This window comes from Corylus avellana, chromosome 5 (assembly GCF_965113065.1).
Source record: "Corylus avellana chromosome 5, dhCorAvel1.hap1.2, whole genome shotgun sequence".
In the NCBI taxonomy this organism is placed as follows: Eukaryota; Viridiplantae; Streptophyta; class Magnoliopsida; order Fagales; family Betulaceae; genus Corylus; species Corylus avellana.
In genome coordinates this window covers 10,913,705-10,982,237 of record NC_142494.1, presented here as the reverse complement: position 1 = coordinate 10,982,237, position 68,533 = coordinate 10,913,705, and the positions used below count along the sequence as shown (strand labels likewise).

Sequence of the window (68,533 nt, the reverse complement as noted above, 5' to 3'; positions counted from 1 at the left end):
GGAAAACAAAAACCTACTCTTTTTATTTTTCTGCACATTAATAGGAATTCTACTTTAGTGTCTACCATTCCCTATGGATCGACCTTGCATTTACCGATAATTTATTACTGGTGATAGCTTGCACTTGGGTTTGCACTCGTTTTAGCAACAAGTTTTTCTTTTTTGGGAGTGAAGTAGGAAGCTCTATCATCATCATGACCATAAAGAATGAAAAAGAGGGGAAAAAAATTGAATTCAAAAGGCTGAAAGCATCAATGGTGGTCAACTTATTCAAACTGATATGCCCTAGCAATTACTGGTTCAAAGAATTATTAATTGGCTGCAATATTTGCTCAGAGAACGGAAGAAAAAGGGATGGCATTTCTGCAGAACCTCATGACAGTAAGTCCATCGATCCTGACCAAATTTTATTATGAAAAAATGGATTAAATAAAGGAAAATTATAGCTTGAAAAGGACTCATTAGCTCGGATCCCTGACCCATTAACCAAATCCGGATCAATTGGCAAAATTGAAACTAGAGCCTGCTGATATAATATACATAAAAGGATAATAAACTTGGATAATAAGTAAAAGTTGTTCATGATTTTTTTACTCAGCAAAGAAGTACAAGAAAAGGAGTAGTTGGTATGCTTTTAAAGCATACAACTACTACTTAGAGTTAGTGAGTTAGAGTAAATTAAACAAATCAATAGGTCCTGAAAAAAGGTGCCCTCCACCCCAAATGCTGCATAGTTTTTAAATATTTTTTTTCCCTTTTATTCTACTTTTTTTTTTTTAATAGTACATCAGAAAGAAATTACAAACAACACCAACAAAAATCAGTGAACAACAAATACAAGCTTACAACGAAAACGCTCATATTCCCTACAGATTATAACAGTTGAACCAGGCCAAAGGGTGGTTTTCAATCTTTTTCAAGTGGTTTCTGATTAATTATTGTAAACATTTTTTAAGGGGTACTGATGTGGTTGAACATCTCCAATTGGGAAGAAACATGTCAAATGTTGGTGACTAGCTCCATGCCTACATGTGAATAATATAGCCCTTCTCAAAGCAATTACTGAGAACTTTGACTTAACTAAGTTGTTAGGGCATGCAGAAGAGCAATCTGTACAAGATGGTTTAGGTAAAGCTTCCCCCTTTAGATTCCCATAGTTGGTGGATGGTAGATATAACCAAACAACTTTTAAGTCCATGCATGGCTTCAGTTTTCATCTTCAAAGAAAATAGATTATCACCATTATAGCTGTTTTGAGCTTGTAAAAGAACTAGAACTAAAATACATATTTAGAAAAAGTATAAGGCACACTTGTACCCCAAAAGTGAAACTCTTGGACTGTGATCGATGGAGATCCCGCTTCCGTTGTCTTTTTATCCTTAATCTATTTGGTTTCTTTGGAAATTGATCTAGATCTAAATTTATAGGGGCTTTCATATTCCTGATAGTTTTATCCATCATAGTGAGCCGCGGTTTTCATTAACTGCATTTTCAAGTGACTTCCACCTTTCCAATTTCCTTCCGGTACAACATTAAAGTGTTAGTAGTCTGTTTAGATTAAGTTTCTCACTTGTTAAGCTTGTATTTGTTTTTTTATCTGAATTTTTGTCCTTGTTGTTTGTAATTTGTTTCTGATGTACTATTAAAAAAAACGTGGAATAAAAGGGGAAAAAATATTTAAAAACTATGCAGCATTTGGGGTGGCGTGTTTGTTTAAAGTTGACCTTTTTCCAGGACCTATGGATTTGTTTTATTTTCTCTAACTCACTAACTCTAAGTAGTAGTTGTATGCTTTATAAGCATACCAACTACTCCTTTTCTTGCACGTCTATACTGAGTAAAAAGTCATGAAGAGCTTGTAATTAATATCCAATTTTATTATCCTTTTATGTGTATTATATCAGCAGGCTGTAGTTTCAATTTTGCCAATTGATCCGGATTTGGTTGATGGGTCAGGGATCCGAGCTAATGAGTCCTTGTCAAGCTATAATTTTCCTCTATTTAATCCATTTTTTCATACTAAAATTTGGTCAGGATCGATGGACTTACTGTCATGAGGTTCTGCAGAAATGCCATCCCTTTTCTTCTGTTCTCTGAGCAAATATTGCAGCCAACTAATAATTCTTTCAACCAATAATTGCTAGGGCATATCAGTTTGAATAAGTTGACCACCATTGATGCTTTAAGTCTTTTGAATTCAATTTTTTTTTTCCCCTTTTTTTCATTCTTTATGGTCATGATGATAGAGCTACCTACTTCACTCAGTAAAGAAAAAGGGAAAAAATTTCCAAATTTAAATTGGTCCCCAGTCCAAAAATCTCCTGAAGGCACTATTCTTGGGGAAGATCTGACCATTTAATAGAAAAATCTTGCAAATTTTCTCAATTTTCTTTGCTTTTCTCTGATGGCAGCCTTAGAACAACAGTGATCTGACAAAACGTTATAAGAAAGGGAATAGCTAATTAATACATTTTATGGGCTTCTTCTCTCAAAAAGCTTTCAAATTGGGAAAAGCCAATAAAGGTTTTGATGCAGTTTAAACAACTCGGTGGCTATGTTGGTTTGTGTTGGGTATTAGGCCTAAGAGAGGAAAAGTTTGAGAGGCCCGTTTTAAATGAAGCTCATTGTAGGGCTCGAGATGCTAAACAAGCAACTCTGTGCAAAGCAAAGAATCGACTTTATTGTCAAATCAAATCCGAATCAAACTCTCAGGAGATTGAAGTGTATTTGCAACTAATGAAGATTCATGCCATATATGGGAGTCAATTGCGGGTGCTACCTAGGTTAAAGACAACTTTAATTGATGACCCCAAAGAGCTATACAAAGAGAGCTTATCTCTTCAACAAAAACTATATGCTTTAGGTTCCTTATGGCTTATGTCCTATTTTCTTTGAGAACGCACCACAAACTTAAGTACTAGAGCTATATGTTGGTTTGTGTTGGGTATTAGGCCTATGAGAGGAAAAGCCTGAGAGACCACTTTAAACAAAGCTCATTGTTGGGTTTGAGATGCCGAATAAGTAACTTTGTGCAAAGCAAGGAATCCACTTCATTGTCAAATCAAATCCGAATTAACCTCTCAAGAGATCGAAGTGTATCTGTAATTAATGAAGATCCACGCCATATACAGGAGTCGATTGCGGCTGTGATTCTTAGGTTAAAAGACAACTTTAAGTGATGAGCTCAAAGAGTTATATAAGGGGAGCTTATCTCTTCCACATTAACTATATACTTTTAAGTTCCTTATGTCCTCTTTTCTTTGAGAATATTATCATAGCTATTTCTGGGCAGCTCACACCGGCAAACTCTTTTGCTTACATCTATCTATCTTGTAAGTTATTGCATCACCAATCGAAAAATTGCATCAACCGTTTGCAAGTGAACTAGGCTATAAAATGTTGTAACTTGTGGGGAAATTTTATAAAACGTGTAATATATACACCTCTATATAATTTGAGCCTCTATTATATATATGTATACAAATTACACATTAATTCCATTAACCAAAACTTCAAGTTTTTAGCATTGATTTGTTTGTGTTTTTCAAACTTTTCCTAATGCAATTATATATATATATATATATATATATAGTTCCACTTGGCAATATCTGTCCAAGAGGTTCAAGAAGCTGCACGGCCCATTGGGCTCTGAACAAGATGATGTTTACAAATCGTACATACCAACCAACAATAAACAGAAACCTATGATAAAAAGCTTCTGTCTTCCTCTTGAGTGGTGCTTCATATAATTTTGTCTTGTGATGTTTATTGTAATTTTACTATCTAATAATGGGTAATGCTGAAGAGAACTCTGGTGTGCGTGGCACGCCAGCCAAATTATTATTTTTTTTTTATAATTAAAAATATTTTTTTTAAAAAAAAATTGGCTAGTCTGCCGTTCCGTGTACCATAACCCTCTAATAATATATCTTGGTTTTCTAACCTCAATGTTACTCACTTTTTCTTTTTCTTTTTTACTTATTTTTTTTCTTTAATAATATTACACTCACAACTCTTTTATGCTGACGCGTGTTAACAAATTGTAAAAGAGTTGTAAATTTAGCAATTTTTTGCTTTTTATTTTTTATTTTTTATTTTTTTATTTTGGATGGCAAAAAGAAGAAACTTTGCATGCACGGCTAACCAGAGGGTTATATACTGAGCTAATGTGCACGGATAAACCTTGAACACTTAAGTTATCCCTTATCCGAGCACTAAGCCATTCAAGATATTCGAACCTCGACGAACAATATGGAAAACAAATCCACTTACATGAAAAGTTTAAGTTCATCTTAGACTCATTTATTATTTTTTGTTTCTTACTACTTGATTATAAACACCCAAAAAAGTTTACACTAGCTAAAATTACAAGTTACTTGGACCAATTATTTACATTGGTTAAGGAAAGATGTAATTAATGTGTCTCACGTTCATCTTAGACTCAAATCTAACTATTAAAAGAAGAAAGTAAACAAATCTTAGAGTTGAAGTAAAATAATCACAAAAACATGTTCCCCAAAGATAACCTTTTTTTCACCCATAGCTTCTTGGCCTAGTGGAATTCTACTTTAATTATTAATATATAGTTTTTTATTTTTGAGTTTATCCATAGTTTTGACTCCTAAAATTTTTTATTTATTTATTTTTTATCAAAGTGGATAAGGTACACCCAAAAGGTGGTTGAGGTGGGAGAAGTGAAAGCAAACATAGCACATGATAAAACTCGTTAGAAATTAGAATTAGGGCTTCTGAGAAGTCTCTATCTCCACATGTTTGTATGAAGAAAAATACTCATTCATTTTGGGCCATTGTAGCGTGTAAGTTACTTGACCATCTATTCCACAATCAATGTCCTCCATTATAAAAACATTTAGTTAGGTAAATGCAGCCAATACAAAAGCTAAGAGCTGCTGCTATCATTGAGTTGTGAATGGAGGCATGCATTACATAGTTTAAATTATCTCTCTTTTCTTTTTCTTTTTCTTTTTTAACACACTAAAGACCTGTGAGCCATTTTTAAAAAACGTTAGGAACTCACAGGTGTGACACTTAGATACATCAAACTACCATCTTGTTGTAATTAAGCTACTTTTCTGTCTTTCTTTAAAAAATACCCATATTTTCTTTAAAAAAAATAAAATCAAAAATCAAAATTTCATGCAAATTATTTCTATACTCATCTAACCTTACTCTATGTATTTTAGTATTTAATCAAAATTTTAATTTTCTTAAGAAAATATGGGTATTTTTGGAAATATGACAGAAAAGTAGTTTAATTGCAACAAAATTGTAATTTAATGTATCTAAGTGTCACACATGTCAATTCATGATACTTTTTGAAAAATAGCTGATTGTTCAAAAGGCTTAAATATATTTAACCCAAAAAATCATGGGGAGCAGGATATTGCTCATTTCCTAAGCAACTTCAAATAAATACAATCAACTTGGCTTAGCTTTTGCTGTATTATGGCCTACATGGCCCCGGTTTTAATTGGCACACACTGGATCTTAAGTTTCCAAATTTCTCTTCTCCTTCTTTAAGCCACCAGATTTGGTAAAAGCAGCAGAAATTGCTTTAATCACTAATTGATTTGTCTTGCTATATATACCATCACAAAAACTGGCTTTTTTTAATTGATTCTGATTATTCCCACCAAAGACACAAGACAACCTGTCAATGTGAAGGCTCATATGGTGCTGCTGGTGGGTAGAGCCAGCATGCATGTTTAACACAACCATGCCAACCATTGCTATTTTATCAAAATTCAGATCCGCCCTTTAAAGCCACGTGGCAGTTCACGTTACAGTTTTACAAACAGACGTGAGAGTTTGCATGACATTTACCACGTCAACCACTTAAATGCATACTGTTGGGTGACAATTCAAATAGATTACACTTATTTTCTTTTGATTCTTAGTGTTCCCTGTGATTGGAACTTGGTTCAACAAAACTCAGCCAAACATGGCCCATTTGCAGCCACCACAAATGATCATCTATTAGGCCTGTCTCTATCCTTTAATTGTATTAAATGATCAATAAAACTTCATCCACACCCAACAATTGGGCCATCCCTTCTGGAATACATTGGGCCCACTCATCAAAGATGCTTTTAGAGAAAGAAAATCTCTTTTTTATTGTTAAAATATTAAATTAATTCTTAAATTTTTGAGAAAATCTTATCTAGCTCCTAAGCCCTAAGTTTTCATTTGATTTGAATTTAGTCCTTGAAGCTTTCAATTTGAAGTATATAGTCCCTAAGTTTTACCAAGTTTTAAATAAATTTCTCTGCCACTTTATTGTCAACGTTAACAGTTTGTCATCCGCCACAAGTCTCATTTGACATGTCATAAACATTCCAATGCAATGCCACGTCAACAAATGTTAAGTCATTCATTAAAAAAAAAAAAAAAAAACCCAAAAAATCATTGATCTGACAAATAGAATTTAGAGAAAGATAAAACCCGAAAACTTAAAGAGTAAACCCACAGTAACAAAGACTTCAATTCTATTAGCGTGACATTGCATTGAGGTATTGAGATGGACGTTGACGTGTCCAATGAGACATATGTGTCTGATGACAAACTGTTAATTTTGATAGTAAAATAGTAGATAGGCCTATTTTAAACTTAGATAAAACTTAAGGACTAAATACAAATAAGATAAAAACCTAATGACTAAATATAATTCTTTCTTAAATTTTTGAGGTAAATAGTAATTTGACTTTAATATCATAGTCAAACGGCTTGCGCTTGATCCTTGTTTTCTTCTTTTACATCTCACTTCAATTAAATATCTTAGATGTAGGCCTCATTTTTTCTAAGGTTATAGGAAAAGATATGTGTAATCTTTATAATTAATACTCCAATTCAATATGGGTCGAAAGAGAAGTCAAACTTTGCAATCAATAATGCCATTTTTTAATATATATAATAGACTTAATTCCCTAAGAATATAATTATTTTGACATAGGTGACACTAATTAAATATAAATCAAAATCTGGGGTCAGTTGTGAAGCATGGATGTGAAGGGGCATGTGATTATGGGCAACAGGGAAAACGATGTTGAGAGAAACACTTTTGTACACTTGGGGTTGGAAGCCACCTAGAAAGTGATTATCCTTCGTCGTTTTGTTTGAAGTAGGGTTTGGGCTGAGACTCCAAGAGAAGTCAATTGTGCATGATTTCCTCTATAATAGCCCCACGCAAACGTCAATATGTGCATAGTATTTTACATTAAATTCATCTCAAATTTTTCAAAAAAAAAAAAATTCATCTCAAATTGGATTTGCTTTTCTCCAAGGTTATTTGAAAATGACATATTCCTTGTTGGGTGGTTTTAATTTAAAATGTTTTTTTTTTTTTTTTTTTAATTTGAAAGACGGATTTAGCTAATGTTGGTCCCGTGATTCGGACTTTGATAGTGTATTTACTGTTCCAACCTCATTTCGGCAATCTATGTTGGGATTCAAATAAGTTTGTTTAAATCTATGTTCCTTTTGCTTCAGTGGGTCATTTGTTTTGTAACAATATAAAGAAAGCGCTAACCATATTTGTACTATGACCCTAAAATGACTCTTTATTTCTTTCTGATCAAGAATAGAAATGATTCATTATTGTAACTATTTTTCTTATTCAATTGAAAAAAGAAAGAAAGATAGGATTTGAGAAGCTCCCAAACTTCACTTTAGACCCCTGAATTACCATGCGATTTAAGAAGTTCCCAAACTTTAAAGCTTTTAAATTTTAACCTCTGAACTTTCAATTGTAGTTAATTTGAACCCATTCGTCAGATTTTAAATGTTAAAAGTGAGACAATGACGTTTATACCCCCGACTTTTTTATAAAATTTCAAATTTATCTTTAATTCTAAAAAAAAAATAAAGTTAAAAAAAAAATCAGGGATATTTTGGTCTTTTAAGGAATAAATCAGGGAAATTAACGACTAAATCTGACGAATGGGTTCAAATTGACTATAATTGAAAGTTCAGAGGTTAAAATTTAAAAGCTTTAAAGTTTGGGAGCTTCTTAAATCGCATGGTAATTCAAGGGTTTAAAGTGAAGTTATCCCTTCTAAATATTTGGTTTGAGGTCAAAATAGTTTTTTTTTTAATTTTTTTTTTTATATATATAAACTAGTGACATCCGCTTCATAAAACATAGTCTTCAGCCGATTAAGCTACCCCTTGAGAACAAGATATTTTATAATTAAGTTCAATTAGTTGCCGTTCAATGAAATCTCATGGGGACATTTTTTATTATTATTATTATTATTATTTTTTAAAATATACCTTTGCATATTTCCTCATATGTCAAAAGGAATCAGCTGGCTGGTCCGTTTGGTCCAATTTCAAAGGGCGGCTGAGCTTTACCCGGCCCCCCCGGCCGAAAAAAAAAAAAAAAAAAAAAAAAAAAAAAACAGAATGAAGCCACATAGGATGAAAATCCTCTCTAATTAATTGTTCGAATGCATTATCTTAAAACATGAATAAACTTTTAGGCACTCTCCATTTGTAAAATAGTTTTCAAGGGTGAATTTCATTTAAAATTTGTATCATTTGGTATTAGCGACATCCACTACATCTAGTATGGGATTTGATGCAATTCGTCGAGTGTAAAATTGAATAGGTCTTTGTAATCGAGTTATCGAGAAAACGGCGTATTTGCTCAATTGAAGTGTCTTAGTACTATACATGAGCATAAAAGTATTACGTTATTGAATACTATTAAATGAGTGACGATAGAGTTGCCTGCCCACGGTAGACATCGGCTGCGAAACGTGATGGTATGTTATGATCATAAATATTCCACATGATCGAGTTAAGTACAATCTTAACCATGTTTATAATAAGATCTTAAATGCCTTCTTCTTGCCGGTTTTCAAAGTAAATTTTACCCAAAATTTATATAATGAAATTGGAAGCAATCCCCATCTAATCATATATAAGATAAGCTGGTTGGGTCGGGTCATAGTCATTTGCCCTGACTCCACCACTTTACCAGCCATTTTAGAATGATAGTAAAGGGTGAAGAAGAGAGTATAATAGGGTGGAGTTGAAAGCACATGGAGGATGGGTGAGGTAGTAACATCACCCACGTGTTGTCGGCCATCTTATTTGATTCAATGCCACTTGGATCCCACCCCTCTAATTTCTTTCTCCTATTTATATCACCCACAATCTTAAAACTAGCTAGCTACTTTGATAGACTCATAAGTCAACCTCAAATATTACAAATTTTAATTTATGATATATACATATGATCTTTGTCCTAGGTTAAGCACAAGTAGCCTCCACCAGATTGCACCCATACAGCTAGCTAGCCCATGTATATATAAGATTATTGTCTAGGGAAAGTTTCTTTATGCATGTTAGTTGAAGGGAAATTGTTTTATTTTATTTTTAATATATTAACTTATCTAAGTGAGTTTGGTCCTAATAAAACAATGAGAGATTCAATTAAACAAATAATCTGGCATTTATGAGACAAGACCTGAAACTATTGGCTAAGTGTAACCCTCTAAGATAAGAATTATCATTTTCTAAATCTATAGACACTAGAGTCATCTTAAATGTAATATTTCAGTTAAAATTATCATTAAATTTTAATCTAATAGTAATTTTAAATACCATATTATATTTGAAAAGACTCTAAGAAGAGTTTAGTCCTACTTATATCTTTTACTCATCCACAAATGATATTAGAATTTCTAAGAGAATGTGCATCAAGGCTAGCCGATAGCTCCATGCATGGTAAGTTTTCCTTTGTGGTTGTCAAGAATCTATCACCCAGAAAAATATCTTCGTCCAACATAAAATATATTTCCGACGAGAAAAATAATTTCTTTAAAACTGTTTTTTCGATATTTGGCTTATATAGAAAATGAAAAATGGCGGCAAATGGCCAGCAACCTTTGACCGAGGTCCAGCGAACTCTGACAAGTTCAAAAAAAAAAAAAAAAAAAAAAAGCTTAAATTTGAAAAATAATTTTTAATTTATGTTGCATAAAATACCAAAAAATATAAAATAATAATTTTTTAGAAATAATTTATCGCAGAAACAAAATCTGTATTCGAAAAAATAAGAAAAAGGTCATACTCATCTTAGGGGAGTAACTTGTGGTTGACGTCTCATCCATGATTCCTGAAGAGAAGGTAATGATTCGATGGAGCCACGAAAGTCTGCGTTTCAAACGGGGACAAGCAAGAATCAAACAAGGCAAGTGGGTCTTGACTCTTGAGCAATTAAGGCTGTGGTCCCTAATTTCCTTACACCTTTTGTATACATTTTTCTTATTCAATCACAAATTAGTAAAAAATAAAATAAAAAGTAAAAAAGTAAATCCATTGGAGTTAATTAACCATAGAAATACAAGTAGTGCATCATCTTTCATACTGGATGACGCAGAATTTTTTATACCAAGTAATTCTTTACCACTTTTTGAACACCTTTTGTCTGGATTACTGACTGCTTTAATTACACTTTAAGATTGCTGAATTATTGCCTTACGATGATATAATATATGTATATATATGCAGTGGCGGATCCAGCTATTTAACATTGGGGGTGCCGCTAAAATTTTTTTGACGTCCTAAATTTTTTTTTCACCCTAAAAATTTGGTAATTCACACAATATTTGCATCACAAAAAATATCTATAAAAGTTTATAAATATGTGCTGAAATTGATATATTATAAATGTAACATGTCGACACTACATCAAAAAGATAGAAATACAAAAAAGTGTCTAGAACTGCACTTTACGGTCTTTTAGAAGTACAAAATCATCAAGTATCGAATCTAAATCGAAACTCTCAGCAATTTCCCTTTCAATATAGAGAACTAAACTATTTGCAAGAAAATCATCCTCCATTTTGTTACGAAGTCGTGTTTTAACAATTTTCATTGCTGAAAATGCTCGTTCGGTAGTTGCTGTAGACACTGGAAGAGTCAAAACAAGACGAATCAATCTATCAATAAGATCATATGTCTTTGATTTTTTCGCCTTTGCCAATCCTTGGCAATGACTGGGTCTTGCGGAGTTGCGGGAGAACTGGAGAACAGCCGAACTGGAGAAGGAATGGGGCCTGGGGTGCTGGGCAGTGGGTAGCTGGGGCGCGGGAGATGCCAAAGTAAAATTGTAAAAAAAAATTTTTTGTTTTTTTTAAGGGTGCCGTGGCCCGTGGGTTAAAAAAACAGAAAAAATTTTACAAATCCTTGGTGTGTCATGCGCGTGCGGGCGACTTCTGAAGCCTGAAGGGTTGGTAATTTTTTTTTTTTTTTTAAGGGTGCCGTGTGTAAAAAAAAAAAAAAAAAAAAAAAAAAAATTAGAAATCCGGTGCGGCCTGCGGGAGAGTGGAGATTGCTGAGTGCGCTGAAGGGGTTGATAACTTGATAATATTATTATTTTTTTTTTTTTAGGGTGCCGTGGGTTATAAAAAAAAAAAAAAAAAAAAAAAATTTTTTTTTTTTTAAATCCTTGGGGGTGCCGTGGCACCCCCAAGGAACCCAGTGGATCCGCCACTGTATATATGAGTTGTGTACTAGTTGGAAACTACCTAAAAAAATGTTAGTTGAAAAGTAGAGTAAATTAATGGGGATTTAAACTTTTTTGTTGTGAATTTTTTGTTTGATTAGTAATAAAAAAAAATGATTAATGTGATATAAAAGAATAAGATTGTTGAGAATAATACATTTATTCGGCTTATCAGAAGAATCATGGGCTTTAAGACCAATACCGGCCGGCAAAGATCTACCAATTCAGGGCTCAGATACAAAGGGGGTTCCTTTCAAGATGGGAGTATCCCGAGAAGACATGAAAAATGCTTACTAGGTCACTCCCATAATAGATACATTCCAAGAGAACATAACAAGTTGGCACATCGAGAGTGGGTCCTAGGATCAAAAATATCCCGGGACCAAAATTCATCCACTATATGCAAGTCCTGAGACATGCATATCACAAGATAGACAGACGAAGGTGCCTCTAACACGGAAGGTATACGGGATCTTTATCCCGTATAAGTCCTCAGGTCCTTTGTCACACTGGTGGGCTGCGACGCCAATGCAGTGCCTTGGCCCTTCAGCTGAGCCAGGTGCTTTGGCCTTTTGCACTCTTGCTACTTCCAGCTTGGTGGGTTAGTGGCAAATAATGAAATGGATACTTTGGCTTTTATGGGGCACTATAAATGTTTGGTTTATCATAAGCATGGTATCAATTTCATTGTCATTGGAAATGTCGATTCAGATTATATTGGTGATTCAGATAAAAGATATTTGACAGATTAGGTTTTCACTCTCTCAAGGTGTACCATTAGTTGGAAGGTGACATTAGAGTTAATAGTTGCTTTGTCCACCACATAGGCAAAGTAACTGGCATTGGTAGAGGTAGTGAAAGAAATAATTTGGCTAGGAGGTTTGTTGGCGATTTGCAACATATGAGATTGTAATATTTTGTGATAGTGAGAAGGCTGTACGTTTGATTAATAATCAAATTTATCATGAGAGAATTACCAAACACATTGATGTCGGATATCATTTTCTTTGGGGGGTTGTGACTCATGAACAGTGAAGAAAATTGATACAATAGAAAACCTCAATGGATATGTTGACTAAGCCATTTTTTGTTCTTAAGTTCAAGCATTGTTGAGGAGCCTAATAAGTGTTTGATAGAGCCCAATGAACAGTTCAAACCCCAAAACAAATACACAAGCAGTAAATTTGAGGAAAGTAAATTGCAATACTTGATAATAAAACAGCACAACCATAACACAAGTATTTTTGTTATGAAGTAGAAACCCCATTAAACACATTAAAGAGAAGAAAAAAAAATCACCACGCGGCAGCCAAACCTAAAAAATTACTATCACAAAGAAGATTCAGAATATAAACATAGAAACTTACAATCATTTTGAAAATATAAGACTTTATATGACAACAAGCTTGCCACTTGCCTCTGAACTAGCAAATCCTCCTTAAGTGCATTTTCTCACCAATCCTTTGGTAGACTCTTTTGTGGATGAGAGTTGTTTATGTGTTGTGGTTTAAAATACTCAAAAATCCCAATATGAGAGGAATGTTTAATATTTTTAAGAATTCTCACATGGGTTGACAATGGTGAAGGAAGACGTACATCTAGAAGGATTCTAAGATGAAGGTTTACATTTTTCCTCAACCAAAAAAAAAAAAATGAAGTTCAAAGCTTAGTTGAGAGCAATGGGAAGAGGTGTAAGCCAAAATGAAGCAAATATGTGATTTTATTATGGGGGAAACACATTGTGATTATGTCTCATGTCTAAGTCTTGACAAGCTTTGAAAGTGTAATGACCCCAAATTTGGTCTTGACCAATCTAGTAGGGTTACTGGCAATGACCCTAATATAACTAATTGGTAGCTAACTGGGTAACCGCCTCTCTAAACATAATTAGAGTTAATGCATAGTAAGGTGAAATAAATCTGAGGAATTTAACAACCATAAAAAAAGCATATATTATCCTTGAAACATAGACATGGAGCAACTAATAAAAATAATAACCTGATCAAACCTAGTATCAACATGAAGTTTCTGTCTTAGACAAATTCGTAGTGACAACCTCGCCACTCTTCTCTTTCTAAAATAGGTTTCTTACAAGATGTAATAACTGCGCAAGTTAAAAGAGTTAGTTAGTAAACCTCACAGTTAGGTACGACATGAGCCAATTATTATTGAGTAGAAATAAACATGCAGTTTGAAAAAGATTTGAAAGAGGTGTTGTTTCTGTTAATACATGATAAAAATAACGTTTTGTAGAAAGAAAGAGGTATACTTTTAGCGGTAATCACTTAAGTGTTTTAATGCAGAAAACTAATGCGTTAATACGCCATAACTATCATATATGGTCTACCTAAGATATTATCCATTCTCAGCAGGGTTGGCGCTATCCCGAGAGACCTGTAATACAATGCTGGTACCCCGATCATTGTACGCTACCATCTATAACACTAGTAGCCTGACTGAGTCCGACCTCGAGTGGCCCACGCTACTAATGATATACATCTTGTAGTGATTCGCCAATTAAGTTTGCGTCAGTCACGAAATAACCATTGGATCCAAGGCCCGTATATCACATCCACACATACACATTTGACCAGGGAATCAAGTTTATATAGTAAGCCCATGGCCATTATACCGCACGTACCGGTGTACCATGTCATACGATGCATCTTATCAACCAGTTACCAAATTATACAAAACGATAGGCATGCTCATTATACGTGTGCTCAATTAGCTGACATATCACACGTTTTTAAGGAAAACAGTCCTAAGTATTTACTTACCCCGTGCGCTCACTTGAGTCCTCCGACATCACAAATCCCTATTATAACGAAATACAATGTATCGTTATATGTAGTAATAGAGAACTCTCCAAGTGACACAATAAGTTCTATCTAACGAAAGGGGCCGTCGAAAGCCTAAGCTCGCATATTCGGGTTACTGGGTATACGTCATGCTCTCTAGGCGAACGCTCGGCCCTGTGGGCAAACGTTTGGCCAGAGAGTGAAAACTCTCGACCAGAAGCCCCAAACATGGTCTTATGCTTCTAGGGTGTGATACATTATGTCCTAGGCTCCTAATGGGCATATGGGCATATGTAATGTAACAAAACATGCTAACATGCAAACTTAAGAAATCAATGGCGAGTTTAAAGCTCTTTAAAAACATTCTTGGTCTTTGTAAGAAAATAAGTACAAAAACTTGTCAATGCATCTTTAAAACTAGTTTGGACACAAAATAAGACATATAACATAAAATGCTAAATGTTTGGGCAAGAAGTTACCTTAGAAGATAGCAAAACCCACCGAAGATACCAAAACCCACCAAGATCTCCTCCATCTCTGTCCAAGTCACTCCTCACTCTTGAATTAGGGTTTTATGGGGTTGGGAGAGGCTGAGGGTTAAAGAGAGGGGTTTTTATAGGGGCTTGGGGGCGTGCTCTTCTCTAAAAAGGTGGAGAATAGGTAAAAATTACTTTTCAAAGTGTGAGTGAACTTTTAGATATTATTTACACAATGGATCAAAAGGATCAAGCGTACATTTGGGTATTACCCAATGGCCCAAAGACTAGTCAACGAACGCTCGTGGTGGTCCCCCTAGCAAACGCCCGCACTAAGGTTAAGGGCGAACGTTCAGGTTCCTTAGCGAACGTTCGGGCAAAGAGTAAAAGTTTTGGTTTTGTTTGAAAAACCTCAAGGGATTGGGGTTACTCATAAGGGGTTTGAGTTATAAAACCATGTTTTATGAAAATGTGTTGTCACTTTTTAGTAAATTGTAAGTCTTTTAAAACCGGTGATTTGTTGGGGTATTACAGAAAATGGCAAGGCAAGTAGCCTTTTTAAGACCAATATGACCCCATGTCACATTTATGTCTTGACAAGTTTAGAACGGAAGAAGACAATAATAGCTTTATGTGACCCAATGTCAAATTCCCATCTTGGCGGGCTTTGTAATGGAAAAACCAAAAAACACTTTCAACTAACATTTTTCATCATAAACACTTCGAAGATGAAATAGGTAAATGTAAGATTTTGAATTCGTAGTCAATTTATAAAACATAATAGTGCTTGTAGCCTGTGATTACCCTTAAGGGCTTTGGAGGAGACATTTTGAAGATATTTGTTGCGTGAATGACTTGATATCTTCATGTCAACACACATGGGCCCAGCCAACATGTTTGGTTTTTAATTTTCCTTCTACTTGCGAAAGAGTGATTTCCTTCACATTTTGGATTTTGTCTCTTTAAGCAACAAAGACTTCTAATACGACACGGATTACAAATTCTTCCATGAACCGACTTCATCAACTATACAAGCACCCTGTTCGGCCTTTCAAAAACAAAGAGATGGTGTAATAGCTGCACAACACAATGAAATAATTTTTCTTTGGTTCTAGATGAAGCTGTCGCACAAAAGAATTAAAGATATATTTGGTGTTCCTAATTCTCTTTTGTCAGAGTGGGAGGTTTTGTGTGTGTTGAGATTTTGAGTTTTAAGTGTTTTTATTTTATTTTTAAATACCCCATCTCTTGATAGTTATTTTCTCCTAGTCATTTTTGCATGCAGATGTAGGCATTTTCATAAAAATGAAAGGTGAATAATGGAGACATAATTTGAACTTAGGATCTCTGCTTTAAATATAAGGTGTTTGTCCAGTGAAAGACACCTCCTGCAGGATGGGTCCTACTGAATTGGGATGCTGCTCTCGATAAGGGAAGGGGACGGATGGGCCATACTGAGAATACGCTAGCTTCAAAATGTCTCACAAGGATGGGGTTTCTCAGTCTTGAAAATGCGGAAGCTGTGGCAGCCATTGCTGCTAACCAGATTTGTCGAGATATGGGGGTAGATAGGGTACAATTTGTGGGTAATGCAAATGTGGTGGTTGATACGATAAACTTTGGGGAAAAGAATCTATGTACCCAATTATAGGCGTTCTCCCAGTGGAAAATTTCGTATATTAGTAGGGAGGCAAACCGAACAGCCTATGAGCTAGCAAAAATGGCAATGAGTCAGATTATGGATAAGGTGTGGGTTGTTGACCCACCGGTTTGTATTAAGAACCTTATGGTTCTTGAACAATCTGCATTTTCTATATGATTATCAATGAAAGTCCTACGTTTATCAAAAATGATCTCTACTTTAATACCATAATAAATTACTATTTATCTTAAAAGCTCTTTATTTCTTACTATTTCTAAAAAAAAAAAAAAAAAAAATTAATTAAGCACATAATTTTAGAGGTAGTTATCCAAAATAAATAGTAATTGAACCACAAAGAAACCATACCATTTGAGCTATGAATTGTGTGGGTTAAATTTTTGAATTTTTATGTATAAAAAGTGTAGAGATCGTACATCAGCCTGATGAGTAGCTATAATTGAAGTTTGGCCTCATTTAACGCAAATAAAGAAGCTAAAAGCGACTACTTTCTAAGTGTACAGTTACATATCCTCCATTATTCGCCCACAATACTCTTAATAGACGCAACCGTAGCTTTCAATTTCATTTTCAGACCACGTATTTTTTATGGCTCATCTATCTACTTATTAAGGCTTGTTTGTTAAACAACATCAAGTTTCTAGAGCAAAGTTGATAATAAAACAAAATTAAAAATAAAATAATAATTGGTATATAAAAGTAAAAAAGTGGTATTGAAAAGTGAAAACATTTTGTTTTGTAATGATTTTTTTATTTGAATAGTAGTAAAAAGTGAATTATGTGATTTAAAAAGTGAAAATGTTTTGATGTTGATTTTTTTGAAAAAAATAAGATGGATATTATTTGGTGGAATGATGATGTTTAACAAACTCCACCTAAGATTTTGGCCTTGTTGTTAAGCTGCAGCACATTCTCCCACTCCCACGGTACTGTTTTTCGATCCGTAAAATTTAACCACGTTGCAGTGAGATACAGTAAACCGTGCATGTGACAAGCTTTGATTTTATTAAAAGACATTTATGCCCTTATGAAAGATAGAAAAGCCTCACCATTTCTTCCTTTTGAATGGGCAAAATAGAAATTATTTAGACTTTTTATTTTCAAACCGGCAATTACATACTGCGTCAGCCTGTTCGGCCACAATCCGTACCTGATGGAGAGGCGCTCTTCCTGAGGTGTACAATGCCGTGTAAAATCAGGGGGTTTGCCAAACACCCTCTTTGAAATTGTGGTACCAAGTTTAAAATATATTTTTAATTGAGAAAAAATTGTACTAAACAAACCTAAAAAACATTTTTTAATTTTTTTTAAAATTGCTCTATAAAAAAGCTAAAAACTGTATTTCAAGAAAAGAAAAGCTTAAAAATAAAACTGTTTCTAAAAAAAAATTTGAAGCATTAATTATATATAGACAGAAACTCATCTTTCTCATTTCTTTTACGTATATAAAATGGCATCAAATTCATTCGCGTGCTTCAAGTTGCGCTGTTAAAAGTACAATGCAAGTGGCTTGTCATTGTCGTTAAGTCCCGTTTATAAAGCAATGATTGTCTCAATATATATATATATATAGTGGGAGGAGACCTATGTCCCACGACTCCCACGGCTTGAGCTTTATTTTATTTATTTTTTTAATTTCACTTTACCCTCATAAAATTTTAAGAATTTTTAATTTAAATTCTAATGTTTAAAAATTGACAATGTATTACATAATATTTCAAAAAATTTCAATTCAGATCCTCTATTACTAATTTTCGTCATCCCACGTGTGTTTTATATGGAATTTTGATGCTTTCTATTCTAATTTTTCTCTTATTAAAACCTATGAAATTATAAAATTACCCTCATTAAAACCTATGACATTGAAGGTAATTACGTAATTTCATAGATTTTAATGAGGGCAAAATTAAAATAAAAAGCATCAAAATCTCACCTAAAACGCACATAGAATGATTTCCGTCCAATTAGACAGAAATTAGTAACGGAGGGTTTGAATTGAAAATTTTTTAAACATTAAGTGGGTATATTACCAATTTTTAAACATTGGAATTTGATTTGAATTGAAAAACTCCTGAAACTTAGGAAGGTAAAATGAATTTAACTTTTTATTTTTTATTTATTTTTTAATCTACATGCATAAATGTATTTTTTACATATCTGATAAAGTATATAATGGATAATTTTCATGGTCAGATAATGTATTTTCCTTTCAAGTTAAAAGATAAAAATAATGGAAGATGAAAAGTGAAAGTGTGTAATGTTTTTAAAAATAGACAATTGTGATTTTTAAAATTTGGGAATTGATTGTAAATCAAGAGTATTTCGAATATGCTTTTATTTTTTTATTTTTCCTTGATATAACAAAAGCAAGAAAAATGCTAAACAGTTAAATAATTGAACTTAAAATTTTTTTAAATTGATGTGGTAAAGATTTTTAAATTTAAAAAAATATAATTCTTTTTTTTTTGTCTACAACTTACAATCTGTCACCTCGACTTGAATTTTTTTTTAAATTTATTAGTTTAACTCCCTACTAGTTCTCCGACAAAAGCAATTGACCCAACTTAATTGCCGGCTGTGATTAAAGAAGAAGCAGTTAAAATACGAGGGGAGGCGCTGCTGGAGTAGGTTTTTCAATGTGCCGCAAACCTGTAAATGTGATTATTTATATTTGGTTACAGCAAAAAGTGTTACTACGTGTTTTCTCGATCACTAATGCCAGCTGCCAGCTGGAGGAATTACCCCTTACACAATTTATCACGAAATTACGTGAAGGGGATTTTCAATCATGACCAAAGAAATTGCGATAAGATTTGGGTTTGAACGGCTCCCTTACGTAACTGAAAAGTTTTGATTTTTTTTTTAAAAAAGAAAAGTAAAAAAGTTATGTTTTATAATGAATTTGTCTTGCTTAAGCAGTAATAAAAAATAATTAATGTGATATAAAAAATAAAATATTTTGAAGTTAATTTGCCAAACGGACAGAGCCAACCGTGGGCCAATATCAAATAGAGCCCTAATGAAAGAATTTCATGGATTGAGATTTTTTATAATTTTTTTCTTAAAAAAGTTTAAGATGCTCAAATTTATAAATCTCAATCGTTCATCTTAACGTCTAAAATAAGTTATGTTTTAATATTTAATAAAAAAAATTAATGAGAAAACTATTTTCAAAAAAATTTAATAAGTAATATTTTCTCCTTAAAGTGAAAAAATAAATAAATAATAACAAATAAAAGACAGAAAATTAATAAGTTTTGATATTTTTGAGATCATCAATGATGTCTTAAAGAAGGCACAGCTGTCGAGCTGCGACAGCTCCGACATTACTCTTGAAACCTAAAATTTTTCAAGGAACATAATATAATGCGGGAAACAAACCAGAGGGCAAATATGAATTTTCCCACTTTTATCTCCTTTTCCTTTGAAAAAAAAGGTGTTGAATCGCCTACGAGAAAATATATATAACTTTTAAATCATTTTTCAATTCTCTATCTTTCTTTTCCGGGAAAAAAATATTTTCCCATGATTGCTCTTATTTTAGAATCAAAAAACCATCATGCTTCCAAAATTTTCAAACCATGGATTGGATCCAACCCCACATGCTGCCATAGTCCAAAGAATCCGTCAAAAAAAATTCACAATGTCTGTCAGAAAATTAAACAAAAATAATTTAAATAAATCTCTCTCTTTCTCTCTCTACAATTAGCATTATAAAAGGTACTTGGTTGAGACAGCTTTTTCTTCAAATCCTCGTCCTTTTGTTTGTAAATCCCGGATCGAAACCCAAGGAAATGGGTTTCCCACTGCTATTCTTCCAAGCCTTCTTGTTGTTTCTCTCCCTGTTTTTGTTTTCCCACCAAACAGAAGCAGAGGACTTCATTTCCCTCAGCAATGCAACCCATTTGAGTGACAGAAAACTTGCTGGTAAATGCAATCTGTTTAGCGGTAAATGGGTTTACGATGCTTCATACCCTCTCTACTCCTCTTCCTGTCCCTTCATAGATCCCCAGTTCGACTGCCAAAAGTACGGCCGCCCTGATAACTTGTACCTCAAATACAGATGGCAGCCTTTCTCCTGTTCCTTTCCCAGGTACTCTGTTTTTTTTTCACCTTCTCCCCTGGTTTTTTACAGAGTATATATATATATGTGTATAGTGAATTTACTGGTGATTGAGTACTGAAGTGGTTCAGGTTTAACGGGCTAAATTTCTTGGAGAAGTGGAGGGGGAAGAAGATAATGTTCGTGGGGGACTCCTTGAGCTTGAATCAGTTCCAGTCTTTAACTTGCATGATTTACGCTTGGGTGCCAAAGTCTAAGACCACATTCATCAGGAAAGATGGGCTCGCTTCTGTAACTTTCGAGGTGATGTTTCTGAGTTTTGCTTTTTCCTGTCTTTTCATGTTGAATTCAGTAGCAATCCTATCACAGTCCATGCATTTTCTTTTCCCTTTCTCAAGAGAAAAAAAAGTAAAAGTTTTTGTTTTTGAAATTTGAATTACACAAGTGCTCTGTTCCAAAATGAAATTCGGTAGGCTACCCTCCTTCACTTTTGCCTTTAAACTGTTTCAATGGGATTTGAGAGAGCATGCATTTATTATCTGTTCGAATTGCTAGTCATTCGAGCAGATAATCTGAAATATGGTAATGCTATCCTCTTTCAGTTTTGCTTTTAAACTGTATTAATCAAATTTGAAAAAGTACATGCAGTTATTATTTGATCGAACTGCTAGTAATTCGAGCAGATAATGTAAAATATGATATGGCAACCTTTCTTCAGTTTTGCCTTTAAATTGATTTAATCGGATTTGAAAGAACGCATACGACTATAATCTATTCAAATTGTTAGAAATTCAAAGTTTATATGAAACTTGTCCATCCAAATAAGCTTTGGATGGCCCAATGACTTATTCGGATTTAAATTGTTTGTAATTCAAATAAATAATTGTTTTAAATTTTTTTCTTACTTGGGTTGCCAAAATTTTCAAATGGGGAATGATGGGTGAAAGTGCAGCCCTGTGGGGGTATAGAGGTGAAGTTCATGTGTGGACTATAAGCATTGAAAAAGGGGAGCGTGATTAGTGGTTGGCAGGGGGAGGCAGGGCTTTTTCACTTTGTCAGAACGTGTCAGGTTGTTATAAAAGGATTTGGCTTTGTTTTATATAAGGTAATAAATGATTGAATGTTTAACCAGACAAACTTCACTTTCACTGCTACTTTGGAATTTTGAACCAAAAAGGTAGGAAATATATAACATTTTACTGTGGCGACAAGTGAAAAAAAAAAACAAAAGAAAGACACATACGTCAACAAGTTTACAGTAAAAACATAAGATTTTCACTAATTTTACATTAAATTTCTGTTGCAGTAAAATTCCTCTTCCTTACCCAAGTTTTGGCTGAATTTCTATTAGACTGCTTTCTTTTTCTTCTAATTATATCAAATATATACTTAGAGTTTATTTGGGATTATGTTTGATAAATAGAGCTTTTAAGTAAAAAAAAAAAGTTTTTGGACAAAAGCTTTATTTTTAAGTTTTTGTTAAAAGTGTGTTTTGGTTATTTTTAAGTTTTTTGGACCCTTAAAAGCGCTTTTAATTTTTTTACCAAACGAGTACTTTTTTCTTCAAACAGACTTTTTAAGTGTTAAAAGTACTTTTAAGATTCTCAAATGCAATTTCAAACAGGGACTTAATAAATAGTGTAAGATTTTGCTTTTTTATAAGAAAGTCTCTTTGTTTGCTTCTATTTTTTTTCTTCTTCTTTATTTCTTTCTATTTAAAAAGTTTTTTTTAAAAAATTAACAATTAACTGTTATCTTTATGTCACAAAGAAACCCAAATTTACTTTTACTTTTACTTTTACGTCACATTGAAACGCTTTTTGGGCCAAAACACAAAAAACACTTCATAAAGAATGTAATCAAACACCTCCTATAAAAGTGTTTGCTTTTTATCCCTAAAAGTCAACATTAACAAACAATGTAAGCGCCAAAACACAAAAAACACTTCATAAAGAATGTAATCAAACACCTCCTATAAAAGTGTTTGCTTTTTATCCCTAAAAGTCAACATTAACAAACAATGTTTACGTTGCTCTCAAAACACTTACAAAAAATTTAAAACGTATCTTATCTTTATATCACATCAAAACAGCAAAAATACAAAAATTACCTCAAACGACATATTTATTTTTGATTTTCTCCCCAAAATATGGAAAATTAGCACACCACAATTAGCAATAGTCATTATCATCTTCAATGTTCTCCACGATTGAGGATGGAGGCTGTAGTACCCAGACCCAAAAAATAGGTTTGGTATATGGTACCCTCCAATACGGCTCATGTCTAGTCATGCATCATGGGTGGGTCAAAACATTGACATGCCAATTTTATAAGGAAAATGTTAGCTTGTCTTCTAGCCGTCTACAACCAACAAATATTTATTGTCATTAACTCATTATGGACCACGTTGCTATGGGTCTGTTTGGCAAATTATTTTGCTATTTTCTTTTTTACTTTCTTTTTAAAAGAAAATTAATATTACAATTTTTTTAAAGAAATATTTTTTATATCACATCATTCGTATTTTATTATTATTTAAATAAAATAAATAAATTTTTTTCACTTCTCAATACAAAAAAATTAAAAATTTTATACCACATTAATTACCATTTTTGAAAGGCAAAATGATTTGTCAAACGGACCCCACATGTCTTCAAATCTCATCATGTCATAATTAATAAAACAGATTTTTTTTTTTTTTTTTTTTTTTTGAAAATGTTAAGACTATTTATGATATATTGAAAATTTGTCAGAAAAATAATTTATTTTAAAAGCATTTGAGTGGTTAGTGATCGGAGTAATACAGCGGAAGGATCCTAAAATGATTAGTCATTAAGTTCATGGGCTGGCGATGTGGTTCTACGGCGAGGACCACACTGATGAGTTCTTTGCTTATACGGCTCTTCTTCCAAAGGTCGCAGTCGATGGGACTTTTGATGAGAGTTTTGATAATCTAAATTGAAATGAAATAAAACTGACGTGTCATTTTGTTATTTTCTTCAACCTTTAGGAATTCTACGCCCTTAATTAATAACAATCTTTTTATCGATGAAAATAAATTTCTATTACTTATATAAAAAATAAAAAATAAAAAAAAGAAAATTAATTTGTACACTTTCTATGTGCAGGACTATGGAGTTAAAATACTCCTCTACCGTACACCATACCTTGTGGATCTTGTTAATGAGGACAAAGGGCGAGTGTTGAAGCTTGATTCCATAAAGAGCGGCAATGCATGGAGGGGAATGGACGCTCTGGTCTTTAACACGTGGCATTGGTGGACCCACACCGGAAGAACCCAACCGTAAGATCTCATATCTATATATAAACAAAGACCGAGTTAGGGGATCGGAAGGATTTGACCCCATTTTCGAAATTTGTAAATAATTTGAGACGGAATTAAGAGAGCCCTACAAGGGTCTGGGAGCTACGACCCCAAGCTCTTGGTTCTGTCTCTTTATGTGGGTCTACAAGAAGATCGAAAGAACTTTTACCCCGATTTCGAAATTTGTAAATAGTTTGAGATGGAAGTAGGAGATCCTTTCAAACCACAAGACAAGGGTCTTGGAACCACGACCCCCGGCTCCTGGTTCTGTCTCTGTGGGAATATATAATAAGCTTATTGACCATGAGTGCTAACTAAGTTGTTTAATTTATTGTTGCAGATGGGATTATATGCAAGAGGGGAATAAATTGTACAAAGATATGAACCGTATGGTTGCATATTATAAAGGGTTAACAACTTGGGCTAGATGGGTCAACCTAAATGTTGATGCTTCCAAGACCAAGGTCTTCTTCCTTGGGATTTCTCCCACCCATTACGAGTATGAAACTCACACTTGAATTTCTTTCAAATTAACTCATTTTATATTTCTCTACTATATATTATCATTATTACATTTTATTCATGTCTATTAATTCTTTCAATGATCATCATAAGGTATAATGAAAAATAGTGCAATTACTTAGATATGCTTCATTGGTGGTTGTTCAAATATACTTAAAATGATTGATGTGATCAGGGGCAAGGATTGGAATCAGCCATCAAAATCATGCTCCGGTGAGAAGCAACCGTTCTTCGGGCTAAAGTACCCGGCCGGCACACCGATGTCTTGGGTGGTTGTGAACAAAGTGTTAAACAGAATAAAGAAGCCGGTGTATTTCCTCGACGTTACAAAGCTTTCGCAGTATCGGAAAGATGCACACCCGTCGGCTTATAGTGGGGAGCATAGCGGCACGGACTGCAGCCATTGGTGTCTTCCGGGGCTGCCGGATACTTGGAATGAGCTCCTATATGCAGCCCTCTTCGGTTGAAGGCAGAGGGTGTGGGCAAAGTACTTAGTGGAATTAGAAAGAAAACCCATTGTTTTCAATTCTAAGAGTTTAATTTTTATTATTGTTGTGTAAGTGGGCAATAAGAGGGTTGATGCTCCTGTTGTAAATTTTTAAGATTATTTTGGCAGAAAGTTGCCTTGAATTGGAAGCAATATATACCCTTGTGAGTTTTTAACATCATTTGGATACCACATAGCTTCTAATTACCATGCAATGATATAAATCTAGCAAGCATTTATTATTTGCAAATCTTTCACTTAATGCTTAAACTAAGCTAACAATTTTGGAAGAGCTAGCCAAGCATGAATGATCATGATCCCCCACACCTCTTTTTCCCCATTTTAAGAAGTAATATAGAGACTCATTAAACTAAGCATGAATGATCATGGCCTACGCAGCCGGCGATTTCCAATGAAATGGAAGAGAAATTTCTTACCGAGTTCAGCGAAGATTCCTATGGATCGCGGTTGCAAACTGCTGAACCAAAGTTTGGTGGCTCCCTTGAGGATAAGGGGAATGCTCAGCAAAGAATCGCGTCGGATGAGGCTTGCAACGCCATGTGAGCTCTGTATGTTTCAAGATAGTCTGCTGGGTCTCTGCTTCCATCATAGAGATCCATGTGTGGCAGTTTGAACTTGTCGAGTAGACCAGCCTCTGTCACCTTCTTGGTGAATGGCAGGTCCGTCTCCAAAAAATCGTCATTGCCTGCAGTGTGGGAGCCATTCAATTGCTGGGCTAGTTTACCCAGCTTGGCTTGGAACTATGCCTGGAAAGCGTCCATACAAGCATCAGTGGACTCATCCTCCTTTGTTGCAGGCGGCTTCTTAGGTCCTTTGGATGTTTCAAGTAGTAGTTTTGTATCTGTTGAGTCCCTCTCTTGGTGCCGATTCTCAAAACTCCTCTGCAGCAGTAGCTCTAGGGTTTCCAATATATGTTCATTCTATAACTCTAACGTCCCTAGTCACCTGCTGGTTGGCAAGTGCGGCCCAAAGACGAGAGACGCAGTTGGAGTTTCCTCATTTTAGAGATTGTCGGTGTCGTGCTGATTGGTGTTCTCCAGCTAGAGAGGGGGAACATTGGTCATATTGATAGTATCTTCGGTTTGGCCTTGAGATCTCGTAGCTACCATTCGCGACTCCTTTCCTATTTGAACTTTGGATCGTTTAAATGATCCTTGTTCCCACAGACGACGCCAACTGTTGAGACAATTATTAACCTTGGTAGCAACTTGACTTCAAAGCCTGCTAAGAACGAAAATGGATCAGTAGTGGAAGGCCACGAAGTGGGGGGTGTAGTGGCTGTTTCACCTCCGATGCCTGAGTAAGAACTTGAGTAAAATAAGAGCAAATGAAATAGAGAAATAATAATAATTAAGAGTAGTCAAAAATAGAATTCACCGTCCTTGGTGTTGTGGTAGGCTGCTCTTTTTATAGCTGCAGCTATTAGTAAGAGTCCTTGAGGGGACTCTTGTTTGATTCCTTTGATCCTTGGGGAGGTGGTTCAGTGATCTTCTCCCACGATCCCTTTTGAAGTGATTCGTCTTGTGATTTCACATGCATCTAGACTTCTTTTGGTAGCATTTGGTTTGTTACGCCTGGATTGGGCTTGTTGAATGATAGTTAGGCTTCCTTGATTTGCTGGATGTGCACAATACTGTAGGCAACCATCTTATGTGGAGTGGATCGTGCTATAGTATTGAGGTTTAGATGCTTGCGCTTAGCGGCATAGCAACATGGATCTTCTATGTGTAGTGGGCTCTTCATTTACGCTTTGAGAGATATTTTGTATCAACACATATAATATCGAGTATTGAAATTGTCGCTCTTGGTATTGTTGAAACTAAAGTCAAAGCCATAAACAAAGATTATAGGGTTAAATTTACTTTACTTCTTGAAGTTTCAGGAGTTTTTCAATTTGAGCCACAATGTTTAAAAATTTGCAATCCCTAATGTTTCAAAAATTTGCAATTTAGACCCTCTGTTATGATGAAGTATTTCGCCCCATTTAATTCATCCAAGAGTTCATCAATAACGGGTATAGGAAACTTATCCTTCACCGTAATTTTATTCAATTCTCAGTAGTCGACACACATTCTCCATGTGCCCTCTTTCTTCTTGACCAGGAGCACCGGTGAGGAATATGGGCTGTTGGAGTGGTGAATTATTCCCCTTCCTAACATATCCTTCACTTGTTCTTCGATCTCGGTTTTCTGATGGAACGGGTACCGATAGGGTTTTACACTCACCGGTCCTGACCCGCTTTGCAAAATGATATGATGATCGTGGCTACGAGGCGGTGGTAGTTCCCTAGGCTCCACAAAGACCACCTCATGCTCACTGAGTAACTTTTCCATGTGCTCTTGCTCTTCCTTCTCACTATTGTCCACGGCCTCCATGTTATTCCTCGTGTCAGTTGGGCAAATGGGAAGTAACTCTTTGGATTGTCCCTCACGATATTTAATTCCCTGTAGTACAACAGGCTTCCCATTCCAAGCAAATTGCATCTCCAAGGTTTCAAAATCCCATTGTATGGGCCCCAACGTCCGTAACCACTGAGTGCCTAACACAACCCCATAGCCTCCTAATTGGAGAATATAAAAATCTACTGAAAATTTCCAACCTTGTAATTCTAATGGGATTTGGACACATTTACCTGAGCTTCGTAATTTTTCCCCTGAGGCAACCATCACGTCCATTCCTCCCTCCTTCTTCGGTTGTAGCCTCAATAGTAGAGTGAGAGCCAAACTCATGAAATTATGAGTGCTTCCTGAATCAATGAGCACTAGGAAACTGGACTGTCCTATTCTCCCATAAATTTTCATGGTTTCAGGTGTGTCCTTACCAGAGATGGCATGTAAGGATATCTCCGGGGGTTCTCCATTTTCCTCTTCTTCTTGCATTACCACGTCACCATCTTCATCCTCTCCCAAATAAGCTTCGATCATAAAAAGATTTTTTGCAGTGATGGCCTGGCCCATATTTGTCATTGCATTTAAAACATAAGCCCTTCTCTTGCCTCTCCTTAAGCTCTGCTGGGGTTAATCTTTTGAGTGGAAGTGGTGGCTGGTTTGGCGTGCTCCGGTGGGTCAGTGGCTGTTTTCGTATCTCTGAGGGGGAACTTTTTCTAAGGGCCATGTTGCGAGCCTCATAAACTCGTGCCAACCCAATGGCTAATGTGAGATTAAGGGGTCGTCCAGCCAAGATGTCTGCCTTAATTACTTCTTTCAGGCCGCTCACAAAGCAACTGACTTGTTGGCTTGGCGATAGTGTCCCTATCTTTGAGAGTAGGGATTCAAACTTGGACTGATATTCCCTGATGCTTCCATCTTGTTGCAGCTTAGTCAGTTCTCCAAAGGGGTCATAGAATTGACTGGGCCCAAAGCGAGTAAACAACCCGTCCTTGAGCTCCTCCCATCCTATCTCTCTTCTTTCCCGCAGCAAGATTTGATACCACAGTTGGGCTTTTCCTTCAAGGTGGAAGGAGGCCATGGCAACCTTGTCTTCTTCATTGGTCCCTTGGAAGTGGAAAAATTGTTTTGCCCGACAGACCCAACTAGTGGGGTCTTCTTCTCCGCTAAACTTGGGGAAATCCAGTTTAACGTGTCGATGAATGACATGGGGTGGCCGTTCTCCAACATGGAAATTCTCCCCTTCACCCTCACGATTCTTCCCATGCGAGGACTCTCCCACTTCACGTTGATCTTTGCTGTGGGTGGACAACATTTCAAAAACTTCTGTCATTCTAGCCAAGAGCTGCTGTTGACCCTCATTAAGGGAATGCACAGATTGCTCCAAACTACCAATTCTTCCTTCCATAATGTGATGTTGATGTTGACTCTTTTGCGTCAATGATCGTGTTACGGGCCGAGATTCTAATGAAAAATCTTGGTAGGCCAAACTTTTATTCCGAGACCGATGTTGACTCTCTCACCTTTCGCTCAATTTTCTGGTTTCGTTTAGAGGGAAACCGGGCCTCTATTGGTTAACACTTCCTTGCTAACACAAAGAACCCTAACTTTGATACCACTTGATGAGAATCAAATAGCAAAAGCTTAGGGAAAACGATATATGGCTACTTCGAGGGAGCCGTGACCTCCAAACAACATATGATTCAAAATAATATTTTTCTGCATACTTTTATTCATCACCTAGACATTTAAATAGAGAAATACAGCTACACCTTTGGAAGAGACCAATTAGGTCTAGCCGCCTACAGCAAGCCAAAATTCTAATAAGGAAAGATTCCTAGCAGACCTAGCCTTTAATTGGAGAAATACTACTCCTTATTAAACCATAAAAATAAAGAAAGACATTAAATGGAGATTTCACTCCTTATTCATCACTCCTTGGTCCTCAAGGCAATGCCACATAATTGCCTGCTTGGCCCCCACGAAAATACCTTAACACATTACTAATTTCCGTCTAAGTAGACGGAAATCATCCAACGTGCGTCTCACGTGGGATTTTGATGTCTTCTCTTCCAATTTTGCCCTGAGGCCCTATTTCCAACGGCTTCTATAAAACAGAGACTAAAAAGAAAGCCAACAAGTTGTATGGTCTCGTGCAATGTAGAGGCGACATGTTAGCTGGTAATTGTGCCAACTGCACAAAGGACGCCATTGCAGAAGCCTTGAGCAAGTGTCTAAAGAGCAAGAGGTTTTGTTCTGGTTTGCCTGATGCTTTCTATGGTATTCGAACGAAAGCATTTTTGGGATTATCTAACAGGGTTGAGTGGCCATCACCAATGACACTGATTTCGATGATCCTTATGCGATTTCGAAAGGGCTTTCCTTCATGGGCGGTCTTGCATTCACGGCTCCTAATCAGCCTTGTATGTTCCAGAAAGTGGCGCTGGATGTCGGAAAAAGTGGGAAGAGGTATGGCGTGGCTCAGTGCAGCCTAGACATCAGTAGGGGTGACTGAGGCGTGTGCTTGGATCCTCAGTTGGCGTCGTTTCGAACAACAATTGGAAACAAAAGATGGTGGGAAACATTCGGTCCCAGTTGTTTTATGTGGTGCCATGACTACCGGTTTTACTTCAACATCTCCATCTCTGCAAGTGAAGGTGACTTCCGCTGCGTATACCTTAGCTGTTCTTTTTTGCTATATATGTGGATGATATGTATAATTAATGTCTTTCCATTGGAAACTAGATTAGGAACCCCATCTCTTCTTAGAGAATTGCCTCAGGATTTTTTTTGAAATCCTGGCCATTGATTTCCATCCAACGGCCACCAACTTGCCACGTGTCCCACCCAATATAAAATAACAAAATATTATTTAAAATTTTAAAATAAAATAATAAAATAATTTATTAAAAAAATAAAATTGGGTGGTTCAGCCACCCCATTCTCCTCCTAGGGGTGGCCGGCCACCCCAGCTCAGCCTAGTTGGCCTTTGTGGGGTGGCCGAACCACCCCCTGGGGCCATGGGAGTGGCATCGACCACCCCTAACTAGCCTTTGGGGACGCCAGCCTCTAGGCCCCATGGGGTGGTTCCTCCACCCCCAACTGGCCTTTGGGGGTGGTCGATGCCACCCCCTAGGCTCCAGGGGGTGGTTCGGCCACCCCGTAGGGCCAAACCCATAAATTTTGATTTTTGGGTTTGGTCCTAGTGGGTAGCCGAACCACCCACTGGGGCCATGAGGTGGCGTCGGCCACCCCCAATCGGCCTTTGGGGGTGGCCGACGCCACCCCCTAGGTTGAGCTGGGGTGGCCGAACCACCCAATTTTATTTTTTTAATTATTTTATTTTTTAATAAATTATTTTATTATTTTATATTGGATGGACACGTGACAGGTTGGTAACTGTTGGATGGAAATCAATGGCCAAAATTTCAAAATAAATCCATGGGCAATTCTCCAAGAAGAGCTGAGGATCTTGATCCTTGGAAACTAACCCAGGTTCTAGAAAAGCCTCTTCGTATGGAAGAGTTTCAATTGGAGTAACTATTGCAATATGCTAGCACTTCTGGTAGTGGTCTAGCTAGATTGTTATCTCCGTCGGCTGTAGCCACGGGTAGGAGATCAAGGTGATGGATTTGCAAACAGCGATTTTGGTTTTAATAAGGGCAAAATTAGAAAATAAAGTATAAAAATCTCACGTGAGACACATGTGTGATAATTTATGTCCATTTAGTTAGTAACGGATGATCTAAATTATAAATTTTTGAAACCTTAGGAAGTTATATTGCAAATTTTTAAACATTAAAGTTTAAATTGAAAAACTCCTGAAATTTAAGGGGTAAAATGAATTTAACCAAAGATTCTATTTAAGATCTATTACTCAAGAATAGGGGGTTTTGTGTAATTACTCACATTCTCAATCAGGCCGAATATGGGTGTGCTGAACCCCTCACTTGTATTTGTCACTTCTCTTTGCCATTTATTCAATATTACTCATTTGTAAATTAACACCGCTCTCAATACACTTTTGAGAGGCTATATATTGAAAGCAAATGAGGCCGCCATTTTTGTTGCGTCTCTAGATATCTCTCTCTAGCTACCATCTCTTTAGCAAATGGATGGGCATAATCTTATCCACCAATTTCTCCACGTAGCAGCTCACTCATTTCCACGTGTCTTTGATCTCCCTTCCCAATCGTAATCCTCAATTCACATGCAATCGCTGAGTCACCTCCTTGGTTTGCACAAACCCAAACACGTTGCAGCAGACCACTCACCACATGTCCACTCCATGCAAGCACGTCCATCATCACCACCTCCTCAAAACCGCCATACCCGTTTCTTTTTTAACACCATTAATCTCTCTCATTCCCAGACTCAAACCAGAAAACAACAAAAACAAACATAGCTGGAGATCGAGAACAATCATGGCTTCTGAGCAAGCGCGTAGAGAGACCACCACCAGCGAGAGAGAAATTCCGGTAGAGAAAGACGGGGTCCCGAAGATGACGAGCCACTTCGAGTCTTTGGCGGAGCAAGCCAGTACCAGAGAAAGTGCTCCTCAAGAGGGTGGTGAAGATAGAGAGGAAAGCCAGTTTGAGTCTCTCGCTTATAAAGTAAAGAATGAGAAAGAGGGAGAGGAGGAGGAAGAGGAGAAGTGTGGTGAAGACAAAGAGGGTGAAGCTAGGGAAGGAAGGGAAAAGAGGTCTTATGCTGTGGGAAAGTTTGAAGTTAATGGTGCAGGTGATCAGGCCAAATGCAGGGAAGCGGGAGGAGAAGCCATGGAGGTGGGAAGGAAAGAAGAGATTCCTCAGAAAGGAGGAGAACGCAAAGAGGTGAGAAGCAAAGAAGAGGTTTTGTTAAATCTATGATTTATCTCAGAACTTTAAGGTGATGAGGAAGGGTAAATTTATTAATTTGGTTAAGTAATTATATATATATATATATACCCCATTTTTCTATTCTCTTTATCATCTCTTGTACTCTTTGGAGAATTTTACATTTAAAGTTGATGGCTTAATGGGTAAAATATAAAATATTTTAATTAAATCAGAGGTGGAGTGACGGATATAGAATTTGAAGTCAGGTTCGTACCATGTTAAATTACTACCCATCTTTTACTCTCTTTATAATACTGATGTTAACATTTTAACATTTAAATTTGATGTGGTGTAATTCTATAATAAGTTACAATTTATTGATCATGTTAAGTTACAATTTCTAGCAATTTATTGATCAATTTAAGTTGCAATTTATTGACCAATTTAAGTTGCAATTTATTGATCAATTTAAGTTATATATTGTAATGGAGTCAGGATGAGGAAAAGGAACAACCACCATCTCTAGAAGAGATATCCAAGCTGAGAGCAATGGCGCAGCAAAATTCTCAAGAGGCGCTAAGGGCTGCGGAGGAGCGCTACGAGAAGGCAAAAGAATCTGTAAGCCAGAGAGTGAGCGCAGCAGCCGAGTATGCCGCAGAGACGGGAGCCCAAGCAAAGGACACCGTCCTAGACAAAAGCCTTGCCGTGAAAGACACTGCAGCAGAGAAGGGCGCGCAGGCAAAGGAAACCGTTGCCAGCACAGCAAAGACGGCGGCGGATTGCACGGCATCAACAACAGAGAAAGCTAAAAACTTAGCGCTGCAAAAGGCGGCGCAAGCGAAAGACGTGGTTGTGCATACAGGGGAGACCACCGTGCATTATGTTGAGGATAAGGCGGTTGGCGCAAAAGATGCGACTTTGGAAACTGCCGTTGGCTTGAAGGACAAGGCATCGGTGGCGGGGTGGACGGCGGCGCATTACTCGTGTGAGAAGGCCGTGGAGGGAACCAAAGTGGCGGCGAGTGCCGTTAAAGGAGCAGCGGAGTATGCAGGTCATAACGCTGCTGAGATTGCATCAAAGCCGTTGTCTGCTGTCAAGGATGTTGCCGCGTCGACGGGAGAGAGTGCAAAGGAGTACACAGCTAGGAAGAAAGAAGAGGCAGAGAGAGAATTGGAGGCTAAGAGATCAGCCGAATGTCGGGTATGTTTAATATCATGTTAAATTACCCGTCCTCGTAACTTTAACATTATATCTATTTATAAATAATAAATATATAATTAAATATTATTTATGTGAATTTAATTATTTAATTAATATTTTAAGACTGTTATTGTACGTATGTGTATATATATGCGAGAGAGACAATAAGTAAAATGTGATGACTTTTGTTTTGATTGCATGTTACTCCACCATTTAAGCTTAATTAATTAAGTTCAAAAGAAATGCATGGTTAATATAAATTATTGAATTAATATTTAAAAGCTATGAACCCAAATCCTTAATTAATTTCTTAGCTACTTCTTGTTGTTTAGCAGGGAGAAGATAAGGAAGGTGAATCCCAGGTTCAAGAAACAGAGACACAAAAGATGATGGAGAAAGGGACATCCGAGAATGTAATTCGAGAAAGCCTTGAGGGAGGCCAAGAGCATGGAAAAGGAGGAGGAGATGATCAAGACATTGGGGTGCTCGGGGCCATCGGCGAAACCATAGTTGAGATTGCTCAGGAAACGAAAGAGCTTGTTATTGGCGAAGATGAGAGTTATGAGAAGCAAGGGCAACACAAGCATGAAGAGGGAAGTGAAAGTTTGAAATAAATAAAATGAATAAGTAATGGGTTTGATAGATGTTTGAAAGTTGATGCGGAGTGGTGGGAGGGGCATGTGGTTAATTATATAAATATATAACATGTTTGTTGTGTATTTTTGAGTGTGTTAATAAATTTGAGTCTCTTCGGTGATTCAGAAACATGATATATAGTTTCTTTCAAATAAAAATAAATATGGATTAATGCATGATTGATGTATAATTGTCTCTCTCTATGAACAGGGGAGTGATCATCAAAGTGGAAATAAATAATTGGATAATGCTTTTGATGCTTGTTTCAAATCAATTTATATCTAGAGATGGACGAAGGTGATCCATTTTTTTTTTGTTAAGAGTGCATTAAAGATAAAATATTGGTGTCTTACTAATTGTTTACTTTTCAATCATAGTCTCTCAAATACAATTGAAACTTATGCTTAAATAGACTAAAATATCCCTTGTAACCTTTTCCCGTATTTGATTAGAAAAAAAAAAAAAGAAAAAAAAAAGACGACTAAAATATTAAACCCTAATCCGACCAACTTTTGGGTTAAGCACATTATTAAATATGGACTTTAAAATATAAATTAAATATTAAAAATAATTACAAAATAATATTAACTCTATTAGTTTAAACTAATATTCATTTTTCGTCAAAGGTGTAATTGAGTGGATTTTTAAAAATATATGATTTGAAATTGGGGTAAGAAGGCTAGAAATAATGATTTTATCAAACACTTTGTGTGCGTGCCTTGTGAATTTTTCACCCAGACCAAGAATGTTGAGTTTATGCACGTTCAAATTCAAGGCTACATGCATGCCCCCTTACTTGCCAGTTGCCAAGGCTGTTGAAACTCAAATCTAAAGCTTTTTATCAACTTTAAGCCGCGGAGGATTTTCAAATACTCAGTTATCAGATTTTAAATTAGGGTTAAATACCAAATACTCCCATGGAGTTTGGTAACTTTATTTTTACCTCTCTGGAGTTTTATTTTTATCACAGGACCCCCTGGGATTTTGATAAAGGACCAAGTTAGTCCATCCGTTAGTTGACCGCTATGACTGACACGTGGACCAATCAGATATTGACACGTGTCGCATATTTAATTTTTTTTTAAAATTAAAAAAAAAAAAATTTAAATATGTGCCACGTGTCAACATCTAATTGGTCCACGTTTCAGTCATAACGGTCAACTAACGGATGAACTAACTTGGTCCTTTATCAAAACCCCAGGGGAGTCCTGTGATAAAAATTAAACCCCAGAGGGGGTAAAAATAAAGTTACCAAACTTCAAGGGGAGTATTTGGTATTTAACCCTTTAAATTAATGGCATTTAAATTTGACAGAAAAAATCAGCGTAAGCATATGACAAGAAGTAATAGAAAGAGGTATAATTGGGACAATATCACACAATAACCAACAAATTGGGAATAACTTTAACGACAAGTATTATAATCGAGCATAAGATTGCAATTCGAAAAGACCTGTCAGAGCTACGCTCAGGTGAACACCGTTTTTCGGTTTTCAAGCCTAAAATCTACAGTTTTCATCCAAATCCCCATTTTAAGTTTTTTTAATCATTTTATAAAATATTTAGCTTCTCATTTTAGTAGCGATTTTATTATTGCATTTCTTCATATATTTAAGAAAATTTTTATTTTATTCCGCAATTTGATTTTATGTAATATATATTAGAGCAATTTTTTGTCTAACTATTTTCGGTATAGCGTGAGCTACACATTCTTCGAGGTGTGTGCATGATAGATTCAAAATGCGCTTGTGATGCTCCCTAATGGATGCAAAATAGTAAGAGTGTCAAATGATCTGTCAGCGTCTACGCCGGGAAAATTCTGATGCCTAAGTCAGTTCCTCGGAGAAAAGCAATTTGATGAACAAAGCTTAATAATTTAAGCTAATCACGTATTATCAATATCAAAGAAATATTCAGATCCCTTTGTACCTTGTGTAAAGGCCTATTTATAGGCTTAAGAGTTGAAGTAGGCTTGAACTGGTTCACATGAAGAGTTATTTCCTGAAGAGTTGAGATAGACTTGAACTAGCTCTCCTAAAGAGTTATCTCCTGAAGAGTTGAGATAGACCTGAACTATTTCTCCCCAATCCAAACTTTGAGTACGTCTCTGTGAAATAGAGACCCACTTTAATTGTACCTTCTACTATTTAATTAATAGCTCTATGGGCATGTCATTGCCCATAAGGCCCAAAACCTGATGGGCTTGTAATGTGATTTTATTCCCAATAGTTACCCCCAATTCCCTTAGTTGAGGTACTCGGGTAACAGGAATTTCAGTTAGAGTCCCTTGATGACTCATTGCTTGGCTTTGCCCGAGACTCATGTCTCGTTGTGAGTGTACCTGGAGCTACTCTGTTCTATTCATGGCATTGTTTGAGTTCCCGAGGGTACCCCCAACTCTCGTTTTTGCCTGAGGGTGAAACCTGTCATATCTTTTAGGACTTGGTTGAAGAACCAAGTATTCATCTTCATCCATAAACCTGCAACCCTGTAAACCTTTCTCCTAAAATAACAATTCCTGCAAACATCATTAATACATATACCCCCCATGATCGGGTGTGTAAACCGGGAGTCAAACCTGACCTTGTCTATTGGGCTTGGCAAAAACAGCCAAGCTCAAGCCTTTACTTGTGAATCGGGAGTCAAACCTGACCTTATCTATCAAGTATGGCTAAAACAGCATAAGCTCAAGCCTTTACCTATGAACCGAGAGTTAAACCCGACAATGCCTACCGGGCTTGGTTAAAACAGCCAAGCTTAAACCTTTACCTGTGAACCGGGAGTTAAACCTAACTTTACCAACCAGGCTTAGCTAAACAGCCAAGCTCAAACCTTTACATGTGAACCGGGAGTTAAACCCGACCTTACCTACTGGGCTTGGCTAAAACAGCTGAGCTCCAACCTTTACCTGTGAACTGGGAGTTAAACCCGATTCTACTACCGGGCTTAGCTAATATAGCCAAGCTCAAACCTTTACTTGTGAACTGGGAGTTAAACCCGATTCTGCCTACCAGGCTTGGCTAAAATAGCCATGCTCAAACCTTTACCTGTGTGCTAGGAGTTAAACCTGACCTTACCTACCAGGCTTAGCTAAACAGCCAAGCTCAAACCTTTACCTGTGGTTCCTTCCTTCTTGGGATGGCATGGCCCGGGGTTTCCTCCTGTCTCTAGGGGTGGCTGGGCTCTTCTTGTTTTTCCTTAGGGTTTTCTCCCTATAGCCTTGTTTTTTCTCAAGGCTTTCTCCCTGGTTTTTCCTCAGGGTTTTCTCCCCATAGCCTTGTTTTTCCTCAGGGTTTTCTCCTTGGTTTTTTCTTAGGGTTTTCTCCCTATAGCCTTGTTTTTCCTTATGGTTTTATTCTTATAGCCTTGTTTTTTCTCAAGGTTTTCTCCCTGGTTTTTCCTTAGGGTTTTTGTTGTGCCAAATACTTCCTAAATTAGTAGATAATATTTAGTATGTTTTACTCGCAAGTGCACAAGATTAAACGATAGTATAGTGCAACAAATACGAGATCGATCCCACGAGGATTATTGATTTTGTTTTAGAATTGATAAAAATATCAAATTGTCACTAAATTGATATTGTGAAAAAGAAATAAAAAGAAATAAAGATAAATGAAAAGGTAAAGGCAAGGCTTTGATATCCACCTCTAATCATACTTAGATAATATAATAATATGCCAATAATCCAATCATAGTATAAATACTTAATGTTTGTCAACCTAAGGGTATGAGTGTCTACTCCTTAAGCTATTCATTTTTCTAAGCAACGAATTAGGCATAGGTTTCTACTCCTGGTTCCCCATGTTGATTAACCCAAGAACCCGGTGTGGATGACTTTTGTTACTCTTATTAAACCCATCACTCGAACATCCAAATTGATTTAATTAACTAGTCCATACCACATCCATATAATGGACAATCACATACATAGGAGGAATTCAAGAAAGCATGAATTAATTAAGTTAAGCAATACAATATGATTTATCACAAAGGTGCCAATATTAAAATATTAAATAAATACAATTAGGGCTTCAATCTAGCCCTCCTTAAAAGTTAGTTACACATAATTAAAATAAAACTAAAAAGAAAAGGGAAAGAAATAACCAAAAACGACTCCTTAAAGTAGCCTCCAATTCCTCTCCCCAAAGTTGTCTCATTCAAATTGTCTATTGAATTGTGAGGCTTAACGGTCTATTTATAGGTCTTAGGAGAGTCCTAGAAGGACTAGTAATCCTAGGAAATTCGGAGATTTAAGTATTAGCCCAATTAGGATAAAGAAAACCTAAGTCCAAATCGGAATAGGATTCAGCCAGAATTGCGGTCCTATCTTGCGGGGTGATTTTGACATAGCGGCAGTCCAAATTAGGAAAATGCTATTTCACAATGATTTGTATAATTTTGAGTTATCTTTCCAGTGCTGCTTGAATCACCTCAATGGGATATTTGTCAAAGTTATGGTCAAAATACCGAGACGTGTGCAGAATCCAAGTTTGAATCCAATCCGATATTGCCTCCAATTTAAGAAATTCCGATTTAATCATTTCCTCTATTTGATTAAACTTAACCACATCATATAGGTCCTCTATTACGATTAGTTAAGCTTAAACTTTTCTGGAAAAGCTTTTTTTTTTGCTTCCAAAAACCTATAAAAAAAAAAATTACAAAAATGAAATAAAATAGCATAAACTAACAGAACTAAGGAATTAACAAATATAAGTTTAAGGGCTAAATTATGAGTATTTTGGTACTTATCAATTTTCTCCTATAGCCTTGTTTGTCCTCGGGGTTTTCTCTCTATAGCCTTGTTTTTCCTCGGGGTTTTCTCTCTGTAGCCTTGTTTTTCCTTAGAGTTTTCTCCCCATAGCCTTGTTTTCCTTTGGGTTTTCTCCCTATATCCTACTTCCTGTAAAAGAAGAGGCATCAATGGTCCGGCGGTCTTTAGACCGGGGACACTCCAATGCTTAAGTTAGCTTCATTCTTTTATTAAAAATATCAATTCCCCCAAAATCCAGGGGATACCATGTTTATTTGAAAAAGTCCGAAAGCAATAACATAGTTGATAAACATAAACCTAAGAGAAAATAAGGAAGTACATAAAGATACCAGTAGCCAGAGTTTTGTATTCCATCTGTTGCCGGGTGTGATAAGTGCCTTGCCCTCTTCTTCAGGGTGCTTGGTAGCTACAATCACCGTATTTATACTATCACATCCTAGTTCCTTGGTTCTCTGGGCTGTTGACTCCTATCCCTTTCTTTTCTTCGATCATCTCCTCTTCCCATGCTTTCTTGGGGGCCATTCTCCCGACCACTATCGCCCTTTCTTCCTGTGGCACCCACCCTTCTTATTCTTCCTTCATGCAAGCCATAACAATTTGATTCTAATATAGCATAACATGAATACGTGCAATCTATATGGATAAGCATAAGTCTAGATTGGATATAGACGATCAAAAATATGGAGAATGACGTTCATCAGCTGGTCATTGTGTGATCACTACCATGACGGATTTTTTATTTTTATTTTTTATTTTTTTATGAGAAATGAATAGTTGTTCCCACAGATAGTGTCAAACTGTTAGAACAATTTTCTGTCTAACTGTTTTTGGTATGGCTTGAGCTACACATTCTTCGAGGTGTGCACGTGATAGATTCAGAATGCGCTTGTGATGCTCCCTGATGGCTGCAAAATAGTAAGAACGTCAAAGGATCCATTGGCGTCTATGCTAGGAAAACTTGATGCCTAATTCAGTTCCTTAGAGAAGAGCAATTTGATGAACAAAGCTCAATAGTTCAACCTAATCAAGTATTATCAATATCAGAGAAATATTCAGATCCCTTTGTACCTTGTGTAGGAGCCTATTTATAGGCTTAAGAGTTGAGGTAAGCTTGAACTGGTTCTCCTGAAGAGTTATCTCCTGAAGAGTTGAGATATACTTGAAATAGCTCTCCTAAAGAGTTATCTCATGAAGAGTTGAGAAAGACTTGAACTAGCTCTCTTAAAGAGTTGAGATAGACCTGAACTGTCTCTCCCCAATCCAGACTTTGAGTAGGTCTCTGAGAAATAGAGTCCCACTTTAATTGTATATTTTGCTATTTAATTAATAGCGCTGTGGGCCTGTCATTAGCCCTAAGGCCCAAAATCTAATGGGCTTATAGTGTAATTTTATTCCCAACATGTAATAATTAGACTTTTGTTGTTTTTGTTGAAAAGTCAGTTTACTTCATCTATATGACTTGTAAGCTTAGCTCTACACTTCGATTTAAAATCATATTTCAATATTTTTTTCAAAGTTATTATTTTTATTTTTTTTGGTTTTTTCAAGCGATTAAAGTTTTCTATTCGTTATAATTATTTTTGTCTCTTTCTAAATTATCTTGCACTTTCGATCTTCAATTTTTGCTTATTAGCACGCGTTATCAGAACAGTTCTAATTTCGCTTTGGATCAACTTTGTAGAATGTCAAACAAGAAAAGTCACAAAGGATCCTCAACAATAATTGTATGAGAATTTTGTTAAAGAATAAATAAGGCAATCATTTCTGTATTGAAAGATACATGTGAAAGAGAGCTAAAAAAAAAAGGTTATGTCAACTACACCTTACCATTTGTCAATTACGTAATATTGGGACAAATACTTTTGTTAATTGTTAGTGGCAGAAAGGTTCCAAAGGCTTCTTAGTGGAGTGAATTTGTGATGTGATATAGACAAATAATAATATATAGGTAATGGCTAGCCTATTATGATAATCTTTAAGAGCATCCAAATCCCTCTACCCTAATTGAATTAAAAGTTTATTATCTTATATGTTGCTACTAGATACAAGAGATTTCTTAAACGTTTTAAAGTCGCAATATGATTTGCTGACTAAATTTAAGGTTACATTGTGAGTTTACTCGGAGATGAGAGTTGCGTCTAGAGTCGCACACTTTGTAGTAATTGTTAGGATTAGTGCCCTAATTATAATATTTTGCTTATTAATAAAGTTGCTTATTTTCTAAGATGAACTAGAACATTGAGCACGTATAATCATTTGATGATTGCAGTCCATAAGTTATATTGTATTGGTTTAAGTGTCTTAATGATATTAATACGCAGAAGATTTAAATCACAATTTATTGTAAACTTATAAACCTTAGTTCGTAGTCGATGATGAAATTGAGCATTTCATCTGACCAGATTATAACTATCAATCATAATGATTTATCTTAATTATGAAAGTTGAGAGTACGGATTGGTTGGTACATTTGAAATACAATGAACTAGATCACTTAAGTTTTTATTCTATATAATGTCAGTTGAATAATTTGAACGAAGACTAATTATAGCATTGACTCATAATCCTTGGGTACTTTGATTTTCAATAGTAAGGTTGCTAAGAGCAAACCCTAGCCCTTTTCCAGTGCGATCCAAGAGGGAGGGAGGATCTTCCATCCTTCCTCGCTTCCCTTTTTTTCTTATTTTTGTTTTAGATTTTGTTTAGACTCCAACAGCAACAGCAATGCCTTGCCTTCTCCACAGTTTTCGCCCTCTACTCCACCTCGTCGTTCGTTTTCCTCCCCGATCTTTTGGCTTTGTCAGTTTCTGCAAGGGTTCTTAGATCAGCTTTTTTCAAAGGAGATCTACGTTTTCGCCGCCGGTCCAAGTCTTATACATGTACGTACTCATAATTCTTGCAAAAGAAATACTCCATAGCACCAGAAGTGGAACTACATTGAGGCGAAACAAAATGAAAACAAAGGTTTACAGAATAAACCTACAAAGAACTATGTAGATAAATGTTACAAGTGTGATATGAAAGGACATTGGTCATGTACCTGTCCTACGCCTAAACATCTGGTAGACCTATATTTGGCCTCCATAAAAGAAAAGGGATTAAAATGAATTTTGCTAATCACAGTAATCCTGAAGATTCTCCAATTTTTTTTGATGCTCTAAATGGAGAGAGTAACATTCATCTTGATGTTTCTGATTTCTTTGTAGACTCTAACATAAAAACTGATCTTTTGATTGGTGATGAATATGTCTACAATAATTAATATGTTTTCATTATGTTTTAATCACAATATGTTTACATTGTCAAATTTAATTGTATTTTGTTATTTTCTTTTTGATTAATCAAAATTAAAATATATTTTGTTTAGATATGGAGGCATGGGTCATTGATGGAATGATTAATTCTAAGATGATTGGTGAAGATTTGTGTCTAGCAGACAGTTATACAACGCACATAATTCTTAGAGATAAGAAATATTTTTAATACTAGATATTAAACAAAGCTAGTGTCAATACAATTTCAGGTTCATCAAACTTAATCGAAGGCTCTGGAAGAGCAAATATCATATTGCCAAAAGGAACAAAATTTTGTATTGATGATACTTTGTATTCTTCTAAATCTAGAAGAAATTTAATCAGTTTTAAGGATACTCATCTAAATGGTTATCATGTTGAAACCACTAGCAAAACGTGAAGTATTTGGACAGTAGTCCAAACACCTAAAGGTCTATCGCCTGTTGGATACAAGTGGGTATTTGTACGAAAACGTAACGAGAAAAATGAAATTGTGACATACAAAGCAAGACTTATTGCGCAAGGTTTCCTGCAGAAACCTGGTATTGATTATGAAGAAACTTATTCCCCTATAGTGGATGCAATTATATTTAGATTTTTGATTAACTTGGTAGTTACAGAAAGTTTGGATATGCGTTTAATGGATATGGTTACAGCATATTTATATGCATCACTTGATAATAATATATACATGAAAATCTTTGAAGGATACAAAATGCCTGAAGCATATAATTCGAAATCCCAAAATATTTATTCTATTAAGCTACAAAGATCTTTATACGGGTTAAAACAATCCGAACACATGTGGTACAATCGTCTTAGTGAATATCAATTGAAAGAATGATTTGAAATAATCCAATTTGTCCATGCGTTTTCATTAATAAATTAGAATCTAGATTTGCTATCATTGTAGTTTATGTAGATGATTTAAATCTTGTTGGGACTCCAGAAGAGCTCATAAAAACTGCCACGTATTTAAAAAATAAGTTTGAGATGAATGATCTTGGAAAAACAAAATTTTGCCTTACAAAGAAGACACAGTTGAAAAGAAGACAACAAAATTTCAGATGAACGAGGAACGACAATAATAGGAAGTATTTATAGACCTTGTCCTCGAAAAATGAAAAGGAGCGCAGACAAATTTCAAAGAACGAATCGGCATCCGCATGAAACGCCCTACTAAAGATGGTACACGTGTCCTTCAATCCTCAAACCTGCACAGAGTGATAATGACCCTTGGAAACTCAACCGTTAAATTGCGACGCGGAGGACTCATATAAGTTATTATGACCTAGCCTAAATTAATTTTAGTCTCTGTCATGGGGGTACAGTCAATAATCAATATTACAAACATAGACAAAGTAAACAGTGCATTCTCACAACAATGAAATTTGAGGATCAAGAGTTCAAAAAAAAAAAAAAAAAAAACTTCTACATAGAATCACCAGGAACAAAAGTCATGGATTCGGCTCGGGGGTAGATTTGCATTCACGAGATAAATCTCATGGACACTAACTTCAGGAGCACCTGCGAGCAAATCTCTACCAATCTCCGCCAACTCATCAATGGCCCCAGATGGGAGTCTCAAAAAATCAGAATCAACTGTAGCTGGGTCAATGTTGTATCAATCCCTATTGACAGTTAGATACCGACAATTCTGGAACCCCCAATGGAAACCTCGGGCCCATACTGAATCTCGAAGCCACAAAACAAATGATAACTCTGCAAAATATCATATAGCCTTGGCTCTCGAAAAGCAATGTCCCTCGTGAAATCTACCACATCTATCCTGAGACTCTTTCAAAGACTCCTCCATCTTTTTGCAGCCCTCCTCGGATTGAGATACCTGGGCCTCAAGTGTCTCGAGAAGGTTGCGATAGGATTCCACCAAGGTTCGAACCTCATGAAGCTCCTCCAAGGTCGAAGAAAGCTCTTGGATAGCACGATGGGTAGCAGCAGCTGACTCCTCGGTTCACAAGTTCGGCATTCTTCTGATCGCTGACTTTCAAAAGATCTTCTAACTGAGCAACTGCAGCTTCCAGATCAGCATTTGTTTGTTTTATCTCTAAAACCTTATGATCTTTTGCAGCTAGCATAGACTAAAGATTCGCCATCTCGGAACTAGAGGCCTCCGATTGATCAATCCCTCAAGAACTCGAAGCATCCTGGCGATTGCTCAACTTTCGAACCAAGTCTCGGAGCTCAACAATCTTTGAAGTATACTATTGTAGACCTTTTAGAAAATCATCAAACCATCCAGCTATAACGAGCAGGGACTACAAACAAGATTATTGGATGTTAGACAAATAAAAAGAGCTACTTTCCTTAGAAAGGGAGGGTCACATAATTTACCAAGAAGTGATGATGAATTAGTTTGTCAACAAACATTTCGAGAGTAAGTCTACCATCTCCCCGAGTATAATCTTCAGGCAGCAGCTTGGTAACAGCGGCCAGGGGATTTCCCTTTAGACCCTTCGCAAGAGACCTAATTAAAGGTGACCTTCTCCCAGAATGGCCCCTAACCGGTTGTCCTTCATACACGGGCACCTGATTCTCGGGCTCGGTAGGGGAAGGTGGAGAACTTGCCTTCAAAATAGGAACGTCGGGCATATCAGCAGTAGGGACTTCCTCCTGAGTTGGCCAAGACTTAGAATCCATCGCATCCGTCACTAGAGTACGTATGCGCAAAGGAGTAACCTCTAAAGGAGCTACACCGTCATTTTGAGGAGGTTAGGGCGAAATCACAAAAGAACGAGGTTCCTCGAAAGTAGCTGGAGCAAAGCAAGTACTAGTAGATTTCGCCAAGCTCAAAAGTTGCTAAGACCTCTCCATCCTCGCCTTCTTCAAAGATTCATCCACTACAGCCTTACCCCTGTCCGCTTTTCTTTTCAAGGATAAGGGGTTGGCCTCTGCAGCAGAAGCGGATGAAACACCACCCTAAGCTTGAGGGCGCTTTGAAGATTGAGATATGGGGACAGCCAAAGCAAAAGCCTTAGTAGAAGGCTTATCCGATTGAACATAAACTTTGTGCGCCCGGGTTTTCTTACTCTGAACCCGAGTAAGAGATTTTTGAACCACCTTATCAAATGGTAGGACCCGTTTCTTTGGTTTTCCCCGACAATCCCAAAAAACCTTGTTGGCCGGGATCTGATAGCTCAATTGCTCACGAAGAGCGAAGTCGGTAACGATAGCACCGAAAGTCATCCGAGCCTCATTCTTGGGAAGCAAAGAAAAAGCGAGAATCTGATCAACCCGGCGCTACAAGTTTGGGTTAAGCGTGGGACACTCTTCCCCTACTAAAAGGAGAAATTCTTTTAGGGAGTATTTAAAAAAGAATTAAGTCTAAAAAGCCGAGAAAGGAGAAGAAAACACTCACAAGTCAACTGAGGATCACCCCAATTCCGGGGAATGGTATGTTTCAATGGCAAAGTCTCGGAAGGAGAAGCTTCCCATTCACCAGAAACATAGAAAAAATGCTTTGACTAGTGTTTATTGTTGGAATAGGTGGAACCGAGCTCAATAAATTGGTTATTTCCATGAACCATGAAAGTCACTGTCTCAGTAGCAGGATAAAAGTGGGGACCATATATATTGAAAAATTCCGGAATTGACATCGTCTTCCCCAGAAAAATAGTGGGCCACAGCAAGAAAGTTGCTAGAAAATACTGCCATCCATTCGGCATCAGCTGCCTTGGAGCAACTCCCAAGTAAGACAGTAGCTCTATGATGATGGGAGAAAAGAGTAAGTGAATCCCACTCGAAACATGCGTTCATATACGCACACGTCTCTAGGACCATCGACCATACCAGTAGAGTTATCGGGAAAATGAAGCTGTATGGAAGAAGGAATCTCATAATTATGCCAGAGTACCTTCTCATTGACTGGCATGAAACATGACCTCTGCTGACAGGGAAAATCCAGGCATAGAGGAGTCCTGGTTGTCGAAGGCGGCGCCTCCACAGAAGGACGACCCCTTGAAGAAGAACCGCCACTCCGATGAATCAAAGGAACTTCAGAGGAGTAACCAGCAGAGTATTCCTCATCCACGGGATGTGATTGCTTGGAAGAAGACATCGTTGCAGGAGATAGAAAAGAAAATTTCAGGGGTATGAAAAAGTAAGGATGCGAGAAATCAATGGAAGGAGAAGGAAGGAAGAAGACGAAGATTGCTTATAAAGAGGAAACCTCGGTTGAAACAAAGGAGCATTAAATGCAAATAATGATGAACTCGCCGCCTTGTCAAAACTAAAATGACCTACGGAGTATTTCTCTCATCAAAAGGCGCAAAAAAGTAACCACTCAATAATCGACACCTGTCCCCTAAACCGATGCGCTCGAGCACGGATCACGTAGAAGGAAACACGTGTAAAGGAGAAGACTCATTTATGAATAGTGAACAAAATATTCAAACGATCAAAGATCTGGTAGAATCACCGGATATTGTGGATGAACAGTTGTCGGAACAAAAAACTGTCGTCGGATTCAAAAGACAACTATGATATCGAGGATAATAGCTGTCAGGTAATGGTCATTAAACTGAGCGAAGATCTCGCAAATACAGTTTCTTTAAAATTTGGGAATTCTCAAATCCTCTTAAGAAGGAATTCGGGGGGTAACTGTTCATACATTTATAAGACCTGAGCCCATGGGCCCGGATCATCAAGAAATGTCAGTATGGGCTTAAAGCTTCCACTAGCATAGGGCCAGTCCAAGAAGGTCCAGACCATCAATTGCTCAGACTACCAGAAGTATCTCCTAGATACTATATCATAATCCTCAGGGGGTAGGTACCCGAGGATACAAGTATAAATCGAAAGAAAGCTATTCAATAATCATTAAGAGGTGGTGTCAGTTACAAAGTTAGTAAATGCCTATAAGCGTTACATGCACCCATAAAGCCATTCGAACGTTACGCCTGGTTATCACAAACGGAAGATCTTGTCATCAACTCTCCATCACTTATGCGTGGATCCCGGATTCTCCTCCCGGTCATCACTAACTCTCCATCGGTTACACCTAATCCCAGATCCTCCTCCCGGTAATCATTATCACATTTAGTGGCTATGCTATAAATAAAGAAGATAACCAACAGGAAAAGGTACATGTTCAACTCATTCTCAAATATTCTATCATCTCATCAAGAAGGTCACTGACTTAATCATCGGAGGAGGATTTGCCGGAAACACCCCGGCGTGCTCTCTTAACCATCTTTTATCTTACGGATCAGGAAGAAGCAGCAATAACAAGGCAACTCAACATTAAAGAGGCAACCTGCTTCCCCTTGAATTCACCGAACCGAAAACTGTTTTAACAATGTTGCTCGTCATGCATTTTATAATCGTTGTGGCATGACTACGAACATATGAAGAGCAGACACAAATTCATCATGCATTTGGTGTAATGGTGAAAAGAATTTTGACAGGTTTAGGTTGACTCACGAGCAATTGCATCTGGCACTTAAGTAGTGAACAGAGACGAGACATTGTGCCCCTGTATACTTATGTAACGCATAAAGTTCGTTGACACAACATATGTTGCTTTAGCTAGGGCCAAGACGAAGTTTTTGGTTTTGGTAATACCGTGCATAGATAACCCATATTCCATGTAATATGTGACTAATGAGATACAAGACCTTAATTTGACGTTTGAGGTAGTGAGCAAATAAAGAACTCGAGTTAGGCACTTGAGAAGCAACTAGACTAAAATATGCACAGTGTATTGAGTTTAGTAGACACTCTTTTAAAAAGAGAACTCCATTGTATCATGCATTTCATACGTGTGCTTATTCAACCAACCGTGGAGATGAATGAATCAATCCCTGCTTTCTCACCGTACAAATCCCATAAGTCATTGTAATTACCTTATTTATGTCTCATGTGACCTTAAACTATGTCACAAAATTGAGATTTTAGTGTCTAGTACCTTAGCATGTTCCTCCGTATGATGAGGTCTAAAGAAAAGTCAAAAAAGATCTACAATAATAATTGTAGGAGTATTATTGTTAAAGAACACCCAGGCCATCATTTCTATATTGAAAATATAGGTGTAAAAAAGAGCGCAAGACTTTAACTAAAGATACCAAGGGCCTCTTGTATTTTTCTGGTCAGGATCCTAAAAACTGAAGCCCATCTTTGTAAAGAATTGCCTTTACAGCAAAAGTTCTTCGGCAAACAATAGGTCTCCTACTTCATTCAAAGTTTCTTTTCATTTCTCAAAAGATTAAATAACAAATTTGAGCCATGAAATACCACAGTTCATCCATTCATCCACAATTCATACACCTTGTCAAGATTTCAAACAAAACCACAATCAAAGGCCATAATATCACACAATCACCTTGCTTTCAACAGCACTACAAGCCAATAAATATGAAACCCAGCAGCTATAGAGAGATTAAAAGCTAACAAGGAATCTGAGAAGTAAACCACTCCATGACATGAATTGGGGCCTTGACTAACTCCAACGCCAGTTCCACTATCACAGTAACGCACAAACAGCATGGGCATATGCAGGTCAGCAACAACCTGCCAAAAATTTACACAATTTTCCCATCAAAACTAAGAAATCTATGATTACCCAGAAGGTGAAATTGCATTCAAAATCACATCAAAGTTGGAAACTTCAGAAACTTATAAGACCAAATTGCACGAAAATCAAATCAAAGTTGTAAAATTTTAGATACCCAGAAGATGAAATTGCATTTATGTCACATCAAAGTCTAAATTTTGCATACCCATAGGACCAAATTGCATGATAATCAAGAAACTTTAGTATCTAGGAGATCAAATTAAAATCAAGATATTTCAAATACCCAAAAGATTAAACTTCAAGGAAACACTAGAGTTGGGATGAGGATTCTACCCTACGATCCAGACGACGAGGCCGACGAGGGAGATAAGGAGGGAAAGAAAAGCAAAAGGAAGGCCCAGCAGAAAGCCCAACGGCCGGCAATCCCCGTCCCCACTGCACATTTTTTCTTGTTATCTTTCTTTCTTGAATTCTCTTCTTTTTCTACTACTACTTTCGTGCGCGCCTTTTGTTTGTGAAAGCGACTGAGAGAATGATGCAGAAGGCGGAAACCGATGAGGCGGTGATGGTCTTATCTGTGTTTTCTTTTACTTTATCCTTTCGTCAGATTGATGATGATGGAGGCTGGACGCTAGGTATTTATTTCAAGGGCAGAAGTACACGTTGCTGGCTTTTGATCAAAGCAATAAAGTGATGATGCAAAAGGAAGGCAACATGTATTTTACTTCAGTCAAAGAATTTAATAATTTATACTTTCCCAAAAGAATTTATTCTTCCTTTCCAAACCCTAATTTTTGCAGGCATTTTTTTTTGGTGGAATTATCAAAAAGAAGAATATATATTTGAAACTAATATGCTCATGTAAATTATGTTTTGTTTTGTTTTGTTTTTTCCCAGCAATTATTAGTTTTATGAACACAAGCACATATCCAGGATGCGTCAGATCAATTTTATGGTTAAGCTTAAATTATATATATATATATATATATATATATATAGTCGTAAATATGTTGTCACATAATTTAAAATTCTTAAATAACAAACAAAAATAAAATTTTGATGGAGAATAATGAGGTGGTCACATTATTTTCAGCACTTTGTAAAACATGCATTGCACATGGGTGGTGGGTGTATTATGTGGCCCAAAAATGATCCATTGGAACATTGAAAGCTAGCACATGATAATCGTGCAAATATTCTCCCTTTGAAATAATAAAAAAATAATAAAATAAAATAGAGAAGCCACCTTTTTGGGCCAGTACCTCTTTTCTCTTCTTTATTCTTTCTCATGGCAAGACTGAAACAGCACTATGAGCAATGGAGATACATTTAACCTAGAACAGTGCCATGAGGGTTTACACAAACTGCTTCTCTGACCCATGAGGCATAATAAAAACAAAACCCCTTTGGGGATTTGAAATTTTTGATCATATATTTTAATAATACTATGGTATGAAGGCCTTAATGAAATTTGAAACTGAAATTCCTGAAGTTATATATGGTATGGACCTTTAAAAGAAAACTGAAATTAATACTCATTTGCTCATAAAAGGGAAAAGAAAAAAAAAAATTATTTTTCTTTGAATGAAGTCCGAAGGGTATTATACTTTTGAAAAAAATAAAGTTGCATCCGGATTTAGGTTTTAAACCATATGCAATTTCTCATTTACCTAACATGACTATTTAAACCATATGCAATTACTCATTCACCTAACACAACGATAAGTTCGTTTGACAATGCTTTTTAGATAATGCTTTTTGCTTTTTAGTTATGATGTAACATAAAGATAAAAGTTGTTTCGAGCATTTTGTTTTTTGAGTTGTTTATTAATGATTTTACTTTTCTGCTAAAAAGCAAAAATCTACCCTAAAAAACTTTGCCGAACCAGCTCTATGTTAACATCCATATCAGCGACATTGATCCAAGATTATTGAAACTAAATTGCTTTGATAGTTCACCCAGATTGCATAAGCCAGAGAAACCAGAAAACTTCTATATAAGTTATAACAGCAAGAACAAAATTTACAGTAATATAATGTCAAAGCAAAAGTAATGAAAGTCACCCAGTCAGCTCTTGCTGAAACAACCTGTACAGGAAGACAAATACTGAGTTGTTACCAGTGTGGTTGCAAGTGGATCAACACGGAGAAACCAAGGATGAACTTCCCAATATCGCCAATCATTGTGTTCAAGCTGAATATGTGAAACAAAAATCATCCAGGAGGCCTATTCAAGCTTGAGTTCTCACTCTCCATAGAAATGATGGAAGAAAGCCTCTCATAAACCTATACAAAAGTTTTGATGTATTATATTACCTTTTGCCAAAAGAATACGCAATGTTTCCAAATAGTTTTAGAGTAAGATATTTGGTAGACTGCTATACGATTGTCAAACAATTTGAATAGCGTGTGACAGTGAAAATAAACTCTTGATTTTTTATTTTTTTTCTCTACAAATGCTGACTAAGAATTGATTTTCACTGCCATATCATCAAGTTGTATGACAGTCATATAATAGTTTACTAAATAACATTACTTTTAGTTTTATAGGAAGTCTAATTGCCAAGACCACATACCACAGAAAGCTTCTCATTTTTGTCTTCTTTGCCATTCTTATCCTGTTCTTTTGAAGATGATGCATCATACCTAGACAGCAGATGATGCAAACAGAATGTCAAAAACAGATAATTGTATACATTTAGTATAAAAGAATAATTTTTGTAAGGACTTTGTACAAATTAAGTCCTTTGTACCCTCTATTGAGAGAATGATACATTAGCATGTAACAACAAAAGTTTTATGAAAACACCAATCTTTACCTTTCTCTATCCCTCATCAACAAAATCCCTATTTACCTATTCTCTGTCACTTATCTTTAGAAAAGAAACGCCAGTCAATCAGCAAGTAGGGTAGCAAATTTGTTTAATAAAATAAAACCAACCATTTCAGATTATCTGATCTGCAAAGTACATAAAGAGGACCTTAGCTTACACAAACGACAAAGAGTAAAATACAGAAACTTAAATATATAGTTAAACAAACTGTATCAGCGGTGGTGGTGGTTTCTTGTAAAAGAAAAAAACCACAAAACAGAGAGAAAGAGAAAGAGAGACAGAGAGATGGAGTTCGGTTTATAAGGGTGGCATCCAGCGGTGGCTTGGGCAGAGGGGTGGCATTTCTTTTCACAAGAGAAGTGATAGAGAAAAGGTAAATGGGATTTCCTTTTTGGTGGACGAAAGATAGAGAAAGGTAAAGATATGGTGTTTTCATAACACTCACTTTTGTTGTTACATGTTGATGTGTCATCTTCTCAATGGAGAGCACTAGTATAAAGCAAAATCTACTGTCTTTTGGTTGCCAAGAAAATAAGTACAACGATAAATATGGTATCAAACAATCACAACACAAAATCCATCAAGGTTCTTGTGAACCAAACAACCAACCAAAATTATACAATTTTCTCACCAGTCAAGGGGAAGGCCAGCTTCGTCTCGAGCTGAATAATTGAACGGCCCTTTCAACTCCACATTGTACTCATTCAATAAATCTGCATGGTTATCCGGAAAGTTCCACATGAAAATTTCGAATGCCTTAAGTAGGATTTTGTTGTTTCAACCATATATGCACACGTAAGCATAGAATGGATTAGCTGCCTAAACCTTTAAAAGTGGAACAAGGGGCACGGTCCATCTTCTGACAGACTGAGACAAACCAATGTACACCAACAGCGACATGTGCAACTTCCTCATCAGCAATTCTAGCCACAACATTAGATGTCCGGAGATCTCCAAAGCCAATCAATTTTTGCACTAGTCGTGGCCCAGCATCAAGTCCTCTAGCCTCCTACACCATTACAAAGAAACTTATCTCATCCAATACAAATTGGAACCAAAAGAAAAAGGTCTTTAAAAATTATGTACAACTGGATGCCTTAAGGACTAAATCAAATCATATGGAAATATCTTGAGGTCTGCAAGAATCAAAAGATGAAGTGCCAATGAACTGTTGTTTCCTTGCCACTTCCACATGTGACCTTATCCATAGAACCTAACCAGAGAAGAGGGAAGGCATGCCCTCCCTTTGGTACTACCGTGACACCATCAATGAGTCTCATTGGCTAGGAATGAACCAGCAGAAGAGAACTGGAAGAGGATGCCCAACATTCTTAACAATGGTAATCAAAGCAGAAAACACAGCTTTGACCAAGAAATAATAATCGATAAAGGGACAGTGTACAATCATATGCATCTAATGCATGGAACACTAGTTAAACTCAATATAAATAGATCACATTGAGCACTAAGAAAATAAAATTAAACATATAAGGTTTTCTTTTTTATTTATATGATAAAATAACACAAGATAAACCATGACAACATAGCTCAAAATCCATAACTTCCTTTAACATAAGAAATATTTGCAACCTTGACTCCTTATTCAGAAGTAAAACCTGACATGTGAAGAAAGGGCATACAGCTTCGTGACAATATAACTGTTAAAACATATTTGCCAAGGCTTACAATACCAGCAGTAACGAAAATACACACCCAAGAGCAAAAGACTACCTGGACAAGTGGGATCACTGCCAAACGTGCAGCGACATTGTCAGATGACTTTTCACACTCCCTCCAAAGCAGATTATGGGCAGGCATATCGCCATATCTTGTTACAAGGAAAAAGCTGAAAGTCAGTTTAATGAAAACAGTCAGTTATAATACCCAAAGCAACAGTTATTCTCACTTGAATCCGAGCTCAGAGAGTCTTTGCGAACACCAAGCAAAATGGCGACTCTCATCATCAGCAACATGAGCAAAATCAGCAAAGAACCCCTCCCCAAGAATCTCACTAAAGGGCGAAAACCGAACAACAGTATCCCATGCCAGATCAATTGCATTTAACTCCACATGAGCAAGATTATGAAGCATATAAGCATTGAGAGGCAAACCTGAATTTTTTGGAGCAGGAATTTCCTTTGGGGAAACCTAAGTTCCACATAAAACAGGCCAGAAATGAGCATACTCAAGTTGCTAAATACCAGATTAAAAAATACCAAAACAAAAGTCACGTCATGAAAAGATGGGGGACAAAGATGCTTAAAAATTTAAATAAGACAAAGCCCATCAAGTATAACAGAACCAGCAATCATTAGCGAAAGCAATAACCACGTAGCAAACTCATCAGAAATTTCAACTCAAACTGTACAAAAGTTTGAAGGAATCAAAACTATCGAAGCTAATCACGGGCACAAGTACAACGCAAATCCAGCTTGAAATTAAGTACCAAACATGAAATAAGCTATACCAATATAGCAAAATGATAGGATTTTGGGGTTTCTATCAGTTGAAAAATCAAAAAATAAAGGAGAAACAAAAAATAAAGGGAAAGATAAAGATAATTGATCGTTTCAAGGGGATCATCCTCCAAATCATCACTTCAAAAGGATCAACTTCCAAATTCCTTAGGCAATGTTGTAATTTTTTTAATATAGCTCATTTTAGTAGGGGCACAAAGAAAAATTTTGAATCAACATTACTTCTTAGACACACACACAATCTGGAGGAAACATCTCTTTGCAGTCATTTCACTTTGTTGAATCAATTTCCTTCCAATAAAGCCCCACCAAACCTAATCATAACTTGCTTCTTCATCATATTGTAGAGATGATATCTCAATTAGTTCTTTATCCACTGTGTACCCCACACTAAATAAGGATAACAATTTATCCTCTTCATTCAACACGGGATTCATGATCTCCTTAGTAAAAAAATAAAAAATAAAAAACTATCAATATTAGAGAAATCTGAAAATTCTGATGAAAGGAACTCCAACTCCGGGACTTTTGCCTTTGTCACAACTAACTCCTCCGCTAAATGAGTGGTAGCAATTTTGCAATTTGGAGCAGAAGATTAGCTACTTTTGTTAGTCATTGGTTTATCTACCACTTTGACGGTTTTCCTTGTAGAGTATCTCCTCCTCTCCTTGCAAATGAAATGACAGCTGTCATAATCCGAGGTTTGTAGGCCTTAACTTAATGTTGAATGTCCGAGCAAAGACCCTCATTAAATGTCTCTATCAACTATCTTTTCGTCCAGTCACAAGCTAGATTAGATAACCGCTCAAAATGACATTGTTATTCGCCAACTGTTGATGCTTACCAAATTTTTGCTAGTTGGCCATCAATATTTTCTAACTTAGAGGGACCAAATTGGGGAAACTCCACCTTCATACGCAGAATCCTTGATCATCATCGTTAGTGTTGATTCAACACAAAATCCTAATAGATTGTTGGATGGATTCATTAATAAACTCCTCTAGCTGCTCGAGGAACTTCGAATCAACCAGTAAGTCAAGCGGGATATACTCTTGTTGGTGAGAAAATTATGCTACTAATAAGAATAAAACCAGAATATCATGCTAATAACAAGGATAATATCATAATAAAATGAAGGAAATTAGGAAATATTGGTTTTCCTAACACAAAATCATCAAAAACATTAATTATAGAAATCAAAAGAGTTCTACGGAAAAGTAGTAAAAAAAAAAGTAAAAAACAAGTATGATACAACCTCTACTAAACAAAACGCAAAGCCCTGAAAGGCTGGAACAGTTCGACTATGTTTGCATCAACAATTCAACATAAAGAAAAGCTCTAAAATTGTAAATTCTACTAATTACTGAGTAGCGCATTAAAAAGAGCCCAAAAAGCATAAAGCATAAAGCATTCCAGAATTTAAATCTTTAAGAGCCAGAAAACGAACCAATTCGGGTTTTAGAGGTCGGGCAGGGCGCGAAGGCGGGTCAGACACCACCCCAAGCGGAAGTTTCTCACGGCGCCACCTAGAGTAAGCCAAATGCGAAAGCCAGGACTTGGTGAGAGGGTCACCGGTGGATAGGACGAGAGCGCCAAGCTCCGCTAAGGAAGAAGCAGACCCAATTGGGCTGTCACCGTTGTCAATTACTGAAGAGGGTGAGTGTATCACCAGAGGTTCCGGGCCATTGGGTCCCCAAATACGGTTCTCGTTGAGAGGGCTGTCTCTCCAGGCCTGGAGACCCGACCATGGTGAGTATTGCAAGGAAGAAGAAGAAGAAGAAGAAGAGGAGAAGGAGTACTTAGATTTGAAGGTAGAAGGAGGGAGATGGGAGCACAAGGAGTATCGTAGTTTTGGGGACAGCATGGATTGGAGCTTTCAGACGCTGCATTTCATGTGGCTCCTGAATGGCCTGTGACCGACTTTCGTGCCAAAATGATAGGGAATTTTTTTTTTTCTTCTAAATATTCAGCTTTTCATGTCACTCTCATCTAACTAGGATGACAGTGGATTGTCATTAGAATCTGATCAGAGGATAAATGAACACTGCAACAGAGTCTATTGGGATAAAAATTGAGTGTATAACATTTCTCTTTTCAAATTGTTTATAGAAGTTAATTTATACAAAAGTAATCAAACCATCTCTCACTCATATCCTAGTGAACAACCTTTGTTAAAAAAATAAAAATTCAAGGATTGATGATGGTGTGTTGGGTTTATTACAACACACTATTTCATTCAATTGACGAGTGAATCTTTTAGAGTAATGTTATATATACACTACATTATTATTGTTGAATTTAATAACGACCAAGGATAATTTTAATGCTTAAATTAGCAAGAATAATTGAAATGGCCTGCTTCTTTTTTTTTTTTTTTTTTTTTTTTTTTTTTTAGTGATAAATTGAAGATTGATGAGTCAAGTCATGTGTACCTCCCCCCATGGTAATACATGGCTCTTACTTTTCCTACATGGGCTACCAATTTTCACTCTATGTTGAGAGACTGTGTACGATGTATATTTTAGGCTAAGTGTCCTCAAGTAATAGGGTGTAACATTGGCTAGATGTGGGAATTGGGGATCTCAGAGTATCCCATCAAGTTCTTGATATTTAACATTTTTATAAATTTTTAACAAAATTCACAAAAAAATATCATTTATTAAGCTCTTTAACCAAAATTAAATTTAACATTTGTTTTAACACCTCTCCAAATATAAAGACACCAAAAGCAAAAGTTTCTTTTCTTTTTCTTTTTTTTTTTTAATATTATTTTAGTTGGTGAGGTGACATTTTGATAAATTTCTCGCATGAAATCAAAGTGAGTGACTTTCATGACAGTTATATTTATTAATAAAAAATAATATTTAGATAAAGTAGAGAAATATTTAAAGAATTTAATATTTGATAATTTTAAAAAGTGGCTAATTAAATTTTTTTTTTTAAAAAAAAAACACATTTTCAAAGTTAAATTTAGATAAATTTTAGAGAGCTTGATGGTTGGAAGAGATTACAATCCTAACCAGTTGTGGCTTCGGGTTTCTAGTCTGTTGTCAGGTGGCAACCATTATCAGGTGTAGAATAGCCAACAAGGTGTTGCCTATTCTCCGGCCAAGAATGACGGGACAGCTAAAGTTCAAGCCATGGGGAAGTGTATCTCTTGCGATTCCTTCTAACTATTACCCAACTGGCAAGAGCATTGGCCTACAATGACCTGCATTTCGACTTTGGCGTGTCAGTTGGGTGCCCGGTATATCATCTCTTTATCTACACATGGCCCTTGTTTTTTAATTTTGCCTTAATTTACATTAATATTGATTAATGATAAATTATGGGATTACAATACTAAACTACATAATTCAAAATGAAGTGCTAGAATTTCAATAACTCTTTGTCAAAAGTATTAAGGATCTTAATCTAACCCACTCATTTATATATATATATATATATATATATATATATTAAAAATTTTATAATAATAAAATATATTAATTTTTTCATTTGTATTTGGATTAATGAATTTGGACTATTTATGATTGTATATGAAATATATAATATAGTATGTGATATTTTGGGCTAAACCTTATTCAAAGCATGTTTTTTTTTTTTTTTTTTTTTTCATCTTTTTTTAAATATTTTGGCTTTAAACCCTTAAAATAAGCCAAAAAATAGGCCAATCCCATAAAATAAACCCAAAAAATAGGTCAATTAAAGGCCTAAAACACTTAAAAAACTCAAAAGCTCATATAAAAAAAGCAGCGCTAGTTATAATAATCGATAACTGCTCAAGGCGGTTACGGTTATAGCAGTTTGAGCACCCCTAAATTTACCACATATTACAAATAAGTTTAAGGACGAAAAGCCCATAACTTCTTCAACCATTCAACTCTAATGAGCTGGTAAAGGCCCGCAGCACTTAGGTTTCATTGGGCTTATAAATGTTAAGAGTAATACATTTCAAATAGTAAAAGAGCTCCTGTTCCAAATCTAGCCGTCCCTTTTGAACCATTTCTTGCCCTGTGTAAGGGACCAGCAAAGGTGTGTAATCTCCCAATTATTTTGTTCTTAGATGGCGCGGGTTGCCCCATGGCCCATTCTCATAGGTTACTACTCCATTCCCAGTCTCCCAGCATTCTACAGAACCCATGCTACCCAACCTTCCATAGAATTTCAAGAACAAAACCCCATTGCCCAAACTATAAAAAGAGAAAACTAGTGGTTGGAAAATCAGTAATAAAATGCAACTTGCAAGAAGAAATCTACCCAACAAAACCACCAAACCCAAAGTAATGATATAGGAAGCAATTATAACTTCAAGAACTTGAATTACAGAATAGTTTTTGTGTAACACCAAAGAATCCTGAATCTGCCAGCACTAAACTGAAAACAGGTAACTGAAATCTAGATGAGCAGCAGTAGTTAGCAATGTACACATCCTACACAAAACAAACCAACTACATCTAATTATCATTACATTCTACAAATATTATACAAATTTGAGACTAGAAAAATGAGGCCACATGTGATAAATGAGGCCATGTCCTAGCAACAGCAAGAAATAGAACCCCCACCCCCAAAATGTTAAGATAGTGGTGGCCTTGAAAATGCTTTCGCTGTACACCAAATGCATATAGAAATTCATGATGCGGAAGCTTCAAATCACCATATGGAAGATCACCATCTAGTCTAAGTTTCTCAGATCTGCAAAATAAACAGCATAATTAGCAACCACAAGAGCCTGTATATAAGTAACAACATTGAGGTTGTCAATCACATAATTTCTACCACAGTAGAAGCAAATGCATGGGCGTGGGGGGAGGAGGTAAGGGAAGTCCTGAAGAACCTAGAGAGCTAGAATAACCAAAATTTGAGGAAAAATGCACAATCAAGAAGCTGTTGATTGGGCAGCTTTCACAGGGAAATCTTGGATAACACTCATTGTTCAATGAGACTAACATGTCTTAGAATAAAAAAAAAAAATTACTTGCACACTAAAATGCAGTATTACAGTTTATCAAGATTTGACAATTATGACAAATTCAATTGTTTCAACTTCACAGGAGATGTACCGATTGCAGGTACATCTACAACACCAAAATGGGGGGGCTTCAACTTTATTAGCTCATCCAAAAATGTATGTTAATGGCAGCTTAAAGGAACTGACAACTGCTTATAGTAACTACCTTCACCAACACGATACATTGTCATCCTTTCTGTGTATTTGTTCATTTATTTTGACTATATTCAAGATTTTATGTCCAAGCATCAAGAGAATATTATATACACATAAAAACACGTTTTCTGTAAACAAGTACAAAATTTTCAAGAACATTAATACTTATTAAAAGAGAATTCCAAGAACATAAATCTCACTTTAATGGAGTAATGCTATAAGTAAGACTTTTGTCCCCTTTCTATCTTCCCAAAAGTGAAGATTTTTAAAATCATCATTGAATCAAAATTCAATAATGATTCATTCTAAAATCAATAGTGATTTCAAAAGTCACATGGCCCACATCACTTTTAGGGGGATAAAAGTCCTTATAACATTACTTCACTTTAATAAGCTCTTGCTTTGTTAGATGGTAGAAAAAAAATTTCCCATCTCCCATATGGTAGAAACCAATTTCCACATCAGCACTCCAAATCTGTCAATTGGCTGAGAACAGTATCCATCACTTTTCACCCCAGCAACAATATAAATAACCCATCCTTTAATAGGAAAGAGAAATAACCCACCAGCACCTAATAATCGGTTTTCACACAATTTTTTTTTTTTTTTTTTTTTTGATAAAGTAAAATCGAAACTTAGCATTTTCAGTTTTCACACTAAATTCTATCTTCAATCATTCTCCAGTGCTCCTTTCTCCAATCTACACTGTTCATAAAACTTAAGCCATCCTTACATAGTAAGTTTGCCCATGCAATGTATATAGCATGCCAAAGTGCATCATTTGAATAGGTTAAGAGTTTCAATTTTGTAGTTTGAATGGTGTAAATATGCCATTCTAGAATAAATCAATTTGGGTGAGTTTGGATTAGAATCAATTCTGAACCAAAATGACAAAAAGTGGCACAAATTTTCCCCATTCAACCCATAAGCACACACTAACACAGAAGGCAAGTGGATGACCTCTTTCCACCCAATGTAAAATGCATGAAAACCTTCCAATTTTGCATGAGAGGTCTATTTCCAATTCAGAATGCCTTTTTTTTTTTATCTATAATAGCTTTCTTTCAGATGCATCTAAGCTCTAAACCGCCTGCATTAAATTGTTGACACATGGCCTTTGACTTGTACCATATAGTTTAGCATAAAAATTCTCTAAGGTATCAACACACAATCCCTTGTGGTTTGTTTTGCGACTCAAATGCCTTATGGTCACAAAAAAAGGATAAATGGTTGGCTTTAATAACAAAAACAGTAACATTACAGTTACATTACACCATCAGCTAAAAGTCATGTTTTAACGCCATTGCATGTTTTTAAAAGTCATGTTTTAACGCCATTTACATTACACCCTCCATTTCCCAGCAGTGATTTGAGCCACACCTCCTAACTCTTCATTGTGTATGATAATGAACCCCACTCATATGAAACACCACGGTAAGAGCTTTCATTTGAAAAATAAACCATGTTATCTGAAACTTGTAATTCTATGGAGAATTTGTGGTTGAAAGGAAACTGTTTGATCAAATATTGAGAGTAATACAGTTTAATTGGTTATGTATTTTGCGGTGTCAGGTCTGCAATATCTAAAACTTACCTTGCACCTGACTATGCAAAATCTACACTTGAACAGAAACTACAAAAAAACTAAGAGTACTATCTAATTTTTGAAATCCTGACGTAATTGGAAAGACCAGACTGAGGCAGCCACCAACATCTCCTCCTAAAACCCATACTCTCCACCACTATTCATTCACGACCATCATTGACAATAATATCAAACCCCATTGTTGCCAGACCAAAGACAAAACAACAGTAATTAACTTTTAAGAAAAAAAAAAAAAAAAAAGAACAAATCGTAAGAACATTTTCAAAAAAATTTATTATGAAACGGAAAACTAGAAAAAGAAAACCCAAGTCAGCCACAATTCTACCCTTTCCCCCTGCCCATCACCCACCAAAATGTGTGAAAACAAATCAAACAAGACAAAGCACCACTCAACCATAAACAGTTAAAATCCACTGGGGAAGAGAAAAAGGCATAAAACTTAACAATCAACACACACAAACGCCTGCACATGCATGCACACACACACACCACTAGTTCAAACCCATTTGGGGATGGAGAAAAAGACATCTATCTAGAACAGCTAAAATCCATTGGGTAAGAGAAAAAGGCACAAGACTAAACAATCAATACAGAGTTGGTGGGCTTTGTTTTGGTGTGGGTAAATCATGTCGTTGGATGGTTAGAATCACTCTCTTGCTTCAATGCAACTCAAACGACATATATGTCATACAATATTTTCATGAAGAAACGAAAGGTAAAAAGCATTTAAAGACATTACTAAGAAAGGTCCTGTGAATCTTGACCATCTTCTTTTCAAAATCACAGGCTTACGCACCAATATTTCTAAAATATTGGCATAAGTTTTACAAGTTCTGGCTAAATATGCGAAAAAAATATTGGTGAATAAAACAATTTTAATCACGCCAAAAGCTCTACTGATGGAAAACCTCGAAAAGACACTGCATACCCAAGAGACCGACCCACACACCTATTCTAATCCTTCTTTCCATAAACAAGGAAAAGACGAACAATATAATAGGAAAGGTAGGTCAACAAAACAATTCAGGTAGTCTAATGTAAATGAGGTATTTTCTATGCCTCGTATCCCCTAGCTGGATCATATGGCAGATGTGCAGTAATGCGAACCTATTTGACATTTAAACTTATATCGTAAAGTATGCCCCCAATACCCTCCCTCTTTCAAAACCAAGGTTATTCATGTTTGGAATATAACCATGTTTTCATCATATTGCAAGTTACCCAGGTATATGTGGAAATTTAGTAGCATCTGATGTTGAAATCATGAATTCCTCAACATACATGATATTTGCCGACTTCGTTCTTAGATTACAAGTACTTAATGATGTATTACTAAACACAATAACTGAGAGATTGCTCAGTCTGAATGCAGGATAAATCCCAAATCACACAATAAGGACTTGAGAATTTACCATCATAAATATCATCTTCTGTAATGATTATCTGATTCAGTACAAGAACAAAATCATGCCAGCGATAACCGAATAGGCAACTCAATGGCAGAAGCTATGACATGAAATCAAGCATCATGCGATATAATTTCAGAAAACAGAGGCGCACTATATAATTATGAACTTCATCAAATGTAGAAGCAGTACATGGGTGAGGTGAAGAACAGAAGCTATAAAAACTGAGGCAAAATGCACGAACATAAACCTACCTACACAAAATATGCTCATGTCCTTGGTGACCCTGCATCAGATCCAGAGGCTGATGAGGTTTCGCTATCAGAGTCTGCCACACAACAATCATATATTAGACAAAGGAAAAACGACTTAACACAAGAATTTTTTTTGATAAGTACTTAACACAAGAAATCATATAACTAAAAGCCCAGAAATATAACAACACAGACAATATATGATGTTCTACAAAGTTAAAGCTATATCAAGTACCACTTGAAGAGGATCCAGAATCACTGCTAGAGCTGCTTGAACTACTGGACCTACTCCCATTGTCCACCTGCTTTTCCCCTTGTACAGGTGACAAAGTGGAAACATTTCTTTCATCTGCTCACAAAAGGAAAGATTTTTCAAGTTATCAATTTATGCAGGTAGTCAATATTGAAAATGCCATCAATTCTCATATTTAAATAAAAGCTTTACCTGCTCTGTTTTCCTTTGCTACCTCTGCCACAACTGGAGTGTGAATCTGTATTTAAAAAGAAAAAAAATTATCCACTTAGTAACAGAGGAGAAAAAGAAAAAATAAATGTTAGAATATGTGATTCGAAGCTTTACCTTATCCTGGACATTCTGTTCAGCTTCTGCTCGGGCTTGAATAGCAAGTTCAGCTTTTCTCTTGTGCTTGCTCAAACTCTTCTTGTAGTTGGTTACAAACCTATCAAGTTCCCAGAGAGTCTCAGCATCCACGCTATCAATGTCCACTTCAATTTCATCATCATCTTGTCGAAGCGATGAATTCCTCTTCTTGATAATCTGCACAATTGCATCTAGCTTCTCTGAAGGTAAATTCTGAAGGTTTGTACTAAGTTTTTGTTTTTCATCATAAGTCATGTCTCTTTTATGAGGATCTTTTGCCTTGGGCTTCTTTGGTGCAGGGGTCCTAGCCGAAGGAGTAGTACTCATGGGTTTAGATTTGGGATCAATGGAATTCGTCATCGACTCTGACCTATCCAAAATCCTTCTCATATCAAGGGGGGGCGGTGGCAATGGAGGAGCCTTTCTTGATGTAGGTGTTGGAAGCCCTACCCCATAGTCCATTGCATACCTCAATTCTCGATTATAATCTGACTCTATTATAGCCCACCTGTCCTCAAATATCTTCAATAGCTGCTCTGCCATTACATGAACATCTTGCCCTTTTGGGTTATAGGTCATAGCGTTGGTAAATGTAAGTCTCACATCCTCTGCAAATTCCTTCGGAGACTTGTACCAATTCTTGTTCAACCTCGATTTCACAGTACCCAAGTCCATTGGATGCTTGATAATGGTAAAATAATCGTGCAAGCCAAGACCGTCTACATCCACCGGTGTATTAAACACCCACCCATGCTTGTGCTTCATCAATTTCTCAAGCAAAGAACTACAACTCTTGTTAAACTTGGTACCCATCCAAAACCCATGTCCCATTTCTCCTCCACCTTGCTTCTTGCTATTCGATTTTGATTTCTTGTTACTCTCTGCTGGCGGAAACTTATCCTTTGCAAGCAAAAACTCCGAATTCCGGTAAAACTGGTTTGCCTTTGGCGTTCTCTTTTCTTTCTCCACATTTTCAATCACACCCTGACTATTCTCCAACACCGATAAATTCAATTGGTGCAAAGGCCTATTCACCTCGCGAGGAACACCAACTCCAACAGAAGCCACCTCTGACTGAACTCGCTTAGCTCCACCTCTACAATTGTCGACCCCATCATTGGCCAACATATGGGAATGACTAAACCCACCAATCTGCCCCTGCTTGGCTTCAATCCTCTTCACCAAACTCCTCACCTTATCCAGCTCACTCTCCAGCTTCCTCCTAAGCTCCCTCGTCTCCTGCTTCGACCTAGACCCCAAATTGATCTTAATCCTATTCTCCAACACTGGCTTCACCGCCCCATTCCCCAAAGGCTCATCCCTAGTGCCAGGCACAGCCACCGCGACCGGTTGCTCCTGTTGCCGGTTGAGGCTGGACGAGTCGTCCGACCCGGCGTCAAGCCTCGAATTGAGCTGTTTCTGAGCCTCGTTCCCATCCTCCAACGCTAATACCGTCTGCTCTGGGGGACAAGCCAACTCGTTACTCTCGTTCTTGTTGTAGTCGTTGTTGTTATCCCTATTGTCTTCATCGTTCTTGCTGTTGTCGTTGTTGTTGGTGGTAGTGTTTGTGGTCACGGAGTTGGTGTTTATGGTCGCAGTGGTGTTGTTCTTCTTGGGGCCTTTGAAGGCTTTTCTCGTATAGACCTTGCTCTCCGTGTACCTCTGCCTCTCTCTAGCCCCATCTCCAACCATGGGCCCCGAAGCCATACATCCAAAACCCTAACTTTCTCACAACCAATATCCCAATCCCTCCACCCTAGGGTTTTACTCTCCACCAAACAATCACCAAAAACCCTAACTTCCCAACCCCAAACACAAAAAAGATTAACACCTCCTCTCCTCCACGCCACAAAAATTAACCAATTCAATTAGGGATTTTCCCCAAAATCACAAAATCCTCGCCCTCACACACACGCACGCACACATAAAGGAATATACAAAGAAAGAGAAAGAAAAAGAGAGAGAGAAAGAGAGAGAGTTGGGGCTTACAGGCTCAGTAGGGTTTGGAGCATCGGTGCCTTTGAGAAATTTCGATCAGATCTCGCTCTTTTTACTTTCTCTCTCTAACAACAAAAATCGAAGCACTTTCTCTCTCTAGAATTTTTCTTTCTCTCTCTATCCTTATCTTACAGGTGTACGGCAGCAGGGGATTCGTGTGGCGAATGCGATTTAGGTTTAGCGTTTGGATGCGCCAAGAATCGTTCCCCGGAAGGATATTATAGCGGAAATTGGGAGCGTAGACTCACTTTATGCCTCGATTCGTGTAATGCACGGGCGAATGGTAGGCTGAAGGGATTGGCGCGTGTGGGTAACGATGGTCGAGTGGATGAGGGCGGGGTTATGGCGGGGTTTTGGTTTGTGAAAATTTGAACGGGTTCCCCAGGCGAGGTATTGGCGCGTGGAATTACGAAAGCGGGCGTGTAGGTGAGTGACCGGCGGTGTATCGCACGCGCCGGTAAAAGGTTGGTGGTACAAATGGAAGTAGGTGGGCCAAATTTGGATCGGACAAGATCCAAGCCCAAGTTAGATCCAAATTGTTTTGGGCTTCAAAGGATATCCCATACAAAAGCCCAGGAGCACCAAGGAATATTTGCAACAGCAATAAAAGATTGGAAAAACTTGTGCTATATTTTGTGATTTGATAAAAATTTTGTTTAAAGGAAATTATATAAATTGGGTTAAATACTAAATACCCCTGAGGTTTTGTTACTTTATTTTTTTCTTTCTAGGGTTTGATTTTTATCATAGGAGGTCCCTGTTGTTTTGATAATAGACCAAATTAGTCCTTATATCAGTTAATCGATAGTTGACTTAATGAAAGTCTACGTGGATCAATCAAATGTTGACACATGGCACTTACTTAAATTTTTTTTAAAAAAAATGTATTTTTTTTTTTTTTTTTTTTTTTAAAAAAAAAAAAAAGAAAAAAATTGGGGGTGGCCGAAACCACCCCTAACCACCATTGGGGGTGGTTTCGGCCACCCCCATCTGGCCAAATGGCCACCCCCATGGCCAAAGGGGGTGGCTCAAAATGGCCAAGGGGGTGGCCCCCAATTTTTTTTCTTTTTCTTTTTTCTTTTTGTTTTTTTTTTAAATACATTTTTTTTTTTAATTTTAAAAAAATTTTAAGTAGTGCCACGTGTCAACATTTGATTGGTCCACGTGGACTTTCGTTAAGTCAACTAACGGTCAACTGACAAAGGATTAATTTGGTTTATTATCAAAACCACAAGTACCTCATGTGATAAAAATCAAACCCTATGAAGAAAAAATAAAGCAACAAAACCCCATGGGAGTAATTAGTATTTAAATCTATTTAGAATAAATAGATTTTTTGAGAACTTGTTGTATATTTAGTTTTATGACTTATTGATAAAATTTTTATTTATTGCTTTCCGATTTATAAGAATGAAATATAAATGTTAATAAGTAACAATCATATTTTCAACTAAAAATTTTTATTTAATAAAAAAATAAAAGACGCAGTTTATTAAAAAAAGAGAGAAAAAGTATACATACCCACATTAAATTACCACAAAATTGTCAATGTTTCCCCAAATTACTAATTGTGTTAATGTCCTCCTAAACTACTAACAAAATGTCAATGTTCACCTAGGGGTGTCAATGCCGTTATGGTTAGCGGTTATTGGCAAAAACCTCTAACCGTAACCGCTTTAGCGGTTAGTAAATTTCACTAACCGTAACCGTAATTGTATAGTGATTAACGGTTAGCTACTAACCGCTGGTTAGCGGTTAGTAAAACATGTAATCGCCCGCTATAACCGTTTTTTCAAAATTGGGCGTTTTGGGCTCTTTTGGGGCTTTTTATGCAGTTTCAAGATAAACATATAACCAATTTTTAATTTTAAGCTTTTTTTTTTTTATCACTTTAGCATTTTTACCTTTTTTTTTTTTTTTTTTTTTTGCTTTTTTAGTGTTTTCTTGGGCCAAATTGCTATAAAAAGAGCCCATATTGAAAAATAAAAAATATTTGACCCCAAATTTACATTTAATTGTACTTTAAAAAAATTCCTTAAATATAAATCATAACCGGTTAAAATTTAGTTTTAACATGTAAAAAGTCTTTTAAAGAATATTTAGTTTTAACAAGGATTTGTACATTAATAATATGATTAACTTGAATAAAGTATTTGAATTGTCATTGAATCATATGATTAAGTATTGATCGTATACATTTATATTATTCATATGCATATATGTATAATTATAATTTATAACATATATAGACTTATAAGTTTATAACATACATTGAAACTAAGTCTCTAGGTACTTAATTGTTATATTAGTATAAATTGGTATACTTATGACTTTTGCCATATTATATATGTATAATTTGTTATTATATAATCATATAAATTAGAATGATAATATATTAATACTTCAATTGTTGTTATAAGTAACACATTGTTTAATCCAATGTTAGTTACTTAACTTGATATTATATGAATCACATTATCATTGTACATTAATAATATGATTCATTTTAATAAGTATTTGAATTGTTATTGAATTATATTTATTCAATATGCATAATTGTATATATGTATAATGTATAATTATAATTTATAATATATATGGACTTATAAGTTTATAGTATACATTTGAACTAAGTCTCTAGATACTTGATTGCTGTATTAGTATGAACTTGTATACTTATGACTTATGAGTTATGTTATATTATATATGTATAACTATTTGTTTAAAATATAGTGATAATATATTAATACTCAAATTGTGATTTAATTATCTAAAAAAAATTTGTGATTTAATGAATAATTGATTATGTTATTTGTATAAATATTATCATAATTATAATTATAAAAATATATTATACAAAAATATGGTTTACGGTTACGGTTAGTAAACCCGAAAATCTCTAACCGCTAACCGCTAGGCGGTTATAGCGGTTAAGACGGTTAAGCAGTTAGCTAACCGCCCACATTGACACCCCTATGTTCACTTCACCCTAAGAACAAAAATATCCTTCATAATTTTATTTTTGGAAACTTTACAAATGACCCCTAAACTACCAAGCTTAGGGCTGTTAATGAGGCGAGCTTGAGCGAGTAGTGCTTGCTCATTCTTGGTTTTAAAAAAGCTTGAGCTCATAATGAGCCCAAATTATCGGTTCGAGATAACATTATTACATTTTTTTTGTTTATTTAATTTTAAAAATAATAAATAAAATTTATAAAAAAATTTAACTAATTAATTGCTCCAAGAAAAATTACAAAATATATTTATATAATTAAAATAAACTAAACTTAAAAATCAAATTTAAACAAATACAAATTGATACAATCAAATAAAAGAATAAATACAATACATTGGGCTTAAATAAAATCAAATACAATCACAAATCAAATTAATTTACTATTATGTTTATAAAAGCTAGCTATATATATAGACTATTATTAATTAATAAGTAATATATTATATATTATATAAGCTATTTTTATTCATATAGATACATAGATATATATAGGGAAAAATGCACTTTACTTCCCCGAAGTTTGACTGTATTTTCAATTTGAATTCCAATATTTAAAAATTTGCAATGTACCATATCAAAGTTACAAAATTTTACAATTCAAGCAATTTGTTATTGAATTCCATCTTCTCAGACGGAAAGTTAAACACG

At 36.0% G+C, this 68,533-nt stretch overlaps 5 protein-coding genes and 1 pseudogene across 9 annotated transcripts; 3 read left to right on the top strand and 3 right to left on the bottom strand.

Moving 5' to 3' along the window:
* Positions 1–19,984: 19,984 nt before the first annotated feature.
* Positions 19,985–25,048, top strand: TBL39 (TRICHOME BIREFRINGENCE-LIKE 39). Its single transcript, XM_059595648.2, has 5 exons — positions 19,985–20,563; positions 20,665–20,836; positions 23,662–23,837; positions 24,199–24,357; positions 24,556–25,048. The coding sequence occupies exons 1-5, from the start codon at positions 20,265–20,267 to the stop codon at positions 24,845–24,847; spliced, it is 1,098 nt and encodes a 365-aa protein (XP_059451631.2). The 5' UTR covers positions 19,985–20,264; the 3' UTR covers positions 24,848–25,048.
* A 3,667-nt stretch (positions 25,049–28,715) lies between these two features.
* On the top strand, positions 28,716–30,832 carry LOC148585766 (antimicrobial ginkbilobin-2-like protein; annotated as a pseudogene).
* Positions 30,833–31,605: 773 nt separating this feature from the next.
* On the top strand, positions 31,606–34,107 carry LOC132180411 (late embryogenesis abundant domain-containing protein / LEA domain-containing protein). Of its 2 annotated transcripts, none has more exons than XM_059593218.2 (3): positions 31,606–32,107; positions 32,588–33,292; positions 33,628–34,107. In XM_059593218.2, the coding sequence occupies exons 1-3, from the start codon at positions 31,700–31,702 to the stop codon at positions 33,904–33,906; spliced, it is 1,392 nt and encodes a 463-aa protein (XP_059449201.2). In that variant the 5' UTR covers positions 31,606–31,699; the 3' UTR covers positions 33,907–34,107. The 2 variants fall into 2 exon arrangements, with proteins under 2 accessions (XP_059449201.2, XP_059449200.2); XM_059593217.2 differs by having other exon boundaries at positions 33,625–34,107.
* Positions 34,108–48,181: 14,074 nt separating this feature from the next.
* Positions 48,182–49,246, bottom strand: LOC148585765 (signaling peptide TAXIMIN 1). Its single transcript, XM_088516598.1, has 2 exons — positions 48,857–49,246; positions 48,182–48,519 (listed from the first exon to the last, which is right to left on the bottom strand). Exons 1-2 carry the CDS (start codon positions 48,964–48,966, stop codon positions 48,396–48,398), a joined length of 234 nt encoding a protein of 77 aa, XP_088372724.1. The 5' UTR covers positions 48,967–49,246; the 3' UTR covers positions 48,182–48,395.
* A 1,257-nt stretch (positions 49,247–50,503) lies between these two features.
* On the bottom strand, positions 50,504–55,840 carry LOC132181168 (diiron containing four-helix bundle family ferritin protein, putative (Protein of unknown function DUF455)). 3 transcript variants are annotated; one of them, XM_059594259.2, is made up of 7 exons: positions 55,282–55,837; positions 53,264–53,505; positions 53,089–53,185; positions 52,183–52,366; positions 51,989–52,070; positions 51,100–51,169; positions 50,504–50,809 (listed from the first exon to the last, which is right to left on the bottom strand). In XM_059594259.2, the coding sequence occupies exons 1-7, from the start codon at positions 55,696–55,698 to the stop codon at positions 50,738–50,740; spliced, it is 1,164 nt and encodes a 387-aa protein (XP_059450242.2). In that variant the 5' UTR covers positions 55,699–55,837; the 3' UTR covers positions 50,504–50,737. The 3 variants fall into 3 exon arrangements, with proteins under 3 accessions (XP_059450242.2, XP_088372722.1, XP_088372723.1); XM_088516596.1 differs by lacking the exons at positions 50,504–50,809; positions 51,100–51,169 and adding an exon at positions 51,364–51,482 and having other exon boundaries at positions 55,282–55,840; XM_088516597.1 differs by lacking the exons at positions 50,504–50,809; positions 51,100–51,169 and adding an exon at positions 51,489–51,870 and having other exon boundaries at positions 55,282–55,840.
* A 2,281-nt stretch (positions 55,841–58,121) lies between these two features.
* On the bottom strand, positions 58,122–65,045 carry LOC132180748 (transcription factor GTE4). 2 transcript variants are annotated; one of them, XM_059593678.2, is made up of 6 exons: positions 64,861–65,045; positions 62,851–64,710; positions 62,716–62,761; positions 62,506–62,619; positions 62,271–62,344; positions 58,122–58,532 (listed from the first exon to the last, which is right to left on the bottom strand). In XM_059593678.2, exons 2-5 carry the CDS (start codon positions 64,576–64,578, stop codon positions 62,286–62,288), a joined length of 1,947 nt encoding a protein of 648 aa, XP_059449661.2. In that variant the 5' UTR covers positions 64,579–64,710; positions 64,861–65,045; the 3' UTR covers positions 58,122–58,532; positions 62,271–62,285. The 2 variants fall into 2 exon arrangements, with proteins under 2 accessions (XP_059449661.2, XP_059449662.2); XM_059593679.2 differs by having other exon boundaries at positions 62,275–62,344; positions 62,851–65,045.
* Positions 65,046–68,533: the final 3,488 nt, after the last annotated feature.

Bases quoted from the DNA above. Each gene is read 5' to 3' on its own strand.
- TBL39 (XM_059595648.2), top strand. From the start codon at position 20,265: ATGGGTTTCCCACTGCTATTCTTCCAAGCCTTCTTGTTGTTTCTCTCC. The intron at 20,564-20,664 runs GTACTCTGTTTT...GAAGTGGTTCAG, and splicing joins TTCTCCTGTTCCTTTCCCAG to GTTTAACGGGCTAAATTTCT. The intron at 20,837-23,661 runs GTGATGTTTCTG...TTCTATGTGCAG, and splicing joins TCGCTTCTGTAACTTTCGAG to GACTATGGAGTTAAAATACT.
- LOC132180411 (XM_059593217.2), top strand. From the start codon at position 31,700: ATGGCTTCTGAGCAAGCGCGTAGAGAGACCACCACCAGCGAGAGAGAA. The intron at 32,108-32,587 runs GTGAGAAGCAAA...TAATGGAGTCAG, and splicing joins AAGGAGGAGAACGCAAAGAG to GATGAGGAAAAGGAACAACC. The intron at 33,293-33,624 runs GTATGTTTAATA...CTTGTTGTTTAG, and splicing joins AGAGATCAGCCGAATGTCGG to CAGGGAGAAGATAAGGAAGG.
- LOC148585765 (XM_088516598.1), bottom strand. From the start codon at position 48,966: ATGTGCAGTGGGGACGGGGATTGCCGGCCGTTGGGCTTTCTGCTGGGC. The intron at 48,520-48,856 runs GTAGAATCCTCA...AATTTTTGGCAG, and splicing joins CTCGTCGTCTGGATCGTAGG to GTTGTTGCTGACCTGCATAT.
- LOC132181168 (XM_059594259.2), bottom strand. From the start codon at position 55,698: ATGCTGTCCCCAAAACTACGATACTCCTTGTGCTCCCATCTCCCTCCT. The intron at 53,506-55,281 runs GTTCGTTTTCTG...TGTGGAACTTAG, and splicing joins GACCTCTAAAACCCGAATTG to GTTTCCCCAAAGGAAATTCC. The intron at 52,367-53,088 runs GTAGTCTTTTGC...GTAATGGTGTAG, and splicing joins CAGTGATCCCACTTGTCCAG to GAGGCTAGAGGACTTGATGC.
- LOC132180748 (XM_059593679.2), bottom strand. From the start codon at position 64,578: ATGGCTTCGGGGCCCATGGTTGGAGATGGGGCTAGAGAGAGGCAGAGG. The intron at 62,762-62,850 runs GTAAAGCTTCGA...TTTTAAATACAG, and splicing joins AACAGAATGTCCAGGATAAG to ATTCACACTCCAGTTGTGGC. The intron at 62,620-62,715 runs GTAAAGCTTTTA...TTTTGTGAGCAG, and splicing joins AGCAAAGGAAAACAGAGCAG to ATGAAAGAAATGTTTCCACT.